Source organism: Haliotis rubra, unplaced genomic scaffold (assembly GCF_003918875.1).
Source record: "Haliotis rubra isolate DU_JTF1 unplaced genomic scaffold, ASM391887v1 Scf70, whole genome shotgun sequence".
NCBI classification, from domain to species: Eukaryota; Metazoa; Mollusca; class Gastropoda; order Lepetellida; family Haliotidae; genus Haliotis; species Haliotis rubra.
In genome coordinates, this window is record NW_025767413.1 from 1742922 (window position 1) to 1809741 (window position 66820).

A 66820-nucleotide genomic window follows, 5' to 3' on the forward strand; every position below is an offset into this window, starting at 1 on the left:
AGTGCTTCTAAGCGGCGCAGTGCGGTGGGTTAGTGAGTAGAAATAATCGGTCATCTCCGACACAAGTTACCAAGCTTCATCCCATTGAGTTCATAGGATTCACTTGGCCTAAACCAATTACAAATTTTATGAACAACAATATATGTTCACAATACGCCGGCTTAATTGCATATAGGAACATGCGTTTTTTAATTAGTTCTTCAAATATATAACTGTATTATTAAGTTTCAGTTTGATTTTATTTTGAAAAGTAGATCTACTTCTGATGAAAAGAGCACTTACACATTTATGTTACTTTAAAACCCGAAAAGGATTTTTTTGAGTAAAGGAAAACGTGTTGGCCCTTGCAATTGGACCAAAGTTTATAAAATCTACAAACTAGTTTAAGTCTGTTAAAATAAGTTTATTTGAGAGTCATAATTCTTGTATTTACACTTTTATTGTTTGTAAAACAAACAAAATGTGCCGGTGTTAAATTGTGAGGCCACATCAAGTCTGTGCTGCAGTATAGCGAAGACGACCGACATACTAATGTAGAGCCGACAGGCCCTTGTTTTAACCCTCAATGCCGATCACCAGGCACGTCAACAAAAAGTACCATCTTTTAACTGCCTTATTAATATGACGCGACCGGGCCGGGGATCGAACTGCCAGGCTTTTATCTCTCGGAAAGGCTCAGCTACAAGATCAGCTAGGCTCTTGTAGTGTGAAGATACTTGTAGTGTTAATTGTTCGTGAGCGTGCTTGCGTGCGTGTGTGCGTGTGTGTAACGTATGCAATATGCAGCATTATATACAGACAATGTTTTACGCCGCTTTTAGCAATATTCCAGCAATATCACGACGGGGAATACCAGAAATGGGGTTCACACATTGTGCACATGTGGGGAATCGAACCCGGGTCTTCATCGTGAAGAGCGGGCGCTTCAACCACCACACTATCCCGACGCCCCCTGTATGAATAAAATGAATTATATGCGTCCTAACAAGGTGTAGGAAAGTAATTGATTTTCTTTATATGTCTGTGAGCTGCGCATTACTGATACAATACATCATTTACCTGTAGAACTCACGATAAAGAGATCGCATCTAACCATTGCTTGAAGAGGTATTGTCACGCATACCACGTAAATAATCGCTCTTCGCAGAACTTTCTTGTCAGCTTCCACGACATGTCGGACCACATAGCTGTACTAGTACACAGTAGAACCAGAAATTATTGAGAATTTAAAGATTGTAACTTTTTATATTTTTTTCACTCATTACTCACGTATTAAATGTGAATATTAGCAGAACATAACTCCAGATTCAAAGACAGGTGAACAGTTAGTATTTTGTCAAGTCACCATGGGCACCAATGCAGGCTTCAATGCGGCGGAGAATACTACTGATGAAAGAAGTTAGAAAGTGGTGGTCTATGCTGTCCCAATATCGGACCCCTCTTCTTTCATTTCAGCAATATTTGTCAGATTTTTCTTATTGACACTTTCCTTCATAAGTCCCCAAACATTTTCTATTGGATTTAGGTCAGGGCTGTAGCTTGGCCAATCGAATAACGTCATATTCATGGGTCCGAAACCAGGCATGTGAATGCTTTGAACGATGTTTTGGGTGGTTGTCCTGCTGGAAAATCCAAACATTTCCATAGAACACGCGAGCAGATGGAAGTAAATGTCCTTCGAGAATATATGTGTACCGCTCACTGTTCATATTCCCTTCAAATACACGGAGGGCCGTTGCCCCTAACACAGATATGCCACCCACACGTTCAATTTCGGACTGTACTTTGGGCGCTGATACAAAGGTTTTTCAGTTTGTTTGGTCCACAATTTCAGTGTATTAAGAAACAGCCACACAGAACTTTCATCTGAGAAAATCACATTGTCCCAGTTAAAATTTCTATGCTGTAAGCACCAGTTCAACCTTCGCTCCTTTTGTTCAGGTTTCATGATCGGTGATGGAATTCCTCGACTTTTCTGCCAACCCATTGCATGCAGCTCAGTTCTAATTGTCTCCTTACAGACAGCCACAGTTCCTCTATCAATCATATCCAGCCTTAAGTTTTCTAAACTCCTTGGTTTGTTTTTAGAAACAAGAATACCAAGCTGCCTCCTGTCACTGACAGTCAATTTTCTGGGCTTACCTGCGCCTCCCTGGTGCTCAATGCCATATCCATTGGCAATATTTTTCAAAACACGATAAACAGTGGACAAAGGGATGCCTGTTCTACTTGAAATCACTTTAGCTGATATGATGTCCTTGTTATAATACTCTAAAATCAACTTCCTCTTCTCTAAATCATCCATACTGAGGATCACTGAAAATGTCGTCTGATAGCAAGTAAACAAAGGGGGATAACTATTCACAAACTAATGAAAAAGGATTAACGGAGTTGTCTCTCTTGAATGAAACCAAGCACTTGATAGCTGGTCAAGGTTGTTTATACTAGAAATCCAATGTTAAACAAATTCCTAAAATTCTCAATAATTTCTTGTCATACTATATCTATAATCATTTGGTAAACGTAACGATCATATTAGAACCTGAATTTTCCCAAAGTAATAACGCTAAAGCTGTTGAAATGTGTGTGGTGATACTTATTGTTACATCTTTTGTGGTATTTTAACATAACTAAGGGACCGTTCATAATTTATATAATATATGGCTAGGGGTGATGATGATGATTTTAAAGGGGGGTTGGGGGTGTCACCCATTTTGTTCCGGAGGTGTGTGTGTGTGGGGGCATCAATTTTGTACACATGTACTAGAGGGGGCAGCAATTTTGTACACACAAAAAAATACACAGGACCAAAAGCCGGATAGTAAACCATTGAAATAAACGTAAATACAGTAGGAAATCCTTGACATGACTGGATTTACGTATGGTTTCAGACATTGCCTTACTTCGGGCATATATTTCATATGAATGTTTATTACCCACGTGGTCAACGTATGGGTAGTTGCATATTAATCTCGTACGTCACACGAGTGTCGTATCGCGTTGACCTGTGTCGTAACGACTTGACCTGAAATTCTAACGATTTGATTGGATAACCGATGACCTCTCAATTAGGTCACATTCTGACGTAACTATTTTTTCATTCATAACAAACACGTGAATTCATTCATTCTACAACTTAATGCATTGTAGGAATGCAAACATTGCGAACGTTGCCGTGTCGCTGTTTTAATTGTGAGTCGAACTGAGACATTATATCTGTCGAAAAACATAAACGCAATGTTTCCACCAGTGATGTTAGCCGAATGAAGCAACTGGAAACCAAGAAACGAGGTGCAACGGAGTAGTTAACTGTAGGAGGCTGTACGAGGCGATGACAACTGACATGTTTCGTGACGTCGGTTACCATGGCAGTGACGTCATGAGTGTGACGTCATGCAAATATTGTACTACAGTACAAAACTCTTCCGCAACCTCTTTATGAAACCGGTTTCGGTTTGAAACCAAAAACATAACAAAAATACGCTATTTTGGCAATTTAAATGCACGTAAGACGTGGGTAATAAATAAAATACCACACTCGTGACCTTCCTATGGTATCTGACCTCGCTTTCGCTCGGTCAGATACCATAGGAAGGACACTCGTTTCGTATAATTCGTATGTAATGAGACCGAGTGTAGTATTCTCTATATACCTTTGAAACATATGCACATCGTACATTTTCGTATGCACAAGCACCTCGTTCATGTATGCCATGACCGGATTGTGAGGTATTTCCAAACATGAATTGCAAAACAGAGGCCAGTAAATACATGATCATACAGTATTTCCGATGCATTCCTTTGAATTTCAATGGGTGGTGAAATTTCCGATTTCTTTCTAAGTTTACCCAGGTTGGAAACATGTAAATTTACTGTACTGATTTTATCCTTTCATTGAGAATGTATTGACATAATTAGTTTCTTTTTATGTGCATACACCTATAAATAAGGCTAATCATCAGATCAGAAGATTTTAATATATTCCTTCATTGTTTCAGCCTTCAACAACCGTAAAGGACATGGTATGGCGGCAACCGTCCCCACATTCTACAGCTTACAACCCAGTCTGTATCGGTCCCGTGCCAAGAACGTCCCACCTCTTCCTCTACAGACTATACCTTAATCCCCCTTTGTTAACTAACTGGTCATGGCCTGGTGGAACAGACTCTAAACAATAGATGTGGGGAACGTGAAGTGTCCCCGGGGAAACACATGTAAATTTTCAAATTTGCAAATGTTTACACACCTTAGATATGTATGTATCATACCGGATTTCAGGGGTATGTATATGAACGGTTCATACACCTTCATGTTACCTGTGCTCAAGCAAGATGATCATTTGTTTCCACCATTTGGATTACTTTGTTCATGTAATTTCATTTTCACACATTTTAGTACGTTTGAAATCAACGATCTCGTGACCTCATTATTCTTATCATCAAAAAGACTGACTAAGAAAGCAATACTACAAGCTAACATGGCTTATTAAGCTGCAGTCGCTCTTACTACAAGTATCAGTTACGCTTTGTCTGCGGTGTTGGCAAATCTTGTGAGTGGTGAACAAAATGGCGATGAGCTGCCCCTTTGTCCTTGCAAGTGTCCCCTGCTGTCCTAACAGAATAACACTTTATCTCTCTTGGAGCAAGGCCAAATACGCTACACGAACCAACTCGTAATTTCTTCAAGTCTCTTCAGCTCGCGCATCACTACTGTAAAGTAGTTTTTGGCAGTACATAATTGGAATATTATTGCGCTGCATGTGACCTTTCTTAATAGTCTCACAGTGCCTGAACCATGTTATTTCTCCTTCCGCTCAGCCTTTGCTGTAATAACGCCATACATAAACTTAAAGTTGTCCACATTTGTTTCATTAACACAAACGTATACGATAACAAACAACGCCATATAAAATAATATATTTTGTAAGACATGAAATATAAAATAGTTTTTATCGTGTAACGATTATGACCGAATAGCACAGGCGGGTGCGTTCTCTGAGTATACCATTGGCATGTTGGACCTCCGTGCCTTTTGTGAAATTCTTCTTGATTGTCCTGTTTAAATTGACGATCCATAAACCTAGATTCCGAAATCAAATGTCACACAAGTAAATCTGATGTTGCATTGCTATAATTTTCCCTGTCGTAGAAGTCCTTCTCACAAGATATATATTCCGTTGTTTGGAGCAGGCCTATGTATTACGCCCCAGTGTTGCTAACCATCTTGCAGACCTTTAGCTTGACATAGACGCAGACCTCGCATGTTCAAGTTCAGATCTGACAGGTGCCGAAAAGATTGATTCTGACAAGAAAGCAATATCTTAGTGGGTTATTGTTTTCCTAAGTAAGGGGGGTGTTTTCTACAACATTGGAGATAATGGTATCGTTTTCCTTCTGATATTCCCCCGAACGGAAGCTCTACCCATTTAGGGTACGATGTGTATGTTACAGATTTGTAGGGAATAGTCTTAAGACTTTTCTACTTTGAACAGGATTCTTCGAACTTGCAACAGTCGTTTGAGAAAGATTAAGAGAGAAAGGGGTAGTGTGCGATGTATCTGGCGGACGTATACGGACAAAGTTCGAAGAATGTTGCTTTATAAATACAATAATAGAAATACCGGTTACGTTTGAAAAGTACCCTCAATCTGCAGCAACTTATTGAAATTTGCGACATACACTATCATCTGCAGTAGTACTGCCATACCTAGCATCGTATTTATTAATCTCTAACATAAGGTGAAATATCACAGGGTTGTCATGGTAACGATAATTTGGCATACTATTTATTGTCTTATTGTTTTATCTGCGATTAGAATTTAAAGCAGTTTTGACGTGAGAAAAGAAGCTGTAAAACGAATATTAATGTGATCGAACCTATAGGCCTTTAATTGTAAAAGCGAGTTTCAAGCCACCTACATAAAAAAAACCTTCATGATAAATATCAGCTAATCCGTTGCACGATTCCAACCATATCATGAGCATGTGTTTGTGAATCATAATGAAATAGTGATGTTACAAGGCGCCCATGCCGCGTCAACAACACATGGAAACGCACGAGAATTGCAATACGGGCCCCTAAACCACTGATGCTCCGTGACCTGAACACACATGTGATTGAGCGTATGTAGGGCGGGTAGAAAACAAAAGACAAAATGGATACTCGTGCTGTTATACTTTTGAATTATAAGTAAACATTCGTTCTTGTTACGGGATAAATGTATACTTTCCAGTTTCAACCAAATGTACATTCGAAGGATATCGAAATCTAGGTTAAGCTATTTGAAATATATTTACAATTAAAAGACCCAAACAATGGTCTGTTGTCCAAATATTTTGTTTTCCATATCTTGTCCCAATCTGTATCCAGAGACCACATAATAGTCTATTATATGGTCTCTGCTGTATCATAGTCACAGAACGATATTATTTCCCCTTCCGTCCAGCCCTTACTGTAATGCTTACGCCCTAAATGACTGACTGCCTGACTGAGTTTGGTTTTACGCTGCTTTTAGCAATATTCCAGCTACATCACGGCGGGGGAACACCAGAAATGGGCTTCACACATTGTACCCATGTGGGGATTCGAACCCTAGGGTCTTCGGCGTCACGAGCCAACGCTTTATATCACCACTAGGCTACCCCACCGCCCCTCGCCCTAAATGAAGCATATCTAGATATTCCCTGGTTCACCGTCTGTTATAATCTGCAGGAAAACTCACTGCAGGGTTTGGGTTACAGACTAAACATACCAAACACCCATAGCTGGCGGGGACCAACATCTTCAGTAACATTTACATCTGCCAACGCTTAATTCGCAAGTGGTGAGGCAATACGCTAATGAGGCTAAGGGCCCTGTACCATGTTTGTGAAATATCTATGATGCCTTATATGACGTCTATAATCTAAGCAATCTAGCAATGTATGGCTTTAAGTCACTGCTTGAAGAAAGGCTCCTTTAGAATTTTATTTGGTAAATATTGGTATTTCACTAACTCAGTCACATTGTAAAACACATAGCAGCCTATAATTCATTGCGACTATGATTCAGCCATCACTGTAAAACACAAGGGTTATTTCCTTTGAGTTAACTGACAGGCTTTCGGTATCTAATATTTGAAACTCCGGCCAAAGGTGATGTTATGATGTCTAGAAATACATGTATGGCGTTTTTGTAATGCTTTAGTTGCACTTAATGACAAGTGATTGTTAAATCTACTCCCATTTGTGAGAACTCCCAATTGTGAGACTCCTAGATATGAGACAGTGGAGTAGGTAATTAACAAAGAAAACACACCATACTCCCCTGTCTGATAGAATGGATTAACCCTAGCTAATTACTGATTTGCTATGTAACTGAATCTTGTGGAGGTAACTTAATGAAACTTTATGAGATAAATTCATTAACATACTCAGGTAAAGGTCTTTAAAAATTAACACTTTGTGTAGGTAACTTCGTGATCATTTGAAAGAGAAATTACTTTACCTACTCAGATTTACTCCCTCTCCGAAACTATAAGCTATAGTTTAAGAAATAACTATGAAATACAAGGAATTTACAGTCGAATTGCCTCTTATGCCAAACCCTTTTTACCCGTCACAATAAATTGATAGAATGCCCTACCAAATTTCAAAGAGTCATGTAGTCTCACAGAATTTAAAAACCTAATTACAAAAACCGAAAACAAGATTTACATTGACCTTATTATGGTTCTTGTTTTTGTCAAATTGTTCAACGATCTAAACGCCGATAAGTATAACGGACATTTAACAGACAGTCCATGATGCTCTTGTGGATATCAGAGTGAAAACGCCCTACACTATTTTCTCACTTGAAAAGAATTAACATGTATTTTACACTACCCGTTATAACCTGGATATCATTTTGAACGGAAACAAAGAATTTACTCCTTGTGTAAACCAGAAAATAGTTGAATCCGTCCACGATTATATCATCAAGACACAACGCTTCAAATTTCTCAGAAAACACTTACATTAAGTCAACAACCTTCTCATGATTGATTTATATTCCTACAATAGCTTGTTAGACACACACAACTGTAACTCTCTAATTATGACTACTTAGAGAATAGTTGTATTTGATGAAATCTGTATATATTTATATGTACTTAAAAATATATTTATGCAATAGTCAATATCGATGACGTCAAATCCTCAATTAATTTTGTATTTTATGTTGCATGGGAGCGGTGTTAACATAAGCAGTAATGCTTGTTCACCAATCAAAATTCATTTTCATAAATACTGATAAAATATGTTTAAACCAAAATGACATTCAAACTTCATAATAGTCACTAAAAATGTGTTATCATAATTACATATTCATTTGAATAAATAAAATATTTAATGAACTATTTCTTCTGTGTAAATAAAATCTTTGATAATCTATTTCATTAATCAACTCATCAATGGACTATGCCTCCTGTGGGTACTCTTCAACAACTGGGCTGATCCCACTTTCATTGTAGGGATGTCGAAACACCACCTATGTGCACTGAACCATTAATTAATGTGTCTCACAAATGGGAGGATACCAGAGAATTAAGTGTACTTACAATAGGTGTGTGTGAATGTAACACAGGTTTTAATGAATTTGTAACTATTTTAAGTCACGATATGGCTGAAATACTTCCACTGTGACTATAAACTTTAACTCACTCACTCACTCATGATATATCGTCTCGCCTCATTAAACTGGTATCGCCAATTAGGCTACAAAACCCAACTCTAGTACCAAGTATGTGTATATTTACACATTTACAACAGTAATTTACATCGGGAATCATTAATACATTGTAATCATCTTTTTTGAAAGTATAGATAATGAAATTTGTGCAGCTATGATCATGAGTATGATAACTCATACAAGTGTGCACTAAAATTAGGGACCTACCGGTTCATGTCTGTGTGATCACACCTGTCTGTGTTTTATTGCAATAAGCAGTCTCTCCTTGTATGTCATATATAAGAAGTGTACCTAAGGTCAGTTACTTAAACTATAATGTAATTTCCATTACAAAAAGTATAAACGGTATCACCTACTGATCAGAAAGGCTAATCAGTACCCGACCGCCACCACTCCAGTCTAGGCCTACCACATCCCACAACCTCTCCCTCTCACACACATGCACACCCACACCCACTAACATACATATCGCTCTGGCCCATAGACCCAATGGTTGAACCTTTTAAACAGACATCATGTGTGTGTCAAGAAAGGCAGGCACGTTAATAGTGTTGCTCAGTCATGGGTATCACTTCGCCATGTGTTTCTAATGATCTCCGTGCATTATGGCGTGGTCCGACGCGCTAACGAACCCGATGTGACAGTTACATTACAGAACCATTGAAATACATGTAAAAGTAGTGTTAATCTTGTAACACTATATTTACCCATTACCAACCATTTACGTGTTTACTAAATATATGACAAACCAAACCCTGGTCATATGAGATTTCAAGGGTATTGAAATGTATGTCCTACAATCACAGCATTTACATATGTTACACATGCTAGAAAACAATGGTCAGATTTACACACCTGTGAAATACATGTAAATACAGAGTTGAGTGTTCGTTATTTTAACACCCCTTTAAACGTGTGTAAATCTGACAGCCAGATGATACCAGGGATACTCTATTCTCCCTGATGATACGTAGATTTCAAACGTTGTTCATATGGCCGCCGGATGAAACGTATATTCCCTAACGTTAGTAAATTTGGGTAATAGTCATTTTGTGTGGTGATAAGAACAAAATATGATTATAAATTACGGGAAAGGGGGCTAGGGGGTGATTTTGTACATGGCTTGCACTTACTTTGTACATACATTTTAGGGGCGGGGTCATTCACAAGGTACACATTCCATGTAAATCATCAACATCATCATCATCATCTAAATTAGGAACGGTCCCTAAGAAATGAGTTTCGAGAAAAGGACAATTTTGTTATTATATTATTCGCAATAGGGAATGAATTAAAAATAAGTCACATAAATAATCCTAAATCAAAGGAAGTAGTACTTGAGATGGTTGATGAACTCCATGATGATCCATTGCGAGCGAACAATGTAAATGTACGCAGGTACACTTGGAGAAAGCCTAAACCCCTAAAACAAGCACGGTAAGATTTTTTCCTCTTAAGTCAAAACATGGTAAAATCAATAACCTGCACTAAAATAGAACATAGTTATCGATCTGACCACTCCATAATCTCTTTACATATTGAATTCACAAAAAATAGAAAGGGGTAGAGGCTTCTGGAAATTTGATAATAGTTTATCACAAGATCCACATTATGTGAAAGAAATCAAAAGCATTATTCAAGAAACTGTTGATCAGTATCACAGTCGATCCACTGAAGGAGAGCGAGTATTAATGATAAACGAACAAATATTCTTTGAAGTTTTATTATGTAATATTCGAGGATATACAATTAAATATTCATCTAAAAAAAAAGAAAGAAAGAATTAAAACAGAAAAGGAAACCGATGAAGCACTTGAAAACCTTGACGTCAAATTAGATGCAGCCATGAACGAAGAATACAAAGATAAATTATTAAAAGAAATAAATGAACTCCAAGAACAACAATTATAACTTAACCAATACAAAACAGAAGGCATTATACTAAGATCGAAAGCGAAATGGTATGAACAGGGAGAGAAACCGTCGAAAACATAGCAAAGATTACTTTCAGAATCTATATACTAGTAAAGAAATAAAAGATGTAGAACTTGAAGAACTATTTAAAAATTGCACTATACCTAAAATAACTGAAGAAGAATCCCAATGCCTGGAAGGCGAACTACAATGTGATGAAGGCCTTCAATCTCTTAAAGATACGAAAAACAATAAAAGTCCTGGACCATCTGGATTTGCTGTAGCATTTTACAAATTCATTTGGCATGATGTTGACAAATATTTGCTTAACTCGTTGAATCACGCATTCAAAACAGGTGAACTTCCGGAAAGCCAAAAACAGGGCCTTATAACATGTATTCCCAAACAAGACAAACCTAAAGATCAAATTAAAAACTACAGACCTATATCACGCCTTAACATATCGTATAAACTAGCCTCGTCTGTAATTTCAGCGCGAATAAAACGTGTACTCCCGAAAATAATACGCGACTATCAAAAAGGCTTCATGAAAGGTAGATACATTGGCGAATGCACGAGACTGGTAAGTGACATTATGGAATATACAGACTATATGAATATACCAGGATTATTGATAATGATGGAATGGTCTTTTATTGAGAAATGTCTTAACTTTTTTAATTTTGGACCATCAATCAAACACTGGATTAAAACATTTTACAATAACATAAATTCTAGCGTTACAATAAATGGTTTTGCATCAGACTTCTTCCACATTACTAGAGGCTGTAGACAAGGTAATCCTCTATCACCATATCTATTTCTCATAGTCGCAGAAATCCTTGCTCACATATTACGTCAAAATGACAAAATAAAAGGGATAAAAATTTCGACTTAGAATATTTGCTAACACAGTTTGCAGACGATGCAACTATAATCTTAGACGGGTCTGAACGTTCTTTTCATACAACATGAGAAGTGCTTAAACAATATCCATCCTTCTCTGGTCTTAAAATAAACATTGATAAAACTAAAGTAGTGTGGATAGGTTCTAAACAATTCTCAAGTACACAGTGTTGCAGAGACTATAATCTGGACTGGACGCAACGACCTTTCAAACTGCTAGGTATCATATTTCAACATAATAAGGCAGAAATGGTGGAACGAAACTATAAAGATAAACTAAAGAAAATGGATAAATTAATGAAACTTTGGTCACTAAGAGATCTCACACCATTCGGCAGAATAACTATCCTGAAAAGCCTAATATTGCCAACACTCAATCATCTATTTTCTTCACTACCAAACCCTAAAATGAATACAATTCAAATGATCCAGAAAAAGATCTTCGCATTTATTTGGAGAGGCAAACCAGACAAAATTAAAAGATCTCTGATAATCAGAAACTATAAAGAAGGCGGCTTGAAAGTTTCAGATATACTAGAAACTATAAAATCTCAAAAAATACCATGGATCAGAAGGTTATTTACAACAATCTCTAAATTCAACAATATCTTAAATAACACGGTAAAAAATACAAACCCAATAGAAATGGGCTCAAATTACCTGAAAACACACATCATCCCAAAACTTAAAAACGTTTTCTGGAAAGATGTTCTGGAAGCTTGGGCTGATTTACAAGAACGGTACCCTTATACGATATCCGACTTTTGCAAACAGTATATTTGGGCAAATAACAATATAAAAATTGGAAACAAATCTATACTTTATGAACACTACTTGAAAGCAAATGTAAAATTTATAAATGACGTATTAAAAGATGACGAATCCTTTCTGTCTTTCACTGAGTTTAAAGAGATGTATAGAGTAGAGACAAATTTCTTAGAATATGTGCGAATATTATCTTCAATAAAACAATATTCAAAGCAAGAAGCTACGATATTGACAAAGCAAAGACATTCACCCTTTATTCCCCCGAATGTAAAAATACTCTATGAAAATAAGAAAGGCTTCAATTTTTCTACACAACGCTACTAAACAAGGCTAAATCTATTCCAAGTTTAGGATATCAATGTAAATGGGAAAACGACCTTCATCACAATTTTCCACCTGACTTATGGAATACCTATCATTTTATACCATTCAGAGCTTTTCATAACACTAAGGAAAGATGATTTCAATATCGTATTGTCCACAGAATTTTCACGACCAATAAAGACCTATACAACTATAATATATTAGAATCACCACTAGGATTCACCACTATGTACGTTTGCAAGGCTGAAAAAGAAACTATTGTTCATTCGATGTTTGAATGCAGATACGTAAATAGGCTGTGGCAAGACCTTTTAAATTGGATTGAAGATAAAACAGACACTGCTATAAACCTGGATCCGAAAACAGTCCTTTTGGGCTTTCGTGAAAATCGTAACGATGTTCTGAACTTGATATTTATCATAACAAAGGAATATATTTATTCCAGAAAGCTAGCAAATATACGTCCAACCCTTGAAGTCTCAAAGCCAAATTAAACCACAGTTACAATCTCCATAAATATAATGCATACTCGGTATGCAAATATAGCAAGTTCACGACTTTCTGGTCATCATGCCACAACTTATTTACATAATCTATTCGATCTCACTCATGCTTGATTTTTAATTATACTGTGTATTTGAAATAGTGTTATGTATGAAGGATAAAACTGTACCAGTGCGAAAAAGAAATAAAGTGAATTTTTTTAAAAAAATAGGTCAGTTTGTGTCCTCATGCATTCATGCATTGTCTCTATACATTTGCAATATAAAGAACCATTAGCTTTGAGCAAATACAAAATATTTTATTATGTTTTAATAACGCTATTAATTAGCCTATTTAAGTTTCGTTTTGTGTCATTATACATGTAAACACACGTTCACACATAAGAAACCAACCAGCATGGCAATGGGTTAAATACTTAAGCAATGAGATGAATTGGGATGTTTTTCGTCCAAGGGCGAGATATTTCAATAACCCAATAAATCAGCCGAATTAAGTTTAATGAGTTGGGTGTTTTGGGTAAGCATAAATATTCTCACCCATAGGCCAATTCATTTTTGCCCATAGGCAGGGTAGTGCTGAGTTTTCCCCAAATATTCTTTTTAAAAAATCAATTTTTCAGCCTTAGCATATATCCACGATAATAGCGTGTGGAATTTTGTCAAATCCTTTATCAGAAGCTGTCCACAGTGCGGAGAGGTTTTGGACCAATGGGTTTCCAGGATTAAATCGATTCTTGTTCAAATAATTTACACATCACTTTCTCTCGAAAGATAATCCGTAATTTGGTTGTTGCTCTTTACAAAATATACATTCATTGTAGTTGTGAGCCAGTGTTTCCCTGGTAGGCATGTATCAGTCCCAGAGTGTCACTGGTGATATCTTCAATAATGAGAATATTACGATTAACTTGAACCAATACTTACTACCATTGTTGTGTATAGAACTTTCGCATGAGATGGATTGTTCATATGTATGATATCATATATATATATATATATATATATATGTATGTATGTATGTATGTATGTATGTATGTATGTATGTATGTATGTATGTATGTATGTATGTATGTATGTATGTATGTATGTATGTATGTATGTATGTATGTATGTATGTATGTATGTATGTATGTATGTATGTATGTATGTATGTATGTATGTATGTATGTATGTATGTATGTATGTATGTATGTATGTATGTATGTATGTATGTATGTATGTATGTATGTATGTATGTATGTATGTATGTATGTATGTATGTATGTATGTATGTATGTATGTATGTATGTATGTATGTATGTATGTATGTATGTATGTATGTATGTATGTATGTATGTATGTATGTATGTATGTATGTATGTATGTATGTATGTATGTATGTATGTATGTATGTATGTATGTATGTATGTATGTATGTATGTATGTATGTATGGGCATGTATGTATGTATGTATGTATGCACCAAGAAAACAAGTTAAAGAACATCCACAATCCACAAGGCTGCGGTTTAGTAATACCTACCAGTCATTACTGTTAAATAAACTGACGTACAAAAGAAAGTACACACCTGATGCTTTTGTAAACTGTTTTCCTGAAAACAGCGTAATATTTAGAAAAGTGTTTTGATTGTGACTCACATTTCACCAACATTGTGTACGTGTTGCAATAACACCATATATATCGTACCCAATTGGAACATTGCTAGCAAAATATTTACGTTTTTTTAATAGTCTCAAAATACCAGGTGTGCACTTTCCTTTGTACATCAGTATATGTCAATATGGAGAACTCGGGAGTTCTTTAACTTCTCTAAATAGTCCACTTAATAGGATATGAAAACACATCTGATGGACAATGTGTGGTCCCATGCACTGAGCTGAAGATAAGGCACCCTTGCATAGTATGTCCAAAGATTCACATACTTGTGTTTTCCCGTTTAGGACAGTGTGTGTATGGCTTGACAGTGAGGAAATTGTTATCCGAATGTGCAATATGGCTGACACAGGACCCCTCTTCTGCCGATCTGTTTCGGTTACTGCTATTGGACGTGTTGGGAAGCGCGTTAGCTCCCTGATTATTGAAAGAAGGCCGTTGTGAAGGTTGACGCCAGAAGAGCAGTGTTTTCTTGTAGCCATCCCTAAAGCTGCGATTCATGAGACCGTAGAGGAACCAATTGACGCATGAGTTGGTGAAGGAGGTGTATGAGCAGGCGATGTGGACGGTAGCAGGCCATGTGTCGTCTTTGTCAGCGATGGTAGCGATCATGTAAGGGCTCATTAGAACCGCAAAACAGAGAAATACGGCAAAAAGTGTCTTGATCAGGGCTATCTCGGAATGCTTGGGGGCTCTGTTCGACGACAGCCCAACCTGTCTGATTCTGTTTTTGGCATTCCTGACGTAGCGGTAGATGAAGAAGTTACAGATGAAAATGATGATGGCTGGAGCGGCGATGCTGCCAGTGAGGAGACAAAGAGTGTAACCGAAGTTAGCTGTTCGGTCATATCCGCAGTAGTGCAACTTCCGGTCATACCGGAAGCGGCCCCAGCCAACCAGCGGAGGAAGAGTCATGAGTGCTGCAACGACCCATATACAAACACAGATTGTAATAGTCGTGTATTTCGTGAAGACACGTCGGTATGTTTCGCTGCGGCATACGTTGAGGTAGCGGTTTACTGAGATGACGGTGAGGGTGAGGAGAGACGCAACGTAGGCGCACACGATAAGGAACCCGTTAAAGACACAGTGTCCTGGTCCAGCTACTGAGTACCTGCCCGTCATTAGATCCACCAGGAGGTATGACACAACGTATCCTAGAATTATCAAGTCTGCCACAGCAAGGTTGACGATGTAGATACCGTGGAGGGTTCGGAATACACGATTGGTTGTCACGGTTACAATGATTAGGAGGTTTCCAAACGTACCCGTGACGACGTAGAATATACCGATGACGATGAAAATGATTCTAGCTTCCTGGCTTATTTCGTATCCGACGTAAGGATCGGTTGGCGACATGATGGCCGATGGTAAATCTGTTAGGAATCTGTAACATTATACGTTTGGTATCAGATATCAGCATGTTAAAACAAAAGGAACAAGGAGACACAGTCATCAATATCCCCGCAATGGTAACATACTCTTCATGAAATAGTTTGATATGGCAAATATTGTCATCATGTACACATAAATCCAGATCTGTAAGACAATATAAACATTGTTCATCACATTGATCCAACGAAAACATACAGATGTAAACTATTCATATACTAGCATGCTTGTATGTTACAACAGACTGCCCGAGTGCTTCCACGGTTTGATGTACCTCCGTAATGTTGATACTGGAAGTAGAGAGGAACTGTTCCACAATGTGGAAGGAGGGTATTGAAAGGTTTTAAAGTTCTGCTGCGGAAAGGAGCACGATCATCAATTTCAGGCGAAGTTTGGCTTCTTGCCATGGAAACGCAAAAGATATTTTATTCAGAAATCCAAAACTATCAAAAGTTGACGAAGAAACATTGAACGGTTTATATGTTCAGCTCCGGAAAAGACGATTTTGGGAAATCGAAATCTGGCGGACGGCGTGACGAGCGAACGCTTTAACCACTAGGCTAACCAACCGCCCCGCTTAACCTAATTTTCGTAAAAGACTCGAAGGACACTCTTGTCCAAAGTTACTTTTGTCTCATGTTTAGACAATCTGTCTAAATGACGTGATGTTTATATTGTTTATACTTGATGGGACCTGTGAAGTGTCAATAGTCTTCTGTTTCAAGGCAATATATTCTTTGGGCATGCATGGCGAGGTTTCAGTGACGTTATCCTGAGATGGAGAGGACTCGGAACTAGATACAACATATATTGGTAACTGTTGACCGCGGAACTTCAGCTCCAAGAATGCAGGTATTGACGCGATATGCAGCATCAGGTGATGTTTATGTAGTTTTGTCCAATAGATAATTGACAGAAGTTTAACATATTTGCAGTTTTTCACCTTCATGTCCGGATAAAAATTAAATACATTCGTTACGACTGACAAATGGCAGCAGATCACATATCCTGGCTTACAACCCATGTTATACCGTATACAGCCTCCTATTAATCGGGGGCGGTGGGGTAGCCTAGTGGTTAAACCATACGCTCGTCACGCTGAAGACCCGGGTTCGATTCCTCACATGGTTACAATGTGTGAAGCCCATTTCTGGTGTCCCCCGGAGTGATATTGCTGGAATATTGCTAAAAGCGCGCAGAACCCAACTCACTCACTCACTCACCCTAATCGGGGTGATAAGGCATAAAATCATATTGGCTGCCCTCGAAGCATATACAGTAAAACGACGTTGTGGCAGTGACCAACGTAAATACATCGAGTTATCTGTGGTTCGACACAAACGCAAATAGTGACAAGGAAAGGAATACAGGAACAAAGATTTCAGGCTGCCGGACGTTTGACACAGCGATGTTCGAGAAGGGTGTTTGTCAAAAGAAAAAGGATGAGAGGGAACCTATTGAATATTTGAGTTAGTGCATGATACTGTCATTGGTAGAATACACAAAGTGTGTTTCTAATAAACTCATTCTGTCCCATCTAGCTGTCGTCCAAAGTCCTACTTAAAGAAGTTCCTACTAACATGACCTAAAATACAAATAATTATCACGTGTAAGCATCACTACATTGGTTGGTTGGGTGGTTGTTTAACATTCTAGAAAAGACAATCCAGTGATCAACAGCATGAGCATTGATCTACACAATTGGGAAACGATTACATGTGTCAACCAAGTCAGCGAGCATGACAACCCGATCCCGTTAGTCGCCTCATACGACAAGCATTGGTTGCTGAAGACCAGTTCTAACCCAGATCTTCACGGGTGTCAGAACTTGGTATAGGATGGATATTTAATAATGCCACATATAAGCCGGTATGAGTACTATCAGTAAACCTTTCACTTGACCCCTGAACCTGATGACATGTCAAATTAATCTTCATCCAAATTGAAACCAAGGGGAAATAAACGTGTATATGCTCATAGAAAGTATTTCCGAAAAGTGGAGTTAATACTCAGTGGATTCAGAAACTCAGATGATTTGCTTGACTGTTTGCAATGTTAGTAAGGTTCCGATTCAGTCCCCTTACTCTTGTAACTTTATACACTACTGACCCAAATGGCGGACTAAAGGAAAGCCATCATTTCTTGATACTTGCGGGTTTTCTTTACAATATGTGATGACCATAAACTTGAAGTTACAGACCTTCAGGTTCAGGATAAATTGTCAAAATGGAAGCAAATGCTATATGAATATACTGAGAATACAACATGCGAAATACTTGACTTCCTCACTGACAACGTCTTTGTAAATATGTACATGTAGGCAGGAAGTGGGCATCCCATTGGTCACGCATTGCCCTACCGTCACTCATTTGGCTACCGTCACTCATTGCTCTACCGTTACCGTCACTCATTGCGCTACTGTCACTCATTGCGCTACCGTCACTCATTGCGCTACTGTCACTCATTGCGCTACCGTCACTCATTGCGCTACGCTTCTCCTGAGTTGTTTCTGTGTGCATATTAATCGGAAAATATGCTCGGATATTCAAAGTCAAAACAAGGTAATTTGGACAAGAAGTTCAAATTTGAAGCTTAATGTATCAATTGTTTGATATAGTTCAGTAACTATCATACAGCCATTCCCTTCCCCGATTTACCCAACTGAACGAGGAATACAGACACTCATATGCAGATCTATCCAAAAATATTCAGCGAGACAAACACTTTCAACAAGTTATGACAATGGCAATGAATTAACTTTCCATTTATATTGAGCAATATTCCAACAGCTCCAGCCTTTCGTGTTTACATTTCACAATATCTGGGATGCAAGCCATCATGTCTTTCGTACAAGACTTTCAAAGAGCGTCATACGACTCAAATCCTACAGCTCGTTGCTCTTTTAGCCATTAAGGAATGAACAGTTAAAGTACTCACCGAACAGGCAGTAGGAACTTGTACTGGGGTCGTTCATCAGACACCTCTCCCCCTCGCTAGGCTATCGTAGATTAAATCGGCAGCGGTGCACACCAACGTCCTCGCTGCCTACGACACGCCGGTCGCTCGTCAATACGGACGTGGTGCTGTGTGACGAATGCTGGTTGGATGACAAGCAGTTCCAGTTTTTCAATACTAATCATTCTCATATAGTCCTAGTGCACTACATAGAACTAATGACCCGAACTTCTAGCAATCGCATTAAGGTATAGATAGTTAATCGAGTTCATATTGACCATCGGAAGTTATAAGGCAATATAAATGAAGCGAGAGGTGACGGAATGCTTTCATGATATCATTCTAGCGATTTTTCATTTCTTATGTAACTTCGCTACAAATGCATTACTAAGACAGGTTTTTCTAAAAATGTTTAGAACTCATGCTTGTTCCTTTAGTTATATATACCAACAATACATATTCCGAAACTTTGTTTTTCACATTTGTACGATTGTTTTGATATAATTAAAATGCTGAAAAACACCCTCAAAACAACAAAACGAAGTGTGAAAGCACAGAAAAGTCAGCCAAATTGATGAACAAAGCACCCCAGATTCCAATTAAGTTCTCCCCGGAATAACGATTTGCACTCTGTTCTGTCAATGTGATTCTCGGACACAGAGGCTGCCGGTCGATTTCGTGACTTTCAAGAAAACGGTTCTCTGTGTATGTGCCATAGATAATTGATCACTGCTGTGTTTATAAACGTCGACTTCAGGGATGTCACACAGTGTGATGAAAAGTATATTTGAGGACATGGTCTGTATCACAGGGGCGTGTCACGCTTAGAAACAGCGTTAGAGAGACATATAGGTATATAGACCCTTCCCTAGTGCTATATAAAACTAGGGAAGGGTCTATATACCTATATGTCTTTCTAACGCTGTTTCTAAGCGTGACACGCCCCTGTGGTCTGTATCGGGCGTATACAACGGAGGCAGACATTTGGGATTATCTGTATGAAAGTACTACAAATCTTGTTCAAAAGCCCTGGTCGCTATATCCAACACCCGAGTGCTATATACACAGTGTATAATTATGTAGACATGATTTAACCATAACATGGACAGAAATGGTGTTTTACAACAGCGACTTACGTCTTTGCCTGACACCGGGTGTCCGAAATGTGTCTTATCGTTGCTGAATTTTGCTTTGTGTGTACCGTGTTGTGAGAATGTTATTTGATGTAATGGTATCAGTGTCTTATAATCACGCAGATAGCTCTGCTCAAAGTGACACTTCTTGTCTTACACCGGGTGTCTAACTGTGGCTGATCCGCTGCTGAAGTTTGCTTTGCGTGTGTGTGTTGTGAGAATGGTATTTGATGTAATGATATTGTCTTATAATCCCGCAGATAGCGCTGCTCAAGTTGACTTCCGTCTTGCCCAACACCGGGTGTCTGAAATGTGAATGGTCCGTTGCTGAATTTCGCTTTGTGTGTGTGTCGTACATGTGCTGTATTGAAGATGCCATTTGATGTAATGATATCATTGTCTGACAATCACTGTTTTGGACTTCCTTCCACCCTTAGTATGTGTGTCTGTCACCAGATGTCGCTGAGTAAAACTTCGCCTTCCTGTAGGCCTGTCACAAGAGGAATGGACCGCCTCCGTGGTGTAGTGGTTAGAGCGTCCGCCCGGAGAGCGGAAGGTCGTGGGTTCGATCCCCGACCGCGTCATACCAAAAGACGTTAAAATATGGTACCTGTTGGTTCCTGCCTGGCGCTCGGCATTAATGGGTACAACAAGGACTGGTCGGCTCGGAGTCAGTATAATGTGTCTGAGTGGGGTATTCATGCTTCACTGCGGCATGGTATCTCAGTGGGCTAGCACTATAAAACCAGCTTCAGTCTGAGCTAGTACAAGCAGCCGCACATACACATACACACGCATGCACGTGGTCATATGAGCAAAATATTCTCAAGTACGACGTAAAGCCCAATTTCACCTCACCTCACCTCACAAGAGGAATGCCATCTGTAGTAGACTCCACAAACGCACTCTTCTCGTCTTCTTCATAGTTATCGTCAGCACCTCCCCACTCAGTATTTGAAACGACTTTTAGTAAGTCAGGGTCCTTCAGGCACATTGTTTTATGTGTGGTAAGAATGTCAAGTGACGGTCAAGTATGAGTCCCAGAAATTTGACCTCTTCTACTACCTTGATGGGAGTACCATCAGAAAATAAGTCTGGATCCTTCTGCGGTTTGTATTTACGACAAAAGTGAAAACAATTTGTTTCGGATTTTTATAACTTGAAGCCATTTTCACTAGCCCGTTTCTGAATGTTGTTAAGACAGAGTTGTAGCTGCCTTTCTATGCCATATTCTAACCAGGGCAGGAAATATCAAAATCATCCACGAAAAGGGGTCCATCAAAGCAACTATTCAAAACGTTCTTCAGGCAGTTAATTTTGATGCTAAAACGTGTTACAGACAGGATGCTGCCTTGAGGGACGCTCTGATCTTCGTGGAAATAATCAGACAGTGTAGAACTCAATCGAATTTGAAACTTGAAATTGTCTGTTGTTTAAAAACTGTGATTTGAACAGAAATCTGCTCCTCAATCCAAATTCATGTAAATCATTTAAGATACCATGTTTCCACGTTGTATCACATGCTTTTTCTCTAGGCTGAAAGAGTATAAGGGCTACATATTATTTACCGTGCATAATGGTTTGGTTTGTGTTTTACGCTGCACTCAGCAATATTCCAGCTACATGGCAGCGATCTGTAAATAATCGAGTCTGGACCAGACACTCCAGTGATCAACAGCTTGAGCATCACCCTACGCACCTGGGATACGATGACATGTGTCAACCAAGTCAGCGAGCCTGACCACCCGATCCCGTTAGTCGCCTCTTACGACAAGCATGGGTTACTGAAGACCAATACTTACCCGGATCTTCACGGGTTCCAGGCATAATGACATATCTCATTCCTGACATGAGCTGAGTGGTTTTATTCCTATCATTAGCTGACAATCAAGGCGTAAAGAGAAGTGATCGGTGTCTGACAATCGGAACAACCGCCAGGCACGAAAACAGCGATATTCCATTAGGAGTGCACTATTTAGTTTCTTAATTCTTCAGTTGTACATATCCGAACTACTGGTCACCAAGCAACGCTTCACACTGATTATTCGGTAAAGTGTATTCCACATGTGCATTAGAGTAATTGCTTAGGTTACTTTGCTGTGTCCCTTTAAGCTGCCGCATTATCTGTAATTAGTGGTCTACCTTTCCTACAGGGTGACGCGTCCTTGTGAAATTTTTCTGTTCAGCTACATTGTGGGCTGTTCTTTTGGCGTACAGTAAACCATTACCTCAGGTTCGAACCCCAGTATCGCTTTGATAATCTTTCTCCAGCTTGTCAACCCCATCATAAAGGTCCGTGGGCATCACCAAAGTGGTAACAGAGATACTTTAATGAAAGAGTGTTCACTTTGCCCGTTCAACCAAATTAAAACACACACATACAAACACACGCACGCACGCACGCACGCACGCACGCACGCACGCACGCACGCACGCACGTACACTCAAACACACACTCACAATACCCGTAAATCCGGTTTAGAATTGATCTTCAGTAACCCATGCTTGTCGTAAGAGGCGACTAACGGTGGTCAGGCTCGCTGACTTGGTTGACACATGTCATCATATCCCAATTGCGTAAAACAATGCTCATGGTGTTGATCACTGGATTGTCTTGTCCAAACTCGATTATTTACAGACCGCTGTCATATAGCTGGAATATTGCTGAGTGCGGCGTTAAACAACAATCCAATACTCACAGACACAAGTAGTATTGGGGAGGACAGGACTATGAGTGGTTGCATTATGGGGAGATTGGACACTGAAGCTCGTACTGAATCGGGGATCATGTCCGCCCACCTCACATTTTACGTCAATCACACATCGATGTATACGACGATGACGTGTGTCGTTGATTCCTCAATTACTCTTAATTTCAGAACCAATATACATTACAACCTGATCGACCCGCTGGTCGTGACAAAGGAACAAGTACACAACTCATGTAACACTGTTAATGCTGTTACGTGGAGATTACGACCGTGATCATGAAAATGCCATTATGGATCAGTGTAACACCTCCCACGCCTTTCACGTACGTGCTGCCAAATCGCTCTTTCCAAAGTGCCAATAACATACTAGTATACATAACGGTAGTGCGCTAAGTAAAAGCATTGTAGTCTGTGTAGTTGTGTGCAATAGGATTGAGCCGAGATCCTGGCAAATGTGCACCGTAATTATTCATAAAACGCTATATAAGCTTACTTGATCAAAGAGGACAAGGTTACCCCAATTGTATAAGTCGCCTTACTTGATCAAAGAGGACAAGGTAACCCCAGCTGTATAAGTCGCCTTACTTGATCAAAAAGGATAAGATTACTCCATGCAGCTGTATAAGTCGCCTTACTTGATCAAAGAGGACATGGTTACGCTAGCTGTATAAGTCGCCTTACTTGATCAAAGAGGACATGGTTACCCCAGCTGTATAAGTCGCCTTACTTGATCAAAGAGGACAAGGCTACCCCAGCTGTATAAGTCGCCTTACATGATCAAAGAGGATAAGGTTACCCCAGCTGTATAAGTCGCCTTACTTGATCAAAGAGGACAAGGCTACCCCAGCTGTATAAGTCGCCTTACTTGATCAAAGAGGATAAGATTATCCCAGCTGTATAAGTCGCCTTACTTGATCAAAAAGGATAAGGTTACCCCAGCTGTATAAGTCGCCTTACATGATCAAAGAGGATAAGGTTACCCCAGCTGTATAAGTCGCCTTACTTGATCAAAGAGGACAAGGCTACCCCAGCTGTATAAGTCGCCTTACTTGATCAAAGAGGATAAGGTTACCAGAGCTGTATAAGTCGCCTTACTTGATCAAAGAGGACAAGGTTACTCCAGCTGTATACGTCGCCTTACATGATGAAAGAGGACAAGGTTACCCCAGCTATATACGTCGCCTTACTTGATCAAAAAGGATAAGATTACCACAGCTGTATAAGTCGCCTTACTTGATCAAAGAGGACAAGGTTACTCCAGCTGTATACGTCGCCTTACTTGATAAAAAGGACAAGGTTACCCCAGCTATATACGTCGCCTTACTTGATAAAAAGGGTAAGATTACCCAGCTGTATAAGTCGCCTTACTTGATCAAAGAGGACAAGGTTACTCCAGCTGTATACGTCGCCTTACTTGATAAAAAAGGACAAGGTTACCCCAGCTATATACGTCGCCTTACTTGATCAAAAAGGGTAAGATTACCACAGCTGTATAAGTCGCCTTACTTGATCAAAGAGGACAAGGTTACTCCAGCTGTATACGTCGCCTTACTTGATAAAAAAGGACAAGGTTACCCCAGCTATATACGTCGCCTTACTTGATCAAAAAGGATAAGATTACCACAGCTGTATAAGTCGTCTTACTTGATCAAAGAGGACAAGGTTACTCCAGCTGTATACGTCGCCTTACTTGATACAAAAGGACAAGGTTACCCCAGCTATATAAGTCGCCTTACTTGATCAAAGAGGATAAGGTTACTCCAGCTGTATAAGTTGCCTTATTTTATCAAAGAGGATAAGAGTAATCCAGCTGTATAAATCGTCGAAATTCGGTGTGCAACGTTGCGTCGCTTGTGCACTCCATAAACCTACGATCATGCGTTCCACGTATGTTTCTCGGTTTGTCCGCACTATACCCGTCCTTGTGGACTTCAGCGACAAACATCTGAGAGCTGCATCACTTTGGGCATTCTGCCTACGCCATGCTTACACGTGGTAATTTAACTTGAATACTGTCAAAAGTGGCGTGACCCGACTCACTCACTAACTCAGTCACCAGGATGCATATATTGTTGTAATACATTAGAAACAATGGATTCCAAAGCTGAACGATTACAAGATATGTTGATGGGACTGTCTAAAACCCGAGTCAAGAAAAGCCTGGCCGGGCCGGGTAAAACTAAAAGTGGATTGCAGAACATTTAAAACCCCAAGCACCTGGGTTGCGCATCTGGGTAGACACACTTCCAGCGTCATTGTTCCTGTGACGGTTCTGTTCCCGTTTCAGCTAATTACAAATTCGCATCTTCCCTTATAATGAGGGACCGCCTCCGTGGTGTAGTGGTTAGTGCGTCCGCCCGATGAGCGGAAGGACGCGGGTTCGATCCCCGATCGCGTCATACCAAAAGACGTTAAAATATGGTACTTGTTAGTCCCTGCCTGGCGCTCGGCATTAATGGGTACAACAAGGACTGGTCGGCTCGGAGTCAGTATAATGTGTCTGAGTGGGGTATTCATGCTTCACTGCGGCATGGTATCTCAGTGGGCTAGCACTATAAAACCAGCTGAAGTCTGGGATAGTACAAGCAGCCGCACATACACATACATACGCATGCACGTGGTCATATGAGCGAAATATTCTCAGTACGACGTTAAATCCAATTTCACCTTACCCTTATAATGTCTATATCTGCCCGTTTAACGCACGCACGCACACACTCTCACGCGTTGGTGGCTATGTAAGTGCAATAATCATAGAACACGGTATTTAACCCGATTTCACCCCACCGAATGATAACTAATTAGGAAGTGCAGCGAAATATATTTAACGCTAACGTGATATGGCGTTAAGTGCGATATATGTTTCCGGCCGAGGTAAGGTAGGGATTCTGTAGTCTTGTTTTGAATTACGGATGACTCGGTGCGTTGTCTATAACACGGTGGCTTCGAGTCAACGCGGTGTGCAGTATTGAGCGTTTCAAGATCCGGGTTGGAATTGATCTGAAGATCAGTAACCCATCGGGTGGTCAGGCTCGCTGACTTGGTTGACACATGTCATCGTATCCCAATTGCGTAGATCGATGCTCATGCTGTTGATCACTGGGTTGTCTGGTCCAGATTCGATTATTTACAGACCGCCGCCATATAAATTTAGTTGGAATATTTCTGAGTGCGGCGTAAAATAAACTCACACACTTACTCATTCATAATCACTTCCGTTTTAAACTTTAATGAAACATTGGTCATATTTTGCTTAATTGACAATTTGTACATTCGTGACCGTGTCATTTCAATCAATATACGTATCAGTTCTGTATTTAAGGTTGCGTGTGAACTTCAGCGCCTAATTACGCGTACACAGTATACGCCAGTTTGTTATCGTACGTTATCTATAATATCAGACTACTAGGTTATATTTTCGTTACCTTCCGCCTACACTCGGCGGAAACGCCATCTCGTTATCGTAACCTTCCGCCGACTATCGATTCCTTCTGATTGAGATAGCAACAGCAGGTCAACCACAGGTCAAAGTGTGGCGACACAAACGAGCCGGGAGTGCTAAATTACAACTTAGCGCTTCCGCGGGTGGTAGATTAATACGCCAGCGTTAAACGACGTAGAAGTTACGAAACAGAGAATGTCTTGAAGAGATAACATATATGGATGCATTTTGTATATAGAGGGGCCTTGATGGCAAAGTGCCTTGAAGTTTGAATCCATGATTCGCACTCTTTTTTTTATCCATGGTGTATTAGGTTAGTGTGAGTAAGTGAGGTTGCTTTTATGCTGCTTTTAGCAATATTCCAGCAATATCACGGCAGGAACACCAGAAATAGGCTTCACACATTGTACAAATATGGTATTCGAACCCGGGTCTTCGACGTGACAAACGAACGTTTTAACCACAAGGCTTCCCCGGTCTGTTAAGGACAAATCAAAGTGGAGAAGTATATGTCTGGCTCTCCGAGTCAGTAAAGGGTGGATGCGTGGTGACAGGGTTTGGTAACTGACACATGCCGTACAAACATTTGTTAAAACATTGCCAGTTTAAGGGCCTGTATTATTTGTTTGTCACGTGAATCAGACCCATACCCTGACAACCCCACACATAAACAAATAAATTTGATTTAACATATTCTATTCACAAGTAAAATTATTGAGTACTGCTTAGGTATTCCTCTCCCAAAAACATTACCATGAAAAGCTTTATATATACTAGTACCTGAAATATATACAAAAGATGGAGTATCTTTGAAGAGAATATACATACGTTTGTAGCGGGAAACAGAGTTTCATGTTTATTTACTTGTCATAAAAACAATATGTATAGTTTCTTTTTCTTTCTTTTTCAAGAGTATATTTATGGACAGTGTGAGAGTGAGTGAGTGAGTGAGTTTAGTTTTACGCCGCTTTTAGCAATATTCCAGTAATATCACGGCGGGGGGACACCAGAAATGGGTTTCACACATTGTACCCATGTTGGGAATTGAACCCGGATCTTCGGCGTAACGAGCGAACGCTTTAACGGCGGGACTACCCCACCAGCCCATTTTTGTTGTAGTTGAGACTGACATACTATGACGGCTAAGAATGAATGCCACATACAAAATAGAATCTATGTTCAAATCCGAGAAACCCGTGAAGATCCGGGTTAGAATTGATCTTCAGTAACCCATGCATCTCGTAAGAGGCAACTAACGGGATCGGGTGGTTAGGCTCGCTCACTTGGTTGACACAATCGGTTCCCAATTGCGTAGATCGATGCTCATGTTGTTGATCACTGGATTGTCTGGTCCAGACTCGGTTATTTGCAGACATACAGCTGGAATATTGCTGCATGCGGCGTAAAACTAAACTCGCTCACTCACACATGAGAGAAGCTTAATACTTCCACGACAGGAGTAAGCTGTTGTAGAACGGGTTGAACATGGGTCCCTTACCTGTTATTTAGTTTCTCGTGTTCGTATATGTCAATATACCAACCTCCTATTGGGGACCTGTTAACACACAACGCTACAGCTTGGACACGAATACGTCATTCATATCGTGCGTATGCCGAAAACAGAAGGAAACCAACAGAACACATTGTATATTTCTATTAATCCAGCTCAGTTAAATTACAATTTTGCATACATTGTTTCATAGGAGCAGATAAAAGGGGAATAACACCTGCTAGAGGGCGAGAGAATTTATGTGTGCTTCTTAACTCCAGCAGCATGAATACTTTTCATAAGTTATTGCAATGTACGATGTGGTAGCTTTTAAGGACGCTTCATATATGCACTATCACATCACTTGTATAACTACTGACTGACTGACTGAGTTTAGTTTTACGCCGTTTTTAGCAATTGTATAACTACTAGCTACAGTATCAGTGAAACATCTTTTAAAAAGTTGGACAGTGGATGTCATTTTCTTTTATAACACAACTTGTGCTATTTTGACAAACAATGACTTTTTCAGTTTTATGCATATCCTCAATATCTTTATTGACATTGTAAAATAATTGTAACCACTTGTTTGTCTTTATTGACAATAAAGAGGGGCTTGCCATTCAGGCTTGCAAGGAATATATTTTCACTTAAAAAGATAACATGTAATGGTTTAGCAATTTGTGTTGAGTCGAGAATCCTTATGGAGCGCGTTACTGGTTACTGGTGAGTGCGTTATGAAGAAAACTAATGGAAATTAATTTTAAAATATTATATATATTGAGTTACGTACAATATTTTGTTTTTTAAGCAGTTTAATCTGCGCATACATTTTCATCGATATTATAGCATATTAATAATGTGCCAATCGTTACTTTTCGAGGAGGAACACGTTAATTAAGCAGTTTCAAGCGTTGTTACATGGGCGACACACACACACACACACACACACACATTTCGTGTCACCTCGCTATTGTCACGAAATTGTACACACAATACATGGGACTGCACGACCACGTTTATTAAATATCATTAGCATCTCTATTTTAGCAAATTTGATTATATGGGCCCATTTTCTCCTGTTGTATTCTAGATATTAACCGAACGCCCAATATTAGCCAGTCATACAGGCCCTGAAACAAATATATCCAAGAAAATCCATGCAAGTTGGAATATGTGGCATGTCTGCTTTACTTCAGTTTTAGTTTCTGAAAGTCTCTTGGCTCTTTTTAATTATATTCTATGATTGTTATTTAGAACTGTAAAATATGTTCATGTCAGACACTAGATGTTAGTCTAGCCCAGTATAATAACTAGAAAACAGTACTTTTGATCCGTAATAATGATGTTAGGTGGTTGGGGTTGTCATTGTTTCTGATATTTGGCCCCATGATTTTATTTACATGAAAAGGCGTTTATATTATAATCATATTATATAATTTATCAGTGAAGCACCAACACAGCATACCCAGGCAGCCAGATTGTCCGAAAACCCACATGTATTGCAGCGCTATTTGACATTCATAAACTGTGAATGTTGCATTTAGTGTGTTCTTACTGGTGTTCTCTAATTGATACACATTGCTCTTTGTTTCATACATATCACGTATTTTCTTTGCTACCAATACGATTGGTCAATGTTTCTCATTGATATTTGTTTTACGCTTTGATGTTCATCATTCAAATTGAAATAATTTCCTTTATCGTAAAATGTAACATTGTAATTGCGACAATTCTAACATTATTATTGCATTTTTGTTACATTTCTTCAGTTGCAGCCCACCAACTTCCGGTTTATCATAGACAGCGTTGAAATATTTCTACGACTATATGTCCTCAAATGTTTAAATTTTGTTGAAAAACTGTTACCATCTTAAAACTTGATGTCCAATCTGTATCAGTTTTGGCATTCATCGTAATAATTACATGATTCCCTGCCCATATATAAAATACAGTTTTATCTGTACAAATTGTACAGACGACTAGTTCGTATGCATGTGATCATGTTCATTTTTTGTGTGACAAAAAACGTTATTGAGTGTTATGTGTTTTCTTGACCAAGATGTTCCTCGGTGTTAGTAAAGACATCTATTCTGAAACACACTATAGATAACATCACAACGTGGTCAAGGTCTAAGTTTATAGGAAGGTGAAGGTCGTTGAACGGAGGTTGAAATCAGGAAATGGTGAGTGGTGACAGCATTACTAACTGAGAGAGCCAGCGGTTGGTTCACTGACACAGCCAGAGACTTGTAGAAAGTAAGGCATGGGTTACCTGCCGTCTTATCTAAGGCTCCCTGGTTGTAATTCTTGGCTAATTTCTCGAGTGTCTGTAACTTGTCCGGGTGTGTAAGGGGAGACAATCAGACATGTCTGTGTTCTAGAACATGTAAGTTTCCATAAATCCAGAGTTGATGCGGGTTCGACAGGCTGGTTAATACTGTCAGTGACAGGACCATTTCTGTTGATAGAAGAGAGGCTGAGTATACGGTAGCGTACTTTTGCAAACTTTATAAACCTTACAAGTACCTGATAATGACAGATGCTATTGTACTTCACATCGAAGTGTCACCAGTCCGCAAGTAAAACAAACAAAAACCCAGGGCCCGTTCGACAAACCGATCTTTTGGGTGTTACTGTTGAAACCCTGTGTTAGTATGACAGTTATCGGCGTCCTAACTACATAGTTATATGTCCGCAGATCTAATTCCAACTGAAAATATGGGGACATGACATTTAGTTTATAATGCAGGAATTAGTCACCATTCAGAGCTATTATTTGCTCCTATTAAACATTTAATCGTTGAAAGAGATTAAAACACCTCTAATATTGTTTATTTTGGATAACTGTGCACAGAACAATCCCATTCTGATATCAACTAAGATTATATTATTTATAACAAATAACTAGCTAATTAAATAACTAGTTTTGTGTGTGTGCATAAGTGGGTAGGATTGTATTTCCAGATACATCATTATGGCAATAAATAATATTGTCAGGACCAGACAATTTGTGCATGAAAATATGAGCAATCGTAGATCTTCCAGGTCTGTCAGATGTTGACATCTACACCCGAGCAGATCTGTCACACGTTGACATGTACACCCAAGCTGGTCTGTCACATGTTGACAAGCTGGTCTGTCACATGTTGACATCTACACCCAAGCAGGTCTGTCACATGTACACCCAAGCAGATCTGTCACACGTTGGCATGTACACCCAAGCTGGTCTGTCACATGTTGACATCTACACCCAAGCAGGTCTGTCACATGTGTACACAAGCAGATCTGTCACACGTTGGCATCTACACCCAAGCTGGTCTGTCAGATGTTGACATCTACACCCAAGCTGGTCTGTCACACGTTGACATGTACACCCAAGCTGGTCTGTCACATGTTGACATCTACACCCAAGCTGGTCTGTCACACGTTGACATGTACACCCAAGCAGGTCTGTCAGATGTTGACATCTACACCCAAGCTGGTCTGTCACACGTTGGCATCTACACCCAAGCTGGTCTGTCAGATGTTGACATCTACACCCAAGTCTGGTCTGTCACATGTACACCCAAGCTGGTCTGTCACATGTTGACATGTACACCCAAGCTGGTCTGTCACAATGACATCTACACCCAAGTTGGTCTGTCACATGTACACCCAAGCTGGTCTGTCACACGTTGACATCTACACCCAAGCAGGTCTGTCACACGTTGACATCTACACCCAAGCAGGTCTGTCACACGTTGACATGTACACCCAAGCAGGTCTGTCACACGTTGACATCTACACCCAAGCAGGTCTGTCACACGCTGACATCTACACCCAAAGCAGGTCTGTCACAAGCAGATCTGTCTGCGCTGACATGTACACCCAAGCAGATCTGTCTGTCACATGCGTTGACACGCTGACACTACACCCAAGCTGGTCTGTCACACGTTGACATGTACACCCAACTGCTGGTCTGTCACACACGCTGACATCTACACCCAAGCAGGTCTGTCACACGTTGACATGTACACCCAAGCTGGTCTGTCACACGCTGACATCTACACCCAAGCTGGTCTGTCAGATCTGACATGTCAAGCTGGTCTGTCAGATGTTGACATCTACACCCAATCACACGCTGACATCTACACCCAAGCATAGCTACACCCAAGCAGGTCTGTCACGTGACTGGTCTGTACGTTGACATGTACACGCAAGCACCCCAAGCAGGTCTGTCAGATGCTGACATCTACACCAAGCTGGTCTGTCACATGTTGACATGTACAAGCTGGTCTGTCACATGTTGACATGTACACCAAGCAGGTCTGTCATCTAATGCATGTACACCCAAGCTGGTCTGTCTGTCACATGTGACATCTACACCCAAGCAGGTCTGTCACACGCTTGACATCATGTACACCCAACACGTTGACATGTACACCCAAGCTGGTCTGTCAAGCAGATCTGTCACACGCGTTGACATGTACACCCAAGCTGGTCTGTCACACGTTGACATGTACACCAAGCTGGTCTGTCACACGTTGACAGATCTGTCTACCAAACAGATCTCACACCAAAGCAGATCTGTCACACGCGTTGACATCTACACCCAAGCTGGTCTGTCACATGTTGACATGTACACCCAAGCTGGTCTGTCACATGTTGCTGACATGTACACCCAAGCAGATCTGTCACACGCTGACATGTACACCCAAGCAAGCAGGTCTGTCACACCCAAGCACGCAAGCAGGTCTGTCACATGTATGTACACCCAAGCAGATCTGTCACACGTTGACATGTACACCCAAGCTGGTCTGTCACACGTTGACATCTACACCCATGCAGATCTGTCACACGTTGACATCTACACCCAAGCAGATCTGTCACACGTTGACATGTACACCCAAGCAGATCTGTCACACGTTGACATCTACACCCAAGCTGGTCTGTCACACGTTGACATGTACACCCAAGCAGATCTGTCACACGTTGACATGTACACCCAAGCAGGTCTGTCACACGTTGACATGTACACCCAAGCAGATCTGTCACACGTTGACATGTACACCCAAGCTGGTCTGTCACACGTTGACATCTACACCCAAGCAGATCTGTCACACGTTGACATGTACACCCAAGCAGATCTGTCACACGTTGACATGTACACCCAAGCAGATCTGTCACACGTTGACATCTACACCCAAGTTGGACTGTCACACGTTGACATGTACACCCAAGCAGATCTGTCACATGTACACCCACACTTCTGTAGTTTGGTTTTACAAACTGTACTCAGGGGAACTCAGTGGTATATAGTGCATGATAGTCATGAAGTTTGTATCAGTGTTCTCGTCACAATTTCAAAACACATAAGTGATACTCATTTAGGGAAGGGGATATGTATGGATGTCAACATCTGTATTATGAGGAACATGATGTCTTGGGGTATATTCCTGTCATTTTATCACACTTTACATGTTATAAAATTCAAACTTACACTTTATAAATCTATGAATGGCATTCAGAAGTGACACACATAGAGGGGAGGCAATATATGGATGTCAGTGTCTCCGTTATGAGGAACATGAGTTTCGGAGTATCTTCTCATCTGATGAAAGAGTAAGAGGATAGTCTGAAATAGATTATTCGTTACTCATTTATTTACAGACCAATGTCTTATAGGTGAAATACTGGTAAGTGGGGTATTAAAAATACAACAAACTGCTTTCATATAACTGGAACATATGATGAGTGGAGCATCATAGGCGTACAAACACACACACATGCATGCATGCACACACACATACATACACGCATGCATACATATTACACTCATATACACACATTCACATATATAACTGACTGACTGAGTTTAGTTTTACGCCGCTTTTAGCAATATTCCAGCAATATCACGGCGGGGGACACCAGAAATGGGCTTCAAACAATGTGCCCATGTGGGGAATCGAACCCGGGTCTTCAGCGTGACGAGCCAACGCTTTAACCATTAGGCTACCCCACTGCCCCTCATATATATCAACACACATATAAACAAATGCACACTTACACACACATGCATGCACACATTAATAAACATACACATGCGCACACACACATATAAACACAAATGCATGCACACATGTACACACATGCATGCATACACACATGCACATATATAAACACAAATGCATGCATGTGCACACACACACACACACACACACGTATATATATACCCACGAACAAAATTGAAGATTAATGTGCAATAATTGGTATAAATTCACAGCCTGTTTTTTTCCAGGTAGAGGGCATGGCAGATGGCGATCTCCTACCCAACAGGCATCCTCTCCAAGCCATGGATGATATGAAGTGAAGATTCACAACTAATGACACCATCTCCACCAAGAGGTTAAGTGCATTTTTCAAACTGTACATCATGCCATACTTTTTACCTAGCAGTAAAGAAGTATCAACTTGAGAAACACCAATGGAATAATTCTTCAGCTGATTGAAGGAGTGTAATATACTCCATCAAATCTTACTACAGGGAAGTATCGTCGTATGCACACGTTTCCATCGCCAACTCTAAATCATCTACTTAAATGTTATGAGCAGCATCCTTGAAATTTTTTATTTGTCACCAAAGACATTTCGAGCTGCATGGACAATCCACAACATCCTTGAAAGCCCACATCACCACAAAGCACCTACAGCTTAATGAGAAACTGCTTGCATCATAGGCAATCAGCAACATCTTTGACCTTACATCTGATTTCTTGAAGTGCATCAATGGCTGTGTAACGAGCAACACTCTGAACACACATCTGTACTAGATCATCCTCCTGGATCAACTATAGTTCACCATGAATGTCCTACAGGAGTTGTCGGACCAGCATCTGAGCTGCAGCATCTGCATGGAGCTGTACACTGATCCCAAACAGCTGCCTTGTCTTCACAATTTCTGCAAGCAGTGCCTGTCAACACACATCCTCAAAAAGGTGGCTGGCAGTGGTGATGTTGCTTTTCCTTGTCCTGTGTGCAGGAACATGTGTAAGCCTGCAAATCCTGATCCCAGTAAGATCATGGAATGGGTAGACTCCTTCCCAGACAACTTCTTCATCAAGAATCTGATGGACACTTTTGAGACCCAGAGTCGGACTACTGGGTCTATGACAGTGGAAGATCAGCTTCAGGCTCTTGTTGTAGAGGCTGAGACATGTCCAAGGCATAAGAAGGAGAACGTCTTGGTATACTGTACTGTGAAGAAGGGTGGAGCCTGTGGACTCTGTCTGCAGAGCTCAATCCATGATGACTGTGCCAAAAGTCATCTGACTCTAGACAAAGCTCAAAACCTTGCTGGAAACCGTTTAAAAGATTTTAAGAAGAGAGTTGGGACCCTGTCTTCAAGGATTGAAACAGTTAATCAAAAGCTGTCTTCAAAACCAGATGAACTCAAATTTAAGAAGGAGGAACTGGCACTTGAGATTTCACAACATTTCACTGATCTGAAGACAAAGATAAACAAACTACTTCTTCAGAAAGAGAAGGAAACTATGAAAGAACTAAAAAGTGTAATGGATCAGGAAAGTAAGAAAGTAACTGAGGCAAAAGGTGAAGCAACTTCTATTTCAGGATCACTGAAAAACACAGAGCAGCTCTTTGAGAAACTAATTCAGAGCAGACCGACGAAGACTCTGTCTCTAGCAGACAGAGTAGAGGAGCAACTAGCAACATATGAGAGAGGCACAATGAAGGCTGAGAAGGTTTGTGACGGGTTAGACATTAAGTTACATCAAACAGAGGATAATCTTACAGCTATGAAGAACATGCAATGGGGCAGAATTCTGGTTGGTGAGAATGTGGATGAGGTAACAGATGCTCAGTTGTTTGCGGCTTCAAGTATGCAGACAGCGCCTTCAGTTGCCATACAGTCATTGCCTGTATTGTCTGTAAATAAAGATGGCTCTACTCATGCTGAAAAGTTACCCCCAAGGGAAGCATGTACAGCTGGAGCATCTGTAGATGCACTCTCCACGAAGGAACAAAGGGATTTAAAGAAGAAGCTTTGTGTTGAAAATACTTCTGTCAAAACCAACGTAACATATCCTAAGGTGGAACCTCAGCCTTCTGTGTCCCCTAGAACAGAGGTATTTCAAACACAATCAGATCCAAGACAAAGGGATTTTGTTTCAGCCACCGTGTCAAACTCGACGCAGCATGAAAATTCTCCTCAAGCAACAGCTTCAGCTGTGTCTAACCCAACGAATGTAGCTCCCAGTCCAGAATTCCAACTGAATCCCACCCATGACTTTAATGGTCTGTGCCCAAATGATGTCCATTCTGCTAGTTATGTGGGTGTGTGTCCATTTGGACAGAACTGTCTTCTCATATTGGACAGGTGGAACAAGAAGTTGAAGCTGATTCAGATCGGGGGGAGGCGTCTGCTTGTCTATGCCTTTGCCGACACCCAGGAGCCGTGGGATGTGACGTATATCAGTCAGGACAGCGTTGCCGTCACCTGCCCCAGCACCAGCTACATCCTCACCATCTCCGTGACCAGTTCCTCCATTGATATCAGTAGATTCATCAAAACTGTGGTCGGCTACTCTGCAGTTGCCCACCTAGATGGACATAGATTTGCTGCTGGTGTGTGTAAACCTTTTGGAATGCCACGTGTTGATATCCTGGACTGTTCCTCTGATAATGCAAACATTCTCCGAGAACTCCCTTCAAATGTGACCTACCCCCGAACAATGGATCTTACCCTGAACAAAGACCTCTTTATCTGTGACTGGAGTCTGAAGGAGATCTCAGTGTTCGACAAGAATGACTTCACTCAGAAGCTTCGCTACAAAGGGTCAGGGAGAGAGGGTGTCCTCCGAGAACCTGTGGGGACCACCAAGGACAGACGAGGTAATCTGTACATAGCAGACAGGAAGACAAAGAAGATTCACGTCATATCCTCCACAACCGGATCCCGTTTGGGGCTATTGACCCTGGACATTCCAAGTGACCCCAAGGTTATCGTGATAGCGGAGGCAGAGAGACGGTATTCCTCTAGTGGGGAGGTGTTGGTTGTGGCCACAGGGTCAGGCAGATTGTTTGTGTACGACCTCATCACACCTGACATACCATAGATTGGACACAGTGATTCCATAAGCAGTCATTGTCAAGCATATATAGTGTTTGATGATACTTTGTGACGCTGATTTACAGTGTTTGCCCTTAACTCTGAAAAGCTGCAGGTCTTAAGGACCCAGAACCATAAAAAGTTGTGGGTCCTGATCAGAATGTGTAGGCCCTATATTTTAATATGGAAATGATACTCTTAGTAATTGGGGATGAGAATGCTGTCAGCCAAAAGGACCTGCAGAAAACAAAAACTGTGGGTCCGAGTGGTTTTCAGTCGGCTTCAGGCCTAAGGACCAACATTAATTTTGAACGCTGCTGATTTCTGATAATGTGAGAAAGTATAGCATGATCTGTGATTTCATTGAGATGACCCAATGATTTTTCTTGAATGGAGGGGGCGGCTGGGTAGCCTAGTGGTTAAAGCGTTGGCTCATCAAGCCGAAGACCCGGGTTCGAATTCCCACATGGGTACAATGAGTGAAGCCCATTTCTGGTGTCCCCCGCCGTGATATTGCTGGAATATTGCTAAAAGCGGCGTAAAACCAAACTCAGTCAGTCAGTCTTGAATGGAGTTAAATTAAAAATGTCCATACTTGTAAATGGATATGATGACAAATGGGGGCCGGGGTTGGGAGAACGATTGGTCACAACATTGTCATGCATTTGTTGAGAAGATAACAAAAGTAATCCTATATATTTACAGTGCTAACTTAGTGATTGCATAGTCCGACAGTTTACAAGCCTTTTCTAACTGGTGACAGAAATTATTAATTGTTTCTGTATATAAAGAAGAAATTGATTACCTGGAACAGGTGGTGAAGTGATTGTGACATGACAGCGCAAGTACTTTGGTGCAGATCAATTTCTATATCCAGCTCCTCCAACCTGAGGGATCAATGTGGATGTTTGTAGCGCAGTAGTACAGAGATCATCCAATATGTTCAGGGACATGTTCACATTGCAGATTGATTCGCTAGATATTCAATGTGTCATGTTACACTGTGTCATGGTCATGTGTTGGTAGGTTGGTTGTTTAACGCCACACTCAGCAATCTTCACAGATCTGGTCATGTATTGATAAACAATTCAGTTTTATAAGCCTGTGTCTTTAGATGATATGCACCAATGATTGTCTCACACCACTTATATTTATGCAGGACATAAATCCTAAATATGGTTTCGGTTGGATACTCTACATAGTACAGGGCTCCTCCAGATAAGGGCCGTATAGGCATATGTCGGACATAACACAAGCACGATACGGTAGGAACTAATTTAGAAAACGTAGCAGATACGTTCCACAGCAATGGTGTACGGTCTTAGAATCATTTATAGACATATTTATCTAAAAAAGTATTGTATTGTTGTTTCTTGACCTGTTTACACAAGAGTAGCAATGTTATGGTGCTTATATGAAACGAAACACAAGATTACTGATACTCCATTAAATTACATTCAGTACTCTAAATGTATTCTTATTGTTTTCCAATACTTCTATATTGAAAAAACTAGCAGTACGTACTCCTGATGTTGTACGTACTATCTGGAGCCCTGTTTGTACTTGTCAAAGGTTTGTGTATCAGTTAGTGTCTTGCATCAGAGGTACAGATTAGCTGCGTATCTGCATAAATTATGCAAATATCCATGTGAAAACTCAATTCCTACTAAGTCTATTGTGTATAAGTACGTTTGAATCTTTTGTAAATACTCAATAAATGTGATCGTACATGCGTACTGACATAAATAGATAAAATAACTGAGGTATTTTGAAAGGTTCTATTTTAGCACATGCACTGGCAAATTGCAGTCGTTTCTCATATTACAGATCAAATATAAATAACAAACATGTAAACCAACATTTAAACAACTTTACAAGTAATGGAAAATGGCAAAATACTCAATTAAGTTTGAGTGAGGTGAGTACAATTTTTTATTTGGTTACTCAAAGGAAAATTAGGATACCCAATTGAGGTGAACACTCAATGACCAAAAAGTTATCTGCAACTCTGTTACATTGTGACATCACAATGGTAATATGCATTGTATTACAATAATGTGTATCAGTACAGTACTAATGATCACTGGTTTGAGAAGGGATATGATAATGGATGTGCCAGGGACTCATGGCCATGTTGCACTAAACAGAACCTACGTCACATAGACTGGATACTGTGCTTAATGCACAAGAACATTATGAAAACATGGTGCTCCTTGGGTGACAGGAAACAGTATCCCACACAGATCTTTATAAGCATGGCATTATCTGCTGTTATTAACTTCAGTACACTAGTAATCTTTGTCCCTGCTTGAATATAGATGGAATGGCACAACGTGAAGAACGGCATAGCACCAAACTCATTCACTCATTGTGTAATCAAGTGATTGTGTTTTAAAAATGTGTGGAAGTAAATGTATCTTTTTGTGTATAATTTCTTCTTTGGACATAATAGTCTTCCTACTGATTTAATAATTGCAAAATGTCTTGAAGGTACCAATAGCATGGAACTACTGATGATGATGATGATGATGATGATGATGATGATGATGATGATGATGATGAGTGTTCTTAGGTGGACAATTCCAATGCTTCTTACTTGAATTGTTATTTTCCTTGGAAAACGAGCATATGTAGTGCCTATTACTTGAATATTATTCTAAAGTGATGTCTGAAAGAATTTGAGAATCTTCATCAGATTCACAAATGCTTTTTTTCATGGATTCATTTTATTTATGTGCTAAATCTAATATTTCACCAACCTGTACAAACTTGAATTTTAGAAATTGTTGTTGTTTAAGCCATAACTTGTTGGAGGAATAAACCATTCTGCATATAATATCTTGGCATCAGTTTTACTGGATGTTAGGTACAAACCACTGGATTTTGAGGGAAAGTGGTTTGGACTTTAGATGAAGAAAATATATGTATTCTTAAGCACACAATTTTGTATTGATTTACAAAAACATCAATCCATAATTACACCCCCTGCTTTCATCTGACAATATCATCCTGGGGATCTAGTTGACACCTCGTCTGTCCGCCTGTCTGTCTGTCTGTCTGTCTATCCATCAGCATTTGATTTCTAGGAACAATCTCGAAAAACGTTCAAGTTTTTTCAACCCTAATTGGCAGACATATCCTGCAATGGTTCCTTTTGTTATTTAAAGATTGTTAGCATTACTATTTTACTCAGTTTCCATGGAAACAATTTGTACTCATAAGGGGGACGATTTTTTAGCACAAGTGAAAAACATTCAACATATTTCAACAAAACTTGGCAGATACAAACAGGTCGTGAAGTTGTGAGTTTTACTATTCGCAGATTTCCTTTGTGTTTATTTTGTTCCTGTTTCAATGAAACAAGTTAGAATTAGCTGAAACGGAGTCCTATGGTCTTGTTAAGAGACTAACTTAAAACCTCTTCAGAATTTTCATTCAAGTTTGGGAGATGTATGAATCAGTGGCTAAAGCAGTAACATTTGCTATGCCGGATTTGTCCTTTCAGACTGAGGGCCAGGGGACTTTTGGCACCCTGTTTTTCACAATTTACATAAAACTCCTGAATATTTTAAAACACTGCTCTGTTCATATGGTAATTGTATACCGTGACCTAACAAGAAATCGATTTTAGTAATATTAAAACGATTATTAAAGATTTTGCCTTTAAACCTGTCATATAATAATTGTAAAACTGTGGAGAGTTTTACGAGGGGTTAACGCACCTGACGGAAAAGCCAACAACACTGTAAAATGTGTGATATGTACATGCACGGGTATTTACATTAGCACGCTTAAGTGATGTCAAAGATCGTTAACACGCACAGGTTGTAGGGAAAACGATGTTGTACAAAGATGACCGGCAAATCATCAAAAGAGTTTACAATTTTTTCAAGCGCGAGACAATTTATGACGAGACAATCTACTTGTTTAAAATGGATTTATGATGATTATACAGTCCCTGTAGGTTTGCTTGCAGGCGTAACAATGTAAACAAGATGCACGCGTGGCACACCATGTTGTTGGCTGTTCCATCGTATCATTTTACTCCCTTGTATAACTACTTCTATTTTTCATATTTTTATAAGATGACTTCTTAAGAAGAAGCTTTAATAATTGACATAAACTTATGAAATTTAAACCTTGGATAGGTCATAAGATATAAAGAGCATATGCACAAAAACATTTTGAAGGCATTTTTGGTTAAAAGGTAAATTGTGAAAAACAGGGTGCCAAAAGTTCAGTTGACGGACTATAGGCTCGGCGTTCAAATGATTTTTCTGTGTGGAGTATTCATGTTAAACTGCAGTACAATATCTTCGTGGGCTGGCAATGTAAGTCGAAAGGATATCTGGGTTTGTACATGAGGCCACACATGCATGCACGTCAATATATAAATACAATGAACGCTAGGTGTGTGATGTCCCGCCGTATTTCACTGGGATTGGTTGAAGCAGTTCTGTAGGCCTACATAGAGCGGCTTATTCCCAGCCTGGTTCCCTGGGTCTGTTGCGCCTGCGCTAACGCTCCGACTCAACAGACCCAGGGAACCAGGCACTGTCGGAGCGTTAGCGCAGGCGCAACAGACCCAGGGAACCAGGCTGGGTTTATTCCCTGGAAGACGACAACTGTGATGTTTAAAACAACAAACCAGTGGTATGGTTTGACCACAGATGTAGGCCCACAGAGCGTGTTAAACGTTGTACATGGGTTGAGGTTAAGGTTGTAACAGATGTTGCCCTTAATATGGTCATGTTTGATGTCGGGTCTAATCACTGTTCAGGCCGATGACGTATGGTTTATCAGGGAGACTCTATAAGGGGGAGTGGTCACTCCTCGGAAAGCTCCTGAGCTATGCCTCGGCTCGTCACGTGACCAGTGTAGCCAATATAGCGGCAGCGTAGTTTTTAAGATTGAGCCCGGTTTATTTTCAACAGCTGATTACATACGCTGAGTGTTGTGACAACTGAAAACCTACATGTAGAAGATAAGTTACCTATTCTGTCACTTCATTTTAAGTCAAGTACTTGTTATTAGGGTCAGTATAAGTACAGTAGATTTGTAGTAAAGTTTCAAGTCGGCATGTTGTAGCTCACTGGCTTCAGTTCTCAGTACACAGCGAAGAAAGACTAAATTATATCGCTAAAAACTTCCTTCACATATTCGTTTAATTTTTAGAAGGGAAATATACCTTTAGTTCAAAGGTGTTTGCAAGTAATAGTGATAGTTTTATAACTAAAAAAGATTTGTTAGGGTGTATTTGAGGTGTGTGAAAAATGTGACATATCGCCGATCTGCCATTGAAATACTACAGGGTGTTGTTTGAGTGTTTCTAGTTAGTGTTCAAAAACATCTTTCACATACACCTTCAATTTTTATGAGGGGAACATACCATCAGGTGAAAGGGTTTTGCAAGTAATAGTGATAGTTTTAAGTTTATTTTGTTTTTGTTAGGGTGTATTTGAGGTGTGTGATAAATATGACATATCGCCGATCTGTTCTGATACGCCATTGGTGCTTGTGATGCTTGAGTGTTATAGTTCTAAGACTTCTTTCTTTCTTGTTGATCTTAGTATTTGACAAAACTGGAAAGGTGTTTACAACGCTTTGTGATAGTTCCAAACTTTCTGTTCTTGAGGGGTCTGTGACAGTGTCAGTTAACATTCTGTCAAAGCCCATGTCATTCCACACATGCAATAAGATATCTGAATTAGTTACTAATGTAAAAACATGTCTCAAAGTAATTTTTTTTTTAAAAAGGACAGCTGATGTTAACACGTGTGTTCTACCGATAGCTTTGCGTTCTTTAACATGTTTGGGGAGGGATGGCCGTGGTGTATCATTTATTATTTCATTCATTCACATATGTTCTTTTTCTTTTGTTCTTTTTCTTAATTTCTTTCATTCATTCACATATAATTCTTGCTCTTAATTAATTAATTCATTCATTCATTGTAAAATTCCGACTGATACAATACACTGGCTGAAGTACTGTTAAACGCAGCCGAAGTTGCGCTGGGACCGAACCAAGTCACTGTGTGCGTTGGAGCATGACGAGGCACACGTTAATTAGTACAAATGGTAAAGAAAGCAAGCGAGTGACTTATCCCTGTTGTAGAGTATCCCTGGGTTTATGTACTGTTATACATGATGTGCGGTTTATATACTGATGTACATTGTGTGTGGTTTAAACGAGGTCATGTATGGTGTGATTAAATTTTTTAAGCGGCTTCATTTTGCCCGTCTCTGATCGATACTGATGACTTTGACGTTATCATTCACGTCAGTATGGTTTGAGGCTAATCTACAACGAGAAATGTCTTTTAATCTCAATGTGGCTCATCGCGTTCCTATTCGCCGCCAGAGGTGAATTAACCTGATAACCAAAGCTCTGTATTGTGAGTTCAGATCAGTGTGACTCCTGTAACAGATGTCGCCATCAACGCAATCACATCTGAAGCTGGATTGGCGATACACCAGTGAACTGGCTGTGTGCCCCTGTGTTTGGTGTTGAACAAGGGTTAAATCTAAATTACCGATGATTAAATGGATCAACACAAGCCGATAGTTCGTAGTAAGGAGCCAGGGGTTCTCAGTCGGGCGCCAGTAGTGCTACGTCGGGTGACATTAGTGGTAAGCAGGGAGCCAGTAGTGCTACGTCGGGTGACATTATTGCTAAGCAGTGCGCCAGTAGTTCTACGTCGGGCGACATTACTGCTAAGCAGGGCGCCAGTAGTGCTACGTCGGGCGACGTTATTCGGGCGACGTTATTGCTAACAGGGCGCCAGTAGTGCTACGTCGGGTGACATTAGTGCTAAGCAGGGCGCCAGTAGTGCTACGTCGGGCGACATTATTGCTAAGCAGGGCGCCAGTAGTGCTACGTCGGGTGACATTAGTGCTAAGCAGGGAGCCAGTTGTGCTACGTCGGGTGGCATTATTGCTAAGCAGTGCGCCAGTAGTTCTACGTCGGGCGACATTACTGCTAAGCAGGGCGCCAGTAGTGCTACGTCGGGCGACGTTATTGCTAAGCAGGGCGCCAGTAGTGCTACGTCGGGTGACATTAGTGCTAAGCAGGGCGCCAGTAGTGCTACGTCGGGCGACATTATTGCTAAGCAGGGCGCCAGTAGTGCTACGTCGGGTGACATTAGTGCTAAGCAGGGAGCCAGTTGTGCTACGTCGGGCGACATTAGTGCTAAGCAGTGCGCCAGTAGTGCTACGACGGGTGACATTAGTGCTAAGCAGGGAACCGGTAGTGCTACGTCGGGCGACATTAGTGCTAAGCAGGGCGCCAGTAGTTCTACGTCGGGTGACATTAGTGCTGAGCAGGGAGCCAGTAGTGCTACGTCGGGCGACATTATTGCTAAGCAGGGCGCCGGTTGCGCTACGTCGAGCGACACTAGCGCTAAACAGGGCGACATAAGTGCTAGGCAGGGCGACATTAGTGTTACATCGGGCGACATTAGTGCTGAGCAGGGCGACATTAGTGCTACGTCGGGCGACATAAGTGCTATGCAGGGCGCCAGTAGTGCTACGTCGGGCGACATTATTGCTAAGCAGGGCGCCGGCAGTGTTACGTCGAGCGACACTAGCGCTAAACAGGGCGACATAAGTGCTAAGCAGGGCGACATTAGTGTTACATCGGGCGACATTAGTGCTGAGCAGGGCGACATTAGTGCTACGTCGGGCGACATAAGTGCTATGCAGGGCGACATTAGTGCTACGTCGGACGACATTAGTGCTGAGCAGGACGACATTAGTGCTACGTCGGGCGCCAATAGTGCACTGTTTGTTGTAGGGTCTAATGAATTTGTGAAAATGGCGATACCACTTACTGAAGTCTATTGGGAATATTTACACAGAATCTTGGTATAATGATATATTGAAATCAAAAACAGAAACCACACAATAGGAATTTATTTTCTTCTATTTTGAAAGAAATCGTTGTTCCCTCTCTTCAACTATGAAAAATACGGGCATGGATTGAGAGGTCTCTGTAGCTGTCGGGGTATAGGGCATCTTATATCCTGGAGGAGAGGGTACGTTGTCTCAGTAGAAGGTGCATGGCATTACATCGTGAACTACTTTCAACGACTGACTGACTGAGTATGGTATTACGCCGTTTTTTGCAATATTCCAGCAATATCACGGCGGGGGACACCAGCAATGGGCTTTACAAATTGTACCCATGTGGGGAATCGAACCCGGGCCTTCGGCGTGACGAGCGAACGCTTTAACCACTAGGCTACCCCATCGCCCTACTTTTAAACGGGCCATTTTCAAATCATATGTGACTTTCAATTGATTTCAATGAACGCGGTGCATAATGATAGGACAGAATAGAACAAAAACTATTCAAATTAACTTTTACTTACTCCCTGATTGCCAAAGATCCGTTTCCTCTTCCGTGTGGCTGTCGTTGCACCAAGACAATGATTTGTACAAACACTCCTGAAGGTCTTCTCCAGTGGTTGAAATATGTGAAACGCACGTACTTCCAGCGATTTTCCCCACTACTACTTTTAAGACGCCACTATCCAACAACCTGAGTAGAATAGACTCCTAAAGCACGCCAATGGTTGTATACATATGAACTGATGACCGTCTTCTCACTCTTTTCATAATAGTACATAGTGGTATTAGTATTGTCACAAAGCGGGGATAGGGAAGGTGGGTAGCCTTGTGGTTAAAGCGTTCGCTCTTCACGCCGAAGACCCGGGTTCAATTCCCCACATGGGTATAATGTCTGAAGCCCATTTCTGGTGTGATATTGCTGGAATATTGCTAAATGCGACGTAAAACCATATTCACTCACTCAGAGCAGGGAAGTTCGTGGTTGGTGGGGACATAAGTTATGGTGTTACAATGAACTTGGACGTAATAATCCCAATCTCCATTACAACTTCCAAACGCAAACAAAAGTTCAGTATGCCGTAAATGGGGAGGTTGAGCCAAACCCTTGCACCTCCTATCCACCCAGACCCTGACGTCCCCAGTTTGGAAACCTCTGAAAATCCCAATAATTCCCCCAAGATCCTTAGAATATAACCTTATTTCTCCATAAGAACCACCATAGATGGCACAAGAGTAAATAACAAAATGGCAATTCTTAATAATTTGCATGGCATACGAGTGTCTAACATAACTTGTGAGATTTCAACTAATTGATTATTTTTCTGATACATTTTTAAAAACATTTTAATTTTTTAAGATTGAAAATACAAAATTGGCGTTTAAATGTGAATATGTTCGGAAATTGTAAATATACTGAACATCATTGAAAACGCATCAGTCTAAAATTCTCCATATTTTCATCAAGATGGATTTCAGCATGACAATGATCAATGAATATAACTAACATGAAGTCGAAGGGCATGTCCAGTTGAAAAAATGCTTTACAAACAAATACCTGTCCACAGTATGACTCTTAATTCCAAAATGCATCAACATGCAACCACGCCATGAAACAAGCGCGAATTTCATTCTGAAATCATACTGACTGTGACAATAAAAGCGGGTGTATGAGAACCGATTCTCATTGCTTCACTAACGATTGTGAAACGAGGACAGAGATGCCGAGGTTAACACCTCACGAAAGAGAACGTGCACTAGGCATGATTCAGGTTGGCACCAACAGCAGGGATATTGCTCGACAACTTGGACTTGGCCACTCCACCATCGTTAGGCTTCATAGACGACATCAGTAGACAGGCAGCACCCGTGACCTTCAATGACCTTGGCAACAACGTGTTACGACGCTCCATCAGGATCGCCATATTGACCTTGTCCATATCAGTGATTGAACACTGCCGACTGCCAGGACTGCTGCACTAGTTCAAGGCTGACTCCATGCGACGCCGTCTACGCGTTACAGGGCTCCATGCTCGACGTCCTTACGTTGGACCAATTCTGACTGACAGACACCGTAATGAGCGTATACAATGGGCTAGCATGCATTTTCAGTAAAGGTTACAACAATGGCATGGTGTGGTAGTCACTGACGAGTCACGTCTTCATCTACGTAATGCTGACGGCCGATTACGTGTTTGGCGAAGACATGGTGAACGTTATGCTGATGAGTGTGTGGTTCAGAAAGACCTTTGGGTGGTGGGAGTTTCATGGTCTGGGTGGAATAAATTACAATCACAGGTCTGCCTTCATGTGTGTCAAGGGAGAGTTAATGCCCTTTATTATCGTGAGCAGATTCTTCAGAATCACATCGTATCTGTCTTCAATCACCACAAGATGTCCATACTTTTCAACAGGACAACGCACGGGCACACACAACAAGACTTTCCATGCAGTATCTGGTCCAGCAACACATCCAGGTTATTCATTGGCCAGCGCAGTCGCCAGATGTACCCCCCATGGAGCACTTGTGGGACGAAATTGGTCAAAGTCTTTCGCGGCGACAACAGATGCGAAACATGCGGGAACTTGAGGGTGCACTACTGCAGAAGTGGAATGCCATCCTCAAGAGCTCTATTCGGACGCTTATTGACTCAATGAGGAGACGTTGAACTGCATGTGTCAATTTGACCCCACGTGTGTTTGATCCTTTCTGACTGTGGAACATTTCAATGAATTAGCGTCTTTTCTGTGTTGTTTTTGTCAGTCGTCCATCTGTTATTATCCACTCAAAAAATATCAATTCCTTACACGTGCATTTAATAATCTGAACTTTTATAAGTGCTGCGTTTTCAATGATGTTCAGTATATTATCGTGATATATACAAAAATGTATCGCAATGATATGCTTCTCATGTCGTCATATGGTCACATATTGGCCGTAATCCGCCCACAACGCACTGAAAGACGTATAAAGGCTCCAGGGAGTGTCCTTCCAGGCTAATCCAGGACTGAGGGAGATGTACAACATATGGTAGTAACATATGGGATAGTATGGAATCCTGGAAGGGACATTGTCGCGTTGTCGCATTGTCGCGTTGTCGCCCTCTCAAATACAAGCAAAATTAACCAAAACGCGACATTTCGCCCATTTGTCGCATTGTTGCGATGTCGCGTGTTGCGTTTTGGTTTATTTTGCCTCACTTTACTTGTTTTTGAGGGGGCGACAATGCGACATAGGGACAATGCCCCTTCTCGGATTCCATAGGATAGTCAGTAAGTGTAAGCATGCATCTTATAGACGGGGATCTACAGTACTGATGGGGACTTTCACACGGTTTGAGAGTCGTGGACTTTCGGAAATAAAACATAATTTTGATAGAAACAAACGATTCCTTTTAAATTGAAAAGTAGCCCCATTACGCCGCTTTTAGCAATATTCCAGCACCATCACGGCGAGGGACACCAGAGACAGGCTTCACACTTCGTAGCCATATGGGGAATCGAACCTTCGGCGTGGCGAGCGAACGCTTTAACCACTAGGCTACCACACCACCCCTAGTCCCAGTGAGAAGGGAGGAAATCTAGAGTTGCTCCTTTTAGGGCTTTAGCATTATAGAAAGGTACGGTGGCATAATAGGGCCATCTGTTTTTTGTTTGTTTTTCTTGAATTTTTTTCTTGAAATAGTAACTAGAAATTTCAAGATAGTAAGTTGAAATTTCAAGATGTCGATCTTGAAATTTAACATACCACTAACGTAAGATCTTGAAATTTCAAGATTTTTACGCGATCATTAAGTTGAAATTTCAAGTAAAATATCTTAAATTTCAACTTATTAACTTGAAATTTCAACTTATTAACTTGAAATTTCAACTTATTAACTTGAAATTTTAAGATCGACATCTTGAAATTTCAACGTACAATCTTGAAATTTCAAGTTACTACTTGAAATTTCAAGAAAAAAAAACAAAAACAGATGACCCTATTATGCCACCGTAGATATCGGGAATATTGATTAACACCGTATGTCTAACTCGTGGGGCAGTATTTCAGGCACCAAGATGCGTTAACTTTGCATACCTATATTTGTGTCGAGAAAGCGATGGCCCTTCTCGCCCATCATAGTCTACCAATATTGTGTCTTCCTTTAAGGTCTGTGGCCGTGCATCAGTGTTTGTGCTTAACCTGAAATGTTTCAGGCCCTTAGGACCCACAATCATAAAACGTTGTGGGTCCTGATCAGAATGTGTAGGCCCTAGCCTTCGGCTACAGTATATGTAATTCTCAGCAAACAAAGCAAGTGACAACTAACAAACTGAGTTACAGAGTTAAAGATCATATCTCAGTCATCTAAATTGCTTCCTCGAAAACGATAGTCGTTTCACTTGTAGACAACAGCTGCTGATCGAACTAGAAATCACTAAAGGATATTTTCTGAAAAAAAAATACTCTTAGTTATTGGGGATGAAAAAGCTGTCAGCCATAAGGACCTGCAGAAAACAAAAGCTGCATGTGGGTCCGAGTAGTTCAGGAAGATTAAAAATGGCGTTACAACCAGAATTAACTATATTAACTATAGTAGCAATTATAGATAAGCTTCGGGGCGGTGGGGTAGTCTAGTGGTTAAAGCGTTGGCTCGTCACGCCGAAGACCCGGGTTCGAATCCCCACATGGGTACAATGAGTGAAGCCCATTTCTGGTGTCCCCCGCCGTGATATTGCTGGAATATTGCTAAAAGCGGCGTAAAACCAAACTCAGTCAGTCAGTCAGTATAGATTAGCTTCACCAACGATGTAAAGCCTCACTTAACTATATACATACAACTAATTATACATCTGTAGTACTATTTAGTTCACTGTAGTATTATGTTTTAGTGCCGAGTAGGCACAAGTATAGTTCATTATTATGGATAGAGCATCGCTAACTTCAATCAAATATCAAACATATGCTAAAATCAACTGAGAGATATAGTTTAATGTGCTTTCTTCTGATTTAACAGAAACTCTTTCTGTTTTATTGGATGTGTATATACTAAGTGTGTGGTTGATGTTTAGGGCCATCGCTATAAAGCAGTTATTTATTAACCCATTAGGTGCCGCGCGATCACATCAGTTATGAAAAGACATGATAAATGCATGTGGATGCTATCGCTGACATGCTCCTCTGACTAAACACAAAGCGGGATGGTGAGGGTGTCTCTGTTACGTCATAAATGCCCGATGGCTGACCTCGGCGGCAAACTCTTTTCCAAGCCTTTGAAGACAGAACAGGGTGGATCAGCTCTCTAAATTACTCTATTAAAAATAATAACAAGTATGTGAAATTAAATTACATCGGTGTGAAATTTGTCGACAAGATCAAAGAAAATGATCTTTCATTTGCAGTCTGTTTGGGGTAAAGTTGGCCTTGTTAAGCCTTGTGGTTAAGTCTCAGACTGTTTGATTGTTAAATACAGCCCATATTGTCATATGCCTCAGAAATATGGAGGTGTCAAAAGTTGTAATTTTTCCGGAAATGTGCACCTGTTCCCCTTTAAACAAATTCTTTAAGTGGGCCTGTCACCTGAGGAAAGTTGAATACAGAAGGTTTTCACTATCTATAACATCTAAATTTGTTGTGACATATCATTGCTTGTCAGAGTTGATCAGAATTGGATAAGAAGTATCCAACTTGGTTATGTGTGACATTATACACCCTCGAGTACGGACCCTCGGGTAACAGACACCTTGTAACGCCTTTTCACTTTCCTCGCCTTTGTGTCCTCCCATTTTACGATCGGAATGACCTCGGGGTGGTGTTTGATCCGGCACACAGTGGTCAGTACAGTTACACCATGCATCAGCTGACCCCAGGCCACGTGTCTACAAGTGACAGGTTGATGTCCACTATACACCACTGACCTGCAGAACATGTGTCCGTATACTGACATTAATCAGAGCTGGTTTAAACAATATTTATTTTCTAAGAAAAGCAAGATTTATGGACGTCAACGTCTTTATTGTGAATAACATCACGTTTCGGAGTGTACGCTTGCTCCTTCATCAGGCGAATGGTGGGGAGTATAAGGGGATATGTGTGTGTGTATGTGTGTGTGTGTGTGCGCGCGTGCGTGCGCGTGCATACACACACACACACACATACATACATGAGGCACTACAAAAAACCCATGTATAACAAGTTTATGTATACAATGAATATGTAATACAAACATTAGGCTAGTGATACGCTAAAAACAACATGGTAATAGATGTGATACGCTAAAACAACATGGTAATAGATGTGATACGCTAGAAACAACATGGTTATAGATGTGATACGCTAAAACAACATGGTAATAGATGGGATACGCTAAAACAACATGGTAATAGATGTGATACGCTAAAACAACATGGTAATAGATGGGATACGCTTAAACAACATGGTAATAGATGTGATACGCTAAAAAAACATGGTCATAGATATGATACGCTAAAACAACATGGTAATAGATGTGATACGCGAAAACAATATGGTAATAGATGGGATACGCGAAAACAATATGGTAATAGATGGGATACGCTAAAACAATATGGTAATAGATGGGATACGCTAAAACAATATGGTAATAGATGGGATACGCTAAAACAACATGGTAATAGATGGGATACGCTAAAACAATATGGTAATAGATGGGATACGCTAAAACAACATGGTAATAGATGGGATACGCTAAAACAATATGGTAATAGATGGGATACGCTAAAACAATATGGTAATAGATGGGATACGCTAAAAACAATATGGTAATAGATGGGATACGCTAAAACAACATGGTAATAGATGTGATACGCTAAAAACAATATGGTAATAGATGGGATACGCTAAAACAATATGGTAATAGATGTGATACGCTAAAAACAATATGGTAATAGATGGGATACGCTAAAACAATATGGTAATAGATGGGATACGCTAAAAACAATATGGTAATAGGTGGGATACGCTAAAACAACATGGTAATAGATGGGATACGCTAAAACAATATGGTAATAGATGGGATACGCTAAAAACAATATGGTAATAGATGGGATACGCTAAAACAACATGGTAATAGATGTGATACGCTAAAAACAATATGGTAATAGATGTGATACGCCAAAACAATATGGTAATAGATGTGATACGCTAAAAACAATATGGTAATAGATGGGATACGCTAAAACAATATGGTAATAGATGTGATACGCTAAAAACAATATGGTAATAGATGGGATACGCTAAAAACAATATGGTAAATGATAGGGTATAGAATCACACAGGGAGGCCAGCCATACAGTGATTCCGTACAAACATGAGGTAAGGGAGGCCAGTATGCAATACAAACAAGAGGCCAGTGTTTGTATTACATGCAACATTGTTAAACTGGTTATACATGTTTTCTTTGTAGTGCCTCGTGTATGTATGTATATATCACCCATATACTCCCTACCATTCCCCTGATGAAGGAGCAAGCATACACTCCGAAACGTGGTGTTATTCACAATAAAGAAATCTTGCTTTTCTTATGTATTCCACTTCTAAATGCAACACATGTTATATTTGGGATTACACTTTCTTAGTAAAGTACAAATTCTAGTATTCTTTGGGTAGAGTCCCATCCGGGATTCGAACCCACACCCTCAGAGTCAGGCACCTAATCGCCAGCACACAAAGGCGTATGTGAACCTGTATAACAAATAGCATCATAGCTATGTCAGTAGAGCAAACATGAAGATACGGAAAATTTCACAAAATTCTGTAATTGAAGGATATTTTGATAATTTCGATTTATTAAATTAGACTAGGAACATCCTTTTGTGAGGGTAATATGTTCGTGTCCATATCAGGAACAAATGCACACAAACAAATAATCCCATCTCCTTGAAAAATTAAATCTCGATGCATTGAGAACAACATGTGAAGCATTCCTTGGAAAAAGCCATAATAAAATATACTCATGGAAACGAATAAGGGAACACATAAAAGTACATGTGTTCCTTTATTCTTTTCCAGCTTTCTTCACAAAGTATGTATTGCACTGTGGGCGAAATTCTGGAAATAAATAAATGAAACAAACTTTAAACAACTAAGTAACAGGCGATAAAATTTTAAAAAATAACTTTGTTTTATAAAATGACCATCAATTTAACGCCTGATTACCTTAGTGGGCGTATTCCACCTGCAGTGGCCGAATCCAATCAACTTTAGGAAGCTATTCAGGACAAGCCATTATGAAATATCTTTTATACGATAGTATGAATCTGTGGATGACCTTCCCTTTCGATTTAAATCACGGAAGTCGTTCCTGCCAAACCATACGTTCCCAGCTACGACTCGGCAGTAGTGATTCAAACGACCATAAATCTGAAAGAGACGACTCTGAGAATCCATACCGCTCCTGTGGCCATGAATACGAAGAATGCTTTCATATCGTCTTCATTTGTCCAAATTTACTGAAATCTTCAATAGCATGTAATATAAAGGTTTCACATTAGAGTCTGTTCAAAATTAGACGCCCCATTTTCCGTCCACTGTTTAATCTCATTCGATAGATTTTGGTTAGGAAATTACACTTCACGCCTATTAGTCGTCGCCATACTTATGTATTTCTGTTTAATAGGCTATATTTATTTGTAATATATGATATGTTGTACGGGAGATTGGTCATAGAATCTGCAACAGCTTGTTCATCAACCCATATTCATTCAGTCAGTAAAATTTGTAAAAATCATTAATTTCGTCTGATATTGAAACACAGGGTTTCTTTTCATTATTGAATCATAAACCTTTGAATGGCATTCAGGGGTGATAAACACAACATGGGAAATAGTATGGATGTCAAGTTTTGTATTATGAGGAAAACTGTTTCTCATAATTCACGCAAACATCGACATCCATAAGTTGTTCATCATAATACAGAGGTTTACATCCATAAATAAAATAGATAAAATAAAATGAGAACACATTTTCTGTAAGCTATATTCATTGCGATAGTTAGTTAAAGCGTGTTGCGTCAGTGTTGTGATTCTTAGATTTTGGTAATCCACTTTCGTTTGTCTACAGGTACATGCCAATGGGTAAAACCTATTGTTCCTAGTGCATTGTTTATACAGGCGTAAGCTACCGGTTAATGTTGACCCCAGCACAGCGGTAATCTAAAACCTTTAGGACAGCTAATTACACGAGATCTCGTTTGTTTCAATTGTTCTAAGGTGCACCCTACGGCTATTAAACAAAGATATCTTCGAAGCTGGCGGAATTGCAGTAAGACCCATACACAGCGTTATAACGAAGCCCCAGTGTATACACAGACGGTAAACCAGCCACCCGTGACCTAATTCCTTCTATGGGTGTGGTTCGTGTGGTTTGAATGCTTGGCAACAAAAATGACACACAGCCATGAACACGGCCTTCGGGTCGCGTTATATCGAGGCATCGGTACATAAAGAAGTCGTCTTCCTGGTGACTTCGTACAAGTTGATAACATTCAAACAGGACTGCTTATGAAGTTCACGCAGGGAACAGCTCTGAACTCGGTAGGTATTAAGATGTCTTTTCAAAGCTCAGAACGCGACACACGAGGACATAGATATACCTGGCCTGGTTGTGGGTATATACCGTAGTGTTTACCGGCCACGTAGCCAATAGCGTTGATAACGTTGATCAATATTCCTCAGTCGCAGGTTTGTACAGGAACGATCGGTCCTGACACAGTCTGTGCCCATATATGTATTTACCTGGACATGCACGGAGGTGTTATGGTGTTAATGTGAACGACTAGCGTCCAGGTGAGTGTTTTTTGCCAGGTAATAGTTGTTAATGACAGCGTTGTTGCATAGTCATAGAATGTTGTCATACGTGCATTTTCACTGCACGGTGCACAGGTTAATAAGGCTATGATATAACTACTACTCACTAGTTCTATCTATCTATTTATCTATCTAACTATCTATCTATCCAACCGAATTTGGATTCATCACACACACACACACACAAACACACAAGCTTAATTTTAAATATCAGCAAGGTTCATTGAAGCATGCCATTAAAGTTGTCACTCGACATTTTTGTGGAAGAGCAAACCCCAGCAGTTTGTAGCTTTATCTAAACTGTTACTTCTGTCTATTTTGGTGTTAATTCTGCATTATTTACCAATTTCAACAGCTATGAAACTTTTAATCTCATTAAATATTCCATATATATTGAAGGAAATCGGGACGTGAGAACATTGGGTAAACATCCGCTCTGGGGTGGGGATAGCCTTGCTCCAAGGTTGTACTGAAGGCTAAGCTCATGGGTGTATATTAATTATATCCTTTAAAGAGGCAAGTCTAGATAAGCGGTTGGTCTGAGGACGGGAGTCCCTTAGAGGGATATTTATATTTTTTAGAAATTATCATTTAAACTATCAATTATTACGTTAGAAACTTTTGCAAGTCTAGGATGGGATCGCCATTCGGTAAGATATGACAACTGGTCGATTGCTGCCTGCTCGACCCGGGGGTGGACCTTACATCACCTTTCAGACATATTTCCTATACCAACAAACGATTAGCAAACACTCTCTCCCCGAGCCATACCACTTTCCCTTCTTGCCAGCCCTTAACTGTAAGGCCCCTATACCTAGCAAGGCCGCTACCCTAGAGCAAGTCTAGATTTTCGGGCATGTTCTAAATATAGGTTTTTCTTTTCAGTTTTAGTGTTTGTGTTTATCTCAGTTATATATTTTCAAAGACTAGATGTTAGTCTGACAGCTTTACCTGCATAGTATATTTATAGTGATTATAACGGCGGTTGTCTATATCACATGAATGACAGATATATAGCGGTTGTTCAGTATTTTACCTACCACCGTGCTATTGCTAGACTTCTTTATACCGTATGTTACTCCGGTGAGAATGAGATCAGATGGAGATGTATTGCAGTCATTGTCATCTCGGGACGACCTCGTGGCAAAGGCATGTACACGTGTTAAACTGTATTAGAGATTCCCAGCCTCTACCACCTGTGGTGGGAACCGTGTGTACAAATCATCCATACAACAGATACCGTATTGGCCTCTATAGGGGTTACGGGTTAAATGTGTTTACAGAGAGGGAGGAGGGTTCACTCACAAGATCTGCTTCAAACATGGATAAAGACGTCACTGTCGAAAGCCACCCGTGCAGATCCGGGTTAGAATTGGTTCAGTAGCTCTATTTACTCTGTAAAGGATGTATTTCATTTTGTATGCATTTGGTCAGTACAATCTGTTATAAAAACAAGCTGTAGTGAAGTTATATTCATAAGGGGTATTTGCGTAGCTTGTTTTGCTTCTGTACAGATCAATGTTTCTTTAGAAATGAAAATATGCTTAAACCTACAAGTCGATTAAAACGAAAGATTTTCAGCAATAGTTACATAGGCAATGATATACGTCTACCGAGCTCCAGTTTTCCACACGGAAATGTGTAGTGTTGAATGTGGAATGTCTGTATTGCACATTTTCGGTCCGTGATCCATGGTCACCTGCTGGTTGATTTGGTCACTGGGGCGTTAACTGGACCAGGGGCTCCTTTCTCGAAGCAACCTTTACTAAGGTTTACCTGAACTCCCATTCTTTAACATTACACTAAGGTTAACTTGGTGACTTACGATCATCTTAGTGCTTTGTGAAAGGAGGCCCAGGGCGCTTACTACAGCGGGTACGGTAGATGTCGTAAAAATCGTAAAAACTAACCAACTCAAATGTGTCAGGTGGTCAGGTAACTTCGCGAAAATTGCGTGTAAAAGTTTACCAAAGGCGTGAATTGTTGCTAATGATTTCATTCACAGGTTTACCTGGTCTAGTCGTGAACAGGGATATGGATATAGCTTGGCCGGGGGCATAACCGATAGTAACGTTAGTGGGTTATACAGCTTCTGGGCCACAACCTATAGTAACGTTAGTGGGTTATACAGCTTCTGGGCCACAACCTATAGTAACGTTAGTGGGTTATACAGCTTCTGGGCCACAACCGATAGTAACGTTAGTGGGTTATACAGCTTCTGGGCCACAACCTATAGTAACGTTAGTGGGTTATACAGCTTCTGGGCCACAACCGATAGTAACGTTAGTGGGTTATACAGCTTCTGGGCCACAACCGATAGTAACGTTAGTGGGTTAAACAGCTTCTGGGCCACAACCGATAGTAACGTTAGTGGGTTATACAGCTTCTGGGCCACAACCGATAGTAACGTTAGTGGGTTATACAGCTTCTGGGCCACAACCGATAGTAACGTTAGTGGGTTATACAGCTTCTGGGCCACAACCGATAGTAACGTTAGTGGGTTATACAGCTTCTGGGCCACAACCTATAGTAACGTTAACGGGTGTCCACACCATGACGTATGTTCCCCGACCAACTGCCGTACCCACTGAACCGTCAGGTCTACTCCATTACTGTGAAATCCTCAACCTATTGTATAGGATACGCAGAAACCAATGGGATGTAATCGTTTTCCTCTTTGGTATAAAACTCAAACGCACAGGAATTGTGCAGTGTGTAAACTCACTAGCACAGGTATTGTTTTTTAGCAGGACGTGGGTGTAAACTCACTAGCACAGGTATTGATTTTTAGCAGGACGTTGTGTGTAAACTCACTAGCACAGGTATTGTTTTTGAGCAGGACGTTGGGTGTAAACTCACTAGCACAGGTATTGTTTTTGAGCAGAACATTGGGTGTAAACTCACTAGCACAGGTATTGTTTTTGAGCAGCATGTTGGGTGTAAACTCACTAGCACAGGTACTGTTTTTTAGCAGGACGTTGTGTGTAAAGTTACTAGCACAGTTATTTTTTTTAAGCAGGACGTTGTGTGTAAACTCACTAGGACAGGTATTGTTTTTAAGCAGGACGTTGAGTGTAAACTCACTAGCACAGGTATTGTTTTTTAGCAGGACGTTGGGTGTAAACTCACTAGCACTGGTATTGTTTTTGAGCAAGACGTTGTGTGTAAACTCACTAGCACAGGTATTGTTTGTTAGCAGGACGTTGTGTGTAAACTCACTAACACAGGTATTGTTTTTAAGCAGGACGTTGGGTGTAAACTCACAAGCACAGCTATTGTTTTATAGCAGGACGTTGGGTGTAAACTCACTAGCACAGGTATTGTTTTTAAGCAGGACGTTGGGTGTAAACTCACTAGCACAGCTATTGTTTTTTAGCAGGACGTTGTGTGTAAACTCACTAGCACAGGTATTGTTTTTGAGCGGCACGTTTGGTGTAAACCCACTAGCACAGGTATTGTTTTTAAACAGGACGTTGTGTGTAAACTCAATAGCACAGGTACTACTTTTCAGCAGGACGTTGTGTGTAAACTCATAAGCACACATATTGTTTTTAAGCAGGACGTTGAGTGTAAGCTCATTAGCACAGGTATTATTCTAAGCAGAACGTTGGGTGTAAACTCAATAGCACAGGTACTGTTTTTAGCAGGACGTTGTGTGTAAACTCACTAGCACAGGTATTTTTTTCAAGCAGGACGTTGGGTGTAAACTCACTGTAGTGTATGGGCTTGTGTGGCAGATACATGTATTGGAGACAACTCCTGCAGCCTTATGTGACGGTAGCGGCAAGCTGATTAGAGTTTCGTCCCTTGGGGACCCCTGCTTGTAACCCCCACTTCCTGAGTAAACGCTCGACGTAGAAGTCATGGTATTTTGTGTTCTGTTCGGCCACGGCCTTGTGTATAAGATTCAAATACACAACACTCACTAGCACAGGTATTGTTTTTAAACAGGACGTTGTGTGTAAACTCACTAGCAGGGGTATTGTTTTTGGGAAGGACGTTGGGTGTAAACTCACTAGCACAGGTATTGTTTTTTGGCAGGACGTTGTGTGTAAACTCACTAGTACATGTATTGTTTTTGAGCAGGACGTTGTGTGTAAACTCACTAGCACAGGTATTGTTTTATAGCAGGACGTTGTGTGTAAACTCACTAGCACAGGTATTGTTTTAAGCAGGACGTTGTCTGTAAACTCACTAGCACAGGTATTGTTTTAAGCAGGACGTTGTCTGTAAACTCACTAGCACAGGTATTGTTTTTAGCAGGACGTTGTGTGTAAACTCACTAGGACAGGTATTGTTTTGAGCAGGACGTTGTGTGTAAACTCACTAGCACAGGTGTTGTTTTTAAGCAGGACGTTGGGTGTAAACTCACTAGCACAGGTATTGTTTTTATAGCAGGACGTTTGTGTAAACTCACTAGCACAGGTATTGTTTTTAAGCGGGACGTTGGGTGTAAACTCACTAGCACAGGTATTGTTTTTGAGCGGGACGTTGTGTGTAAACTCACCACAGGTACTACTTCTTTTCAGCAGGACGTTGTGTGTAAACTCGGGACGTTGAGTGTAGGACTCAGGTAAAGCAGAGCTCACAGGTATTATTCTAAGCAGAACGTTGGGTGTAAACTCAATAGCACAGGTACTTTTAGCAGGACGTTGTGTTAGTAGCACGTTGTGTGTAAACTCACTAGCACAGGTATTTTTTCAAGCAGGACGTTGGGTGTAAACTCACTGTAGTGTATGGGCTTGTGTGGCAGATACATGTATTGGAGACAACTCCTGCAGCCTTATGTGACGGTAGCGGCAAGCTGATTAGAGTTTCGTCCCTTGGGGACCCCTGCTTGTAACCCCACTTCCTGAGTAAACGCTCGACGTAGAAGTCATGGTATTTTGTGTTCTGTTCGGCCACGGCCTTGTGTATAAGATTCAAATACACAACACTCACTAGCACAGGTATTGTTTTTTAAACAGGACGTTGTGTGTAAACTCACTAGTAGCGGGGGGTATTGTTTTTGGGGAGGACGTTGGGTGTAAACTCACTAGCACAGGTATTGTTTTTTGGCAGGACGTTGTGTGTAAACTCACTAGCACATGTATTGTTTTTGAGCAGGACGTTGGGTGTAAACTCACTAGCACAGGTATTGTTTTATAGCAGGACGTTGTGTGTAAACTCACTAGCACAGGTATTGTTTTTAAGCAGGACGTTGTGTGTAAACTCACTAGCACAGGTATTGTTTTTAAGCAGGACGTTGTCTGTAAACTCACTAGCACAGGTATTGTTTTTTAGCAGGACGTTGTGTGTAAACTCACTAGGACAGGTATTGTTTTTGAGCAGGACGTTGTGTATAAACTCAATAGCACAGGTGTTGTTTTTAAGCAGGACGTTGGGTGTAAACTCACTAGCACAGGTATTGTTTTTAAGCAGGACGTTGTGTGTAAACTCACTAGCACAGGTATTGTTTTCAAGCAGGACGTTGTGTGTAAACTCACTAGCACAGGTATTGTTTTTAAACAGGACGTTGTGTGTAAACTCAATAGCACAGGTACTACTTTTCAGCAGGACGTTGTGTGTAAACTCATAAGCACACATATTGTTTTTAAGCAGGACGTTGAGTGTAAGCTCATTAGCACAGGTATTATTCTAAGCAGAACGTTGGGTGTAAACTCAATAGCACAGGTACTGTTTTAGCAGGACGTTGTGTGTAAACTCACTAGCACAGGTATTTTTTTCAAGCAGGACGTTGGGTGTAAACTCACTGTAGTGTATGGGCTTGTGTGGCAGATACATGTATTGGAGACAACTCCTGCAGCCTTATGTGACGGTAGCGGCAAGCTGATTAGAGTTTCGTCCCTTGGGGACCCCTGCTTGTAACCCCCACTTCCTGAGTAAACGCTCGACGTAGAAGTCATGGTATTTTGTGTTCTGTTCGGCCACGGCCTTGTGTATAAGATTCAAATACACAACACTCACTTGCACAGGTATTGTTTTTAAACAGGACGTTGTGTGTAAACTCACTGTAGTGTATGGGCTTGTGTGGCAGATACATGTATGGGAGACAACTCCTGCAGCCTTATGTGACGGTAGCGGCAAGCTGATTAGAGTTTCGTCCCTTGGGGACCCCTGCTTGTAACCCCCACTTCCTGAGTAAACGCTCGACGTAGAAGTCATGGTATTTTGTGTTCTGTTCGGCCACGGCCTTGTGTATAAGATTCAAATACACAACACTCACTAGCACAGGTATTGTTTTTAAACAGGACGTTGTGTGTAAACTCACTAGCAGGGGTATTGTTTTTGGGGAGGACGTTGGGTGTAAACTCACTAGCACAGGTATTGTTTTTTGGCAGGACGTTGTGTGTAAACTCACTAGCACATGTATTGTTTTTGAGCAGGACGTTGGGTGTAAACTCACTAGCACAGGTATTGTTTTATAGCAGGACGTTGTGTGTAAACTCACTAGCACAGGTATTGTTTTTAAGCAGGACGTTGTCTGTAAACTCACTAGCACAGGTATTGTTTTTAAGCAGGACGTTGTCTGTAAACTCACTAGCACAGGTATTGTTTTTTAGCAGGACGTTGGGTGTAAACTCACTAGCACAGGTATTGTTTTTAAGCAGGACGTTGTGTGTAAACTCACTAGCACAGGTATTGTTTTCAAGCAGGACGTTGTGTGTAAACTCACTAGCACAGGTATTGTTTTTAAACAGGACGTTGTGTGTAAACTCAATAGCACAGGTACTACTTTTCAGCAGGACGTTGTGTGTAAACTCATAAGCACAAATATTGTTTTTAAGCAGGACGTTGAGTGTAAGCTCATTAGCACAGGTATTATTCTAAGCAGAACGTTGGGTGTAAACTCAATAGCACAGGTACTGTTTTTAGCAGGACGTTGTGTGTAAACTCACTAGCACAGGTATTTTTTTCAAGCAGGACGTTGGGTGTAAACTCACTGTAGTGTATGGGCTTGTGTGGCAGATACATGTATTGGAGACAACTCCTGCAGCCTTATGTGACGGTAGCGGCAAGCTGATTAGAGTTTCGTCCCTTGGGGACCCTGCTTGTAACCCCCACTTCCTGAAAAACGCTCGACGTAGAAGTCATGGTATTTTGTGTTCTGTTCGGCCACGGCCTTGTGTATAAGATTCAAATACACAACACTCACTTGCACAGGTATTGTTTTTAAACAGGACGTTGTGTGTAAACTCACTGTAGTGTATGGGCTTGTGTGGCAGATACATGTATGGGAGACAACTCCTGCAGCCTTATGTGACGGTAGCGGCAAGCTGATTAGAGTTTCGTCCCTTGGGGACCCCTGCTTGTAACCCCCACTTCCTGAGTAAACGCTCGACGTAGAAGTCATGGTATTTTGTGTTCTGTTCGGCCACGGCCTTGTGTATAAGATTCAAATACACAACACTCACTAGCACAGGTATTGTTTTTAAACAGGACGTTGTGTGTAAACTCACTAGCAGGGGTATTGTTTTTGGGGAGGACGTTGGGTGTAAACTCACTAGCACAGGTATTGTTTTTTGGCAGGACGTTGTGTGTAAACTCACTAGCACATGTATTGTTTTTGAGCAGGACGTTGGGTGTAAACTCACTAGCACAGGTATTGTTTTATAGCAGGACGTTGTGTGTAAACTCACTAGCACAGGTATTATTTTTAAGCAGGACGTTGTGTGTAAACTCACTAGCACAGGTATTGTTTTTAAGCAGGACGTTGTCTGTAAACTCACTAGCACAGGTATTGTTTTTTAGCAGGACGTTGTGTGTAAACTCACTAGGACAGGTATTGTTTTATAGCAGGACGTTGTGTATAAACTCACTAGCACAGGTGTTGTTTTTGAGCAGGACGTTGTGTGTAAACTCACTAGCACAGGTATTGTTTTTAAGCAGGACGTTGTGTGTAAACTCACTAGCACAGGTATTGTTTTTTAGCAGGACGTTGGGTGTAAACTCACTAGGACAGGTATTGTTTTTGAGCAGGACGTTGTGTATAAACTCAATAGCACAGGTGTTGTTTTTGAGCAGGACGTTGTGTGTAAACTCACTAACACAGGTATTGTTTTTAAGCAGGACGTTGTCTGTAAACTCACTAGCACAGCTATTGTTTTTAAGCAGGACGTTGTGTGTAAACTCACTAGCACAGGTATTGTTTTTTAGCAGGACGTTGGGTGTAAACTCAATAGCACAGGTGTTGTTTTTGAGCAGGACGTTGGGTGTAAACTCACTAGCACAGGTATTGTTTTTAAGCAGGACGTTGTGTGTAAACTCACTAGCACAGGTATTGTTCTTGAGCAGGACGTTGTGTGTAAACTCAATAGCACAAGTATTGTTTTTAAGCAGGACGTTGGGTGTAAGCTCACTAGCACAGGTATTGTTTTTAAGCAGGACGTTGGGTGTAAGCTCATTAGCACAGGTATTGTTCTAAGCAGAACGTTGGGTGTAAACTCACTAGCACAGGTATTGTTTTTAAGCAGGACGTTGGGTGTAAACTCATAAGCACAGGTATTGTTTTTAAGCAGGACGTTGGGTGTAAACTCACTAGCACAGGTATTGTTTTTAAGCAGGACGTTGGGTGTAAACTCATTAGCACAGCTATTGTTTTGAGCAGCACGTTGGGTGTAAACTCATAAGCACAGGTATTGTTTTTGAGGTGCTGTGTTTAGTAGGGTGTAAACAATACTCACGGTTATTGTGTTGACCAGGATGAAGAGAATAAACACACAGGTACAGGTGTTAGGGAGGGAGGGTGTACTCACGGAGGTGTGACCAGGATGAAACAATAGGGTTAGGAGGGTGTTGTAAACAATACCAGGATTGTGTTGACCAGGATGAAGAGAATAAACACACAGGTACAGGTGTTAGGGAGGGTGTAGGGTGTAAACAATACTCACGGTTATTGTGTTGACCAGGATGAAGAGAATAAACACACAGGTACAGGTGCTAGGGAGGGTGTAGGGTGTAAACAATACTCACGGTTATTGTGTTGACCAGGATGAAGAGAATAAACACACAGGTACAGGTGCTAGGGAGGGTGTAGGGTGTAAACAATACTCACGGTTATTGTGTTGACCAGGATGAAGAGAATAAACACACAGGTACAGGTGCTAGGGAGGGTGTAGGGTGTAAACAATACTCACGGTTATTGTGTTGACCAGGATGAAGAGAATAAACACACAGGTACAGGTGTAGGGACAGGTGCTACGGTTATTGTGTTGACCAGGGGAGGGTGTAGGTACAGGTGCTAGGGAGGGTAAACAATAACAATACTCACGGTTATTGTGTTGACCAGGATGAAGAGAATAAACACACAGGTACAGGTGCAGGTGCTAGGGAGGGTGTAGGGTGTAAACAATACTCACGGTTATTGTGTTGACCAGGATGAAGAGAATAAACACACAGGTACAGGTGCTAGGGAGGGTGTAGGGTGTAAACAATACTCACGGTTATTGTGTTGACCAGGATGAAGAGAATAAACACACAGGTACAGGTGCTAGGGAGGGTGTAGGGTGTAAACAATACTCACGGTTATTGTGTTGACCAGGATGAAGAGAATAAACACACAGGTACAGGTGCTAGGGAGGGTGTAGGGTGTAAACAATACTCACGGTTATTGTGTTGACCAGGATGAAGAGAATAAACACACAGGTACAGGTGCTAGGGAGGGTGTAGGGTGTAAACAATACTCACGGTTATTGTGTTGACCAGGATGAAGAGAATACACACAGGTGCAGGTGCTAGGGAGGGTGTAGGGTGTAAACAATACTCACGGTTATTGTGTTGACCAGGATGAAGAGAATAAACACACAGGTACAGGTGCTAGGGAGGGTGTAGGGTGTAAACAATACTCACGGTTATTGTGTTGACCAGGATGAAGAGAATAAACACACAGGTAAAGGTGCTAGGAAGGGTGTAAACAATACTCACGGTTATTGTGTTGACCAGGATGAAGAGAATAAACACCCAGGTACAGGTGCTAGGGAGTGTGTAGGGTGTAAACAATACTCACGGTTATTGTGTTGACCAGGATGAAGAGAATAAAGGGTGTAACTACAATCTGAGCCATTGTTATTATGTGAAGCAGCATAGGCGGATCGAGCGTGTGTGTGTGTGTGTGTGTGTGTGTGTGTGTGTTTCAGGTGAACCCCACCTTGGCTCTGCCATTGCAAAACATTAACTTCAATGTGGTCTTTTTCAAAGGGGTGGGGGGTGGGGGTGACACCCCACCCCCTACGATCCGCCACTGTACCAGGGTTTAAGGCACGTGGTGATGTGTTGGGCAGGGTGTATGGTCAAGGGTACAGGCTGTGCGGTTACGGGTCAAAACACGTAGAATCCGGGATTCGAATCCACGAAATCATTCTGAAATAATTACATACAATCATCCCAATGCTATCTGTTTCAGTCCATGGGGAGTCACTTCGTCGATCGAGTCATAAAGAAAAGCATGGCGGGACTCACGTCTGACAAGGGCGTTGTGTTTGACGATCACAGGCAGCCACACCACGAAGTCACTTTGTGTCAGTTGACGTTATTTATTATCTACGTCGGCGTGACGTTCCTATATGCAGTCAGACTGCCACGCTCCTTCGTCAGAGGCAAACAAGCCCAACCGGAACCGGATGTGGAAAGAACGCATGACACAAAGCCAGTCTCCAATCACGTTGCAGTAGAGGTTAAAAATGGTAACGACTCAAACGTTGACAAAGGGAACGACAACGAAAGCGTCCAAACCAAGAAGACACCCTCACCTCCGCCCCCTCCAACGTTTGATGCTTTCCTCAAATACGTAATTGTATTTGGTGCCATCATGGGGTATTACTTCTTCTGTGATTACATCAAGGTATGTCCTTTGCAATCTTCCAAAACGGCACGTTAGTATATATTCAGTAATTAGATATTCACTCAATGGTAAAACCGCAGAGAAGCCAGGTTGGAATAGGGTCCAAACAACCTATGATTGTCGTCGGAGCCGATTAACAAACCTGATGGTCATGCTCCCGACCATAGTTGATTTCGTGTCAGCAATTTTAAGGAACATTGCTTTTAATGCCAATCACTCGTCCATCAGGTCCATTATTAAAGAACGCCGTCACATAGCTCGAATATTGCTGAATCCAATTTCCCCAAACAGTAACAACAACAAACAAAACAAAGGAGAGTTTTTCATGCGAAGTAGAATGATATAATGCATTTTCAGCATGGCTTTCGTCTCATAACTCCCCTTGAGGATTGCTTGGTTGAATAATAGCACTACGCTTGTTCACAGAGTAGACTTAAATAAGGATCGGATAGGACCTGTCTGTTTGGAGGCCACCGTTCCCGTCGATGCACATCGTTGCTCATTCTTTACCCACTGTTGTGGGATACATATATTTACAAGGTGTTACACCACGTAGACGACACTGATATTGCCAGCTGTGCCACGTAATATCATTCACACATTGAAGGAAAATGATGGGACAGAATGCATTGTAATAAAAATATAAGTAAAGTAACTAATCGAGGACATTATATCCATCAGAGATAATGAAAAACCTCTTTAGACATAAAATTTGGCAGATGAACTGATAAAGTTTCCTAGTCAACTCGATTACTGAAAAACTGCTCAATCTTTTGTTGAACACAACCCAACTGACACATTACGTTCTTTTGTCCACTAAATATTGATTCCACATGAGCAGAGACTATAACATAAAGGATCTGACGTAAGGTAAATATTATTTCCCCACGAATGTTTGTCCTATCAAATCAGTTAAGCTTTGTTCGCCATGATTCTGTTCGGACACGTGTTACCATTCATCAAAGGCGCGACTATTCGCTGCGCAGAGTCGTCTCCCTTGGGTGTGAGAGAAACCTATGACAGTGGGTTCGAATGCTGGTTATGATTATGGAATGGTCATCCCCATGTTCTTAGTAGGGGTGAAACGATACGCTTTTACCACGGTGCGTATTGCGGTACAAGGTCTTCGGTTCGGTCCGTTTCGGTTCGGTACATCACGTGATCATAATGCAGAAAATTGACAAGTGCCAAACCTAGATAGATTTTGACAAAATGATTTGTTTTCTAGAAAAGGTTAACAAAAATGACGGTACGAAAACCGTAATACCGAATTTTTGGATTGCATTACGGTACGCCTAACCAAAGG

At 40.8% G+C, this 66820-nt stretch overlaps 3 protein-coding genes across 6 annotated transcripts in view; 2 read left to right on the plus strand and 1 right to left on the minus strand.

The window, feature by feature from the left end:
• Positions 1-15034: 15034 nt before the first annotated feature.
• LOC124258750 (melatonin receptor type 1B-A-like) lies at positions 15035-16132 on the minus strand. Its single transcript, XM_046692832.1, has one exon. The coding sequence runs from the start codon at positions 16130-16132 to the stop codon at positions 15035-15037; it is 1098 nt and encodes a 365-aa protein (XP_046548788.1).
• A 13900-nt stretch (positions 16133-30032) lies between these two features.
• LOC124258727 (E3 ubiquitin-protein ligase TRIM56-like) lies at positions 30033-38203 on the plus strand. Of its 3 annotated transcripts, none has more exons than XM_046692806.1 (2): positions 30033-30081; positions 34176-38203. In XM_046692806.1, the coding sequence occupies exon 2, from the start codon at positions 34738-34740 to the stop codon at positions 37009-37011; it is 2274 nt and encodes a 757-aa protein (XP_046548762.1). In that variant the 5' UTR covers positions 30033-30081; positions 34176-34737; the 3' UTR covers positions 37012-38203. The 3 variants fall into 3 exon arrangements, with proteins under 3 accessions (XP_046548762.1, XP_046548764.1, XP_046548763.1); XM_046692808.1 differs by having other exon boundaries at positions 30054-30154; XM_046692807.1 differs by lacking the exon at positions 30033-30081 and adding an exon at positions 30282-30385.
• Positions 38204-54205: 16002 nt separating this feature from the next.
• LOC124258728 (protein REDUCED WALL ACETYLATION 2-like) overlaps positions 54206-66820 on the plus strand; it is a 17657-nt gene continuing 5042 nt past the window's right edge. Inside the window, exons 1-2 of one of the 2 annotated variants that reach the window (XM_046692809.1) lie at positions 54206-54401; positions 65077-65514. In XM_046692809.1, coding sequence (XP_046548765.1) covers positions 54369-54401; positions 65077-65514 — 471 coding nt within the window. In that variant the 5' untranslated portion in view covers positions 54206-54368. Of the gene's footprint in view, positions 54402-54482; positions 54654-65076; positions 65515-66820 lie in introns of those variants that run through there. The other variant, XM_046692811.1, reaches the window with a different exon arrangement.

Coding starts and splice junctions, on each gene's coding strand:
- LOC124258750 (XM_046692832.1), bottom strand. CDS start 16,132: ATGTCGCCAACCGATCCTTACGTCGGATACGAAATAAGCCAGGAAGCT.
- LOC124258727 (XM_046692806.1), top strand. CDS start 34,738: ATGAATGTCCTACAGGAGTTGTCGGACCAGCATCTGAGCTGCAGCATC.